At 40.3% G+C, this 72,089-nt stretch overlaps 1 protein-coding gene across 1 annotated transcript; it reads right to left on the bottom strand.

Moving 5' to 3' along the window:
• Positions 1–37,465: 37,465 nt before the first annotated feature.
• Positions 37,466–71,135, bottom strand: LOC120434525 (zinc finger protein 708-like). Its single transcript, XM_039602726.1, has 5 exons — positions 71,105–71,135; positions 57,888–59,650; positions 41,214–41,400; positions 40,997–41,103; positions 37,466–37,577 (listed from the first exon to the last, which is right to left on the bottom strand). Exons 1-5 carry the CDS (start codon positions 71,120–71,122, stop codon positions 37,466–37,468), a joined length of 2,187 nt encoding a protein of 728 aa, XP_039458660.1. The 5' UTR covers positions 71,123–71,135.
• Positions 71,136–72,089: the final 954 nt, after the last annotated feature.

Raw genomic sequence — 72,089 nt, 5'->3', positions numbered from 1 at the left:
ATTATTAGGCAACTTCCTTTCCTTTGGCAAAATGGGTCAAAAGAAGGACTTGACAGGCTCAGAAAAGTCAAAAATAGTGAGATATCTTGCAGAGGCATGCAGCAGTCTTAAAATTGCAAAGCTTCTGAAGCGTGATCATCGAACAATCAAGCGTTTCATTCAAAATAGTCAACAGGGTCGCAAGAAGCGTGTGGAAAAACCAAGGCGCAAAATAACTGCCCATGAACTGAGAAAAGTCAAGCGTGCAGCTGCCAAGATGCCACTTGCCACCAGTTTGGCCATATTTCAGAGCTGCAACATCACTGGAGTGCCCAAAAGCACAAGGTGTGCAATACTCAGAGACACGGCCAAGGTAAGAAAGGCTGAAAGATGACCACCACTGAACAAGACACACAAGCTGAAACGTCAAGACTGGGCCAAGAAATATCTCAAGACTGATTTTTCTAAGGTTTTATGGACTGATGAAATGAGAGTGAGTCTTGATGGGCCAGATGGATGGGCCCGTGGCTGGATTGGTAAAGGGCAGAGAGCTCCAGTCCGACTCAGACGCCAGCAAGGTGGAGGTGGAGTACTGGTTTGGGCTGGTATCATCAAAGATGAGCTTGTGGGGCCTTTTCGGGTTGAGGATGGAGTCAAGCTCAACTCCCAGTCCTACTGCCAGTTTCTGGAAGACACCTTCTTCAAGCAGTGGTACAGGAAGAAGTCTGCATCCTTCAAGAAAAACATGATTTTCATGCAGGACAATGCTCCATCACACGCGTCCAAGTACTCCACAGCGTGGCTGGCAAGAAAGGGTATAAAAGAAGAAAAACTAATGACATGGCCTCCTTGTTCACCTGATCTGAACCCCATTGAGAACCTGTGGTCCATCATCAAATGTGAGATTTACAAGGAGGGAAAACAGTACACCTCTCTGAACAGTGTCTGGGAGGCTGTGGTTGCTGCTGCACGCAATGTTGATGGTGAACAGATCAAAACACTGACAGAATCCATGGATGGCAGGCTTTTGAGTGTCCTTGCAAAGAAAGGTGGCTATATTGGTCGCTGATTTGTTTTTGTTTTGTTTTGAATGTCAGAAATGTATATTTGTGAATGTGGAGATGTTATATTGGTTTCACTGGTAAAATAAATAATTGAAATGGGTATATATTTGTTTTTGTTAAGTTGCCTAATAATTATGCACAGTAATAGTCACCTGCACACACAGATATATCCCCTAAAATAGCTAAAACTAAACACAAACTAAAAACTACTTCTGAAAACATTCAGCTTTGATATTAATGTGTTTTTGGGTTCATTGAGAACATGGTTGTTGTTCAATAATAAAATTATTCCTCAAAAATACAACTTGCCTAAACAGGTAAACCCGTTTCTCCATCACCAGTTCAGCTCTGATGATTCAGTAAGGTCATCTCCTGGTTTCGACCAGCCGCTTCTACAGCTGTGGCTCCAGCAAACATCAGCTGATACTAGAAATTAAAATCAAATGAATTCTAACAACAGCTGATCAAGCTTAAACGTGCTGCTGTTGTTTAGCGCGATAAACAAACAAGAGAGAAAAGCCGATCATTGATCAGTTTCATGACTGAAGTTTGAACAGGCGAGAGAATGACAGGGAGGCTGTCATAAAGTTCAACATCAGTAACTTAGCGGGCACACAGCTGTATAGAAACTCCATCGTGCTAGCTACCACGCAGTACGAGTTATTATAACTGATTGTAAAAAGTCAGCACAACGAAAATAAACTACACCTAAACTCGGTTTATATCTGACCCAAATAGAGTGCAGGTCATAACTTCTTACCTGAAATTCAGTTCACCTCACGCTCCGACCGGCAGCCGCCTGCTTCTCCTGCCTTCGGTTTCCTGATCCACGATCTACCACCGGTCGATCGGCGTCGTCTCGCCGCTCGTTCCCCGCATGTTCTTTCTGACACACACCGGTGGATAGCTGCCCTCGGTTGTAGCTCCGCGTCAGCGATCACCAAACAACTCAGTTATTTTTTCCACATCGACCAGCATCTGGACAATCCACCGCCTTTCACTGTTTGTACCGTTACTAAAAAAAAAACCCTCATCGGCTCATAAAACGAAAAATAAGTCCAGCTATGACCCTGAGTCAAAAGACAGCCAGCTCGGGTTAGCTAGCTACCTGTCTAGCTCTTTGCAGGCACCGAAAACATCAGAGCTAATATGGGATGTCTTGGTAACACGAGCAGATATTTGAAGTTTACATCTGGCCAATCCACCACCTTTCACTGTTTATACCGTTACTAAAATGAATAAATAAATAAATCATCGGTCCATATAAACGAAAAATAAGTCCAGCTAAAACACATACTGTCGGCGGCGAGCCGGGTGCTGACACGAGTTTCACCCGCCTCAATATAAGCCAAGCCTGGGTGCTTTTTTCACGAAGGGTCGCTAGCGGTGCTAGCTAACTATGCTAGCGGCGCTAGCTAGCTAGCCGGCTATCAGCAACACATAAGAGAACTGCTGCTAAATAAACTACACCTAAACTCGGTTTATATCTGACCCAAATAGAGTGCAGGTCATAACTTCTTACCTGAAATTCAGTTCACCTCACGCTCCTGCCTTCGCTTTCCTGATCCACAATTGACCTCCGCGTTAGCAAACACTGGTCGATCGGCGGTCGCGGCATGTCCTTTCTGTCATACACCGGTGGATAGCTGCCCACTGTTGTAGCTCCGCGTTATAGCACCACCAAACAACTCAGTTATTTTTTCCACATCCAGCTGTAACTCCGATTCTATGCGAGCATTTGCGAGAGACCGGGAGGTGAAACGACAGAGAGAGTCCCTCGCTATCCATTTGCAGTTAAAGCGCGGCAGCTAGCTAGGTAGCCGGCTAGCTGTCAGGCAGGACCGACGTCGTCAGAGCACTGTCGCTAAATATGGGATGTCTTGATAAAACAAGCAGATATTTGAAGTTTACACACCTACATTCTCGCCTGAAAATATCTTAAAAGTTTATTTTGTGACCTAGAAACACGAATAAAAGACATATAAAAACGAAGTGGTGGCCGCCATTGTTCACTCTGTAGAGGCGTGCGTGCTATGAATTGTGGGATATGGAGTTTTCAACACAAGGATAAAATCTTTTTTCGGCTGTACTACTCCCGGTATACCACTAGAGAGAGCCAAGACACCACAAATGAAGTCTGTTTCTATGGTGCCAAAAGCAGAATCTTTCTCAGGAGCCTAGAAATTGGCCTAAATTTGCACTAAAATCTAAATATTTCAAAAACTATAAAAGTTATAAACACCAAAAGTCACACCATACTAGCCCAGCTCCAGCCGCACAAAATGATGTAACATATATGTACCCCTATTGTCAAAACTGTTTGGCAGAGGAGCGCTGGAAAATTTTCACTAAAATATTAATATTTAAAAACTATAATATTCATAAACACCAAAAGTCATAGCACACCATTCCAGATCCAGCCGCACAAAATGAGGTAACATATATGAAGCTTGTCCAAAAACTGCGGGTCGAGATACACTGCAAAATTTCAGGCGGAAAAAGGAAAATAATAATAATAATAATAATAAGAATAATAAATCCGAGGAATAGTAATATGTGTGCCTCTTTCCATAGGCACACATAATAAAAAACCGAATAATAATAATATGTGTGCCTCTTGGCATAGGCACACATAATAATAATAAATCCGACGAATAGTAATATGTGTGCCTCTTGTCATAGGCACACATAATAATAATAATAATAAATCCGACGAATAGTAATATGTGTGCCTCTTTCCATAGGGCACACATAATAAGAATAATAAATCCGACGAATAATAATAATATGTGTGCCTCTTGGCATAGGCACACATAATAATAAATCCGACGAATAGTAATATGTGTGCCTCTTGGCATAGGCACACATAATAAATCCGAGGAATAGTAATATGTGTGCCTCTTGTCATAGGCACACATAATAAGAATAATAAATCCGAGGAATAGTAATATGTGTGCCTCTTGGCATAGGCACACATAATAATAATAATAATAATAACTAGAAAGCGAAAATTTCAGAAGAAATTTTATGTGTGCCTATGCCGCTGCTAATCTGTGTAGTTTTCCATTCATACGGCTACAGACAGCAAAACTCAGAAGAGCAGCCATTCTCCACCATGAATTATGGTAAAAACAAACACCACTCGCGCCTCACAGATGACAGCTTACAGTTTTGGGTAAAGATGAGGTCACTTTGTACAGCCCGGATTTGCAGACGCTGTGCACACAGGTTCATAAGCAGAAGTCCCTCTGTACCACGGCAGACCCCGACAATGTTTGCACAAACACACTTTGAACCAGTACGTTATGGACCACTTTTCACACATGGTTGGTGTACCCTCCCAGCCAGCTGTAGCTTTTCAACTCACAGCCCGACACACACCCAAAAAAACAGCGAGAGAGCACAGACTACGCCCGAGAGGTGTGATTGCAGATGCCCCTCAGGTGGGTCCACCTCCCTGCAGCGGCACTGCAGACCACGCCCGCCACACATATCAAACACGTAAAATAAATATTTATGCACTTTTGCATTCACTTTTTGTTTTTTGTTATTTTTACACAGTGTTCTGAATGATGAACAATGGTCTACAGCCAATCTTGTGTATTATTATACAAACTTTGGTTGTAAGATTCAGATAACTATTTAATAAAAGCTAAATATTTTATACAGGGAGTGCAAAATTATTAGGCAAATGAGTATTTTGTCCACATCATCCCCTTCATGCATGTTGTCTTACTCCAAGCTGTATAGGCTCGAAAGCCTACTACCAATTAAGCATATTAGGTGATGTGCATCTCTGTAATGAGAAGGGTGTGGTCTAATGACATCAACACCCTATATCAGGTGTGCATAATTATTAGGCAACTTCCTTTCCTTTGGCAAAATGGGTCAAAAGAAGGACTTGACAGGCTCAGAAAAGTCAAAAATAGTGAGATATCTTGCAGAGGCATGCAGCAGTCTTAAAATTGCAAAGCTTCTGAAGCGTGATCATCGAACAATCAAGCGTTTCATTCAAAATAGTCAACAGGGTCGCAAGAAGCGTGTGGAAAACCAAGGCGCAAAATAACTGCCCATGAACTGAGAAAAGTCAAGCGTGCAGCTGCCAAGATGCCACTTGCCACCAGTTTGGCCATATTTCAGAGCTGCAACATCACTGGAGTGCCCAAAAGCACAAGGTGTGCAATACTCAGAGACACGGCCAAGGTAAGAAAGGCTGAAAGATGACCACCACTGAACAAGACACACAAGCTGAAACGTCAAGACTGGGCCAAGAAATATCTCAAGACTGATTTTTCTAAGGTTTTATGGACTGATGAAATGAGAGTGAGTCTTGATGGGCCAGATGGATGGGCCCGTGGCTGGATTGGTAAAGGGCAGAGAGCTCCAGTCCGACTCAGACGCCAGCAAGGTGGAGGTGGAGTACTGGTTTGGGCTGGTATCATCAAAGATGAGCTTGTGGGGCCTTTTCGGGTTGAGGATGGAGTCAAGCTCAACTCCCAGTCCTACTGCCAGTTTCTGGAAGACACCTTCTTCAAGCAGTGGTACAGGAAGAAGTCTGCATCCTTCAAGAAAACATGATTTTCATGCAGGACAATGCTCCATCACACGCAGCGTCCAAGTACTCCACAGCGTGGCTGGCAAGAAAGGGTATAAAAGAAGAAAAACTAATGACATGGCCTCCTTGTTCACCTGATCTGAACCCCATTGAGAACCTGTGGTCCATCATCAAATGTGAGATTTACAAGGAGGGAAAACAGTACACCTCTCTGAACAGTGTCTGGGAGGCTGTGGTTGCTGCTGCACTAATGTTGATGGTGAACAGATCAAAACACTGACAGAATCCATGGATGGCAGGCTTTTGAGTGTCCTTGCAAAGAAAGGTGGCTATATTGGTCGCTGATTTGTTTTTGTTTTGTTTTGAATGTCAGAAATGTATATTTGTGAATGTGGAGATGTTATATTGGTTTCACTGGTAAAATAAATAATTGAAATGGGTATATATTTGTTTTTGTTAAGTTGCCTAATAATTATGCACAGTAATAGTCACCTGCACACACAGATATCCCCTAAAATAGCTAAAACTAAACACAAACTAAAAACTACTTCTGAAAACATTCAGCTTTGATATTAATGTGTTTTTGGGTTCATTGAGAACATGGTTGTTGTTCAATAATAAAATTATTCCTCAAAATACAACTTGCCTAAACAGGTAAACCCGTTTCTCCATCACCAGTTCAGCTCTGATGATTCAGTAAGGTCATCTCCTGGTTTCGACCAGCCGCTTCTACAGCTGTGGCTCCAGCAAACATCAGCTGATACTAGAAATTAAAATCAAATGAATTCTAACAACAGCTGATCAAGCTTAAACGTGCTGCTGTTGTTTAGCGCGATAAACAAACAAGAGAGAAAAGCCGATCATTGATCAGTTTCATGACTGAAGTTTGAACAGGCGAGAGAATGACAGGGAGGCTGTCATAAAGTTCAACATCAGTAACTTAGCGGGCACACAGCTGTATAGAAACTCCATCGTGCTAGCTACCACGCAGTACGAGTTATTATAACTGATTGTAAAAAGTCAGCACAACGAAAATAAACTACACCTAAACTCGGTTTATATCTGACCCAAATAGAGTGCAGGTCATAACTTCTTACCTGAAATTCAGTTCACCTCACGCCCGACCGGCAGCCGCCTGCTTCTCCTGCCTTCGGTTTCCTGATCCACGATCTACCACCGGTCGATCGGCGCGGTCGCCCGCCGCCTCGTTCCCCGCATGTTCTTTCTGACACACACGGTGGATAGCTGCCCTCGGTTGTAGCTCCGCGTCAGCTTATCACCAAACAACTCAGTTATTTTTTCCACATCGACCAGCATCTGGACAATCCACCGCCTTTCACTGTTTGTACCGTTACTAAAAAAAAAACCCTCATCGGCTCATAAAAACGAAAAATAAGTCCAGCTATGACCCTGAGTCAAAAGACAGCCAGCTCGGGTTAGCTAGCTACCTGTCTAGCTCTTTGCAGGCACCGAAAACATCAGAGCTAATATGGGATGTCTTGGTAACACGAGCAGATATTTGAAGTTTACATCTGGCCAATCCACCACCTTTCACTGTTTATACCGTTACTAAAATGAATAAATAAATAAATCATCGGTCCATATAAACGAAAAATAAGTCCAGCTAAAACACATACTGTCGGCGAGCGACGGGTGCTGACACGAGTTTCACCCGCCTCAATATAAGCCAAGCCTGGGTGCTTTTTTTCACGAAGGGTCGCTAGCGGTGCTAGCTAACTATGCTAGCGGCGCTAGCTAGCTAGCCGGCTATCAGCAACACATAAGAGAACTGCTGCTAAATAAACTACACCTAAACTCGGTTTATATCTGACCCAAATAGAGTGCAGGTCATAACTTCTTACCTGAAATTCAGTTCACCTCACGCTCCTGCCTTCGCTTTCCCTGATCCACAATTGACCTCCGCGTTAGCAAACACTGGTCGATCGGGCGGTCGTGGCATGTCCTTTCTGTCATACACCGTGGATAGCTGCCCACTGTTGTAGCTCCGCGTTATAGCACCACCAAACAACTCAGTTATTTTTTCCACATCCAGCTGTAACTCCGATTCTATGCGAGCATTTGCGAGAGACCGGGAGGTGAAACGACAGAGAGAGTCCCTCGCTATCCATTTGCAGCCAAGCGCGGCAGCTAGCTAGGTAGCCGGCTAGCTGTCAGGCAGGACCGACGTCGTCAGAGCACTGTCGCTAAATATGGGATGTCTTGATAAAACAAGCAGATATTTGAAGTTTACACACCTACATTCTCGCCTGAAAATATCTTAAAAGTTTATTTTGTGACCTAGAAACACGAATAAAAGACATATAAAACGAAGTGGTGGCCGCCATTGTTCACTCTGTAGAGGCGTGCTATGAATTGTGGGATATGGAGTTTTCAACACAAGGATAAAATCTTTTCGGCTGTACTACTCCCGGTATACCACTAGAGAGAGCCAAGACACCACAAATGAAGTCTGTTTCTATGGTGCCAAAAGCAGAATCTTTCTCAGGAGCCTAGAAATTGGCCTAAATTTGCACTAAAATCTAAATATTTCAAAAACTATAAAAGTTATAAACACCAAAAGTCACACCATACTAGCCCAGCTCCAGCCGCACAAAATGATGTAACATATGTACCCCTATTGTCAAAACTGTTTGGCAGAGGAGCGCGGAAAATTTTCACTAAAATATTAATATTTAAAAACTATAATATTCATAAACACCAAAAGTCATAGCACACCATTCCAGATCCAGCCGCACAAAATGAGGTAACATATATGAAGCTTGTCCAAAAACTGCGGGTCGAGATACACTGCAAAATTTCAGGCGGAAAAAGGAAAATAATAATAATAATAATAATAAGAATAATAAATCCGAGGAATAGTAATATGTGTGCCTCTTTCCATAGGCACACATAATAATAAATCCGAGGAATAGTAATATGTGTGCCTCTTGGCATAGGCACACATAATAATAAATCCGACGAATAGTAATATGTGTGCCTCTTGGCATAGGCACACATAATTATTGCAACCGTCGAATATATCAGACAGTAGGCTACTGGGGGGAGCTAACATAAGAGTTATGAGTTATAAGATATAATCCAAGTCGTAACATAGCTTTATGGAGCTGCAGATTTGGTTGCAGGTTAACATAGCTGGACTGATCATCAGGCAAACCGGGCATTTGCCCGGTGGGCTGATGACTTTTTTTTTTTTTGTAACGGCATGAACAATGAGAGGTGGTGGATTGGCCAGATGCTGGTCGATGTGTAAAACTAATTCAGTTTTTTGGTGGTGGCTGTGGCGGAGCTTCCACTGAGGCCAGCTGGTGGATGAGGGAAGGGGAGGCAGGAGCAGAAACCCGAGGCGGCCGCTGGTCCGAGTGTCAGGTGAACTGAACTTCAGGTAAGAAGTTATGACCTGCAGTCTATCTGAGTCAGATATAAACCAAGTTTAGGTGGAGTTTATTTTCGTTGTGCTGGCTTTTTACAGTCAGTTACAGTAATTCGTACTGCGTGAGCTAGCATGACGGAGTTTCTATACAGTTGGGTGGGTGCTGTGATGTTATTGATAGTGAACTTTATTCATAAGTTTAGTTAGTAGAGTTTCCAATGGCTCCTTAACCCTAGAACACTATTGCTGGGTGATTTACACCCGAGAAAATACATTTACATGATTTCTCCCTCCTGCAGCTGTTTGCGTGTTGAGGAGCCTGTGCCTTCACCACGGAAGTCTCAAATGTCCCAGGAATGGGTGGACCAAAGACCAGCTTTCCAGAGTCATTATTTTGTTTTAGGAGGTTTATTTTTCATTTTGTTAGACATGGCACAGTTGAAAGTAAAAGAAGACCACTCTAATTTGTCATGTGTTGTCATATTTTGATATATTTGATTACTTTTCATTGGTTATATTATATCGGGTAAAAATCACCCGGCACTAGTGATCGTGTTACTATTTATAGCGATAGTGTTCTAGGGTTAAAAATGGAATTGTCCCTCATTCAGAGAAAATAGTACACGTTTTGTATTGAGCTGAGAAGAGACGCAGTTTGTCCCGTACTTTCGGTATAATGAAAAAAAGAAACACATCTGGAGTTATTCTGTGTCTTTGCTGCACAGCTGCCTCGTCTCCTCTCATTCTCTCCCCGTCCCTCTCCTGTTCCTACTTCAATCATGAAACTGATCAATGATCAGCTGATCAGCTTTTCTCTCATGTTTGTTTATCTCCCACTTTGCGCCAGAAAGAGGAAACCAGCGGATGTCGCGCTAAACAACAGCAGCACGTTTAAGCTTGATCAGGTGTTACAATTTATTTAATATTACTTTCTAGTATCAGCTGATGTTTGCTGGAGCCACAGCTGTAAAGTTGCTGGTCATGATATCGGTTTGGATATGTGGTGAGCAGTGATGGGAACAACGGCGTTACAAGTAACGGCGTTACTAACGGCGTTACTTTTTTCAGTAACGAGTAATCTAACTAATTACTATTCCTATTGTTACAACGGCGTTACAGTTACTAACAAGGAAACGCGGTCCGTTACTATTTTTCAACAAACAGACGGTTGACGCTGTGTTCGGCTTACCGCATCTTATATCAGCTGCACGGAAGTAGCTGTAAGTAATCTGGACGCTACAGCTTTAAGCAGCTGCGCGCTCCCACGGATGCTAATCACGGTCACTGTCTAGCACAACACCTGGAGCTCAGGGGGCAAAACAATCGCATCAGTGCTGCTGTTTGACTGAGGAAGAATAAAGTAGTCGTGGTAAGTCAATCACATGACCACTTAAAGACAAAGCAACAAGGTGATATATACCAGTTTATAAATTGTGTCGATAGGCCATGTAAAACCAGAGTCATGATAAACAATATATACGTGGCGTTTTTTCCTCAATAGTTTCGCCACGTTAGCGCTAGCAAGCACTCTCTGTTTATGAGCAAAAAAACAAAACAAAACAGGGGAAGTTTTAAGATTGATGGTGAGAGAGAGAGAGAGAGAGAACAGAAAAAGAGAGAGAGAGTTTTGAGATGTGAGATTTGTGACGTTGCGACTGCTGTCTCCAGGTAGAAACAGGAGTGATACACCTGCTGCTGTCAGACCTGCAGGTATCAGGCTGTGATGTTCTCCTTTATAGTGGACAGAAAATATTTTTTTGGAGTGGCGCAAATAATTTGTGTGGCATCTTATTGAAGAACAGCTGATTGTTCTGTAAATAGTTTGAAATGGTTATTTTAAAAAAGGGTAAAAGGTAAATGGATGCAAATAACTTTGTTGTTTGCAAAACTTGTGCATAGGATTTTAAAATTGACAATTAATATTTTCATTTGAAGTTATGAAATATGATTCATTAAACATGTTTGTGGTTGTTACAGTAAAAAATATAACTTTTTCTACTCTGATTTTATGTTTTTTGTCTGATTTTAGATCAATTCTGGTTATACAGTATGACAAAATGAGAACATAACTGTAAATTCAGGCACGTGAGGTTGTGCTAAAAAGAATGATACCAAACAAGGCAAAGTAAATAGTTTTTAAAGGTAATATGTGGAGGGAAAATCAAGAGTAGTAAAAAAATGGCCAATTATACCCTGGACCCCAGAGGGTTAAACGTTTTTTGTTTTTTGTTTTTTTTTTTAAAGTAATGCAATAGTTACTTCTCCAAGTAATTAATTACTTTTAGAATATTGTAACTCAGTTACTTTTTTGAAGAAGTAACTAGTAACTATAATTGAATTACTTTTTCAAAGTAACTTGCCCAACACTGGTGGTGAGAGGGAAACATGAAGATGAAACCAGGAGATGTCCTTACTGAATCATCAGAGCTGAACAGGTGATGGAGAAACAGGTTTACCTTTTAGGTGACATGAATGAGTTGAAGGGAAGTTATGAACTGTTTCTGAGAGACAAATAACACCAGGATCCTTTTCTAAGTAGCTGACAGCTGGTAACTGTGCAGGGGCGGGTCTAGCAAAGTTTTGCCAGGGGGCCAGATAGGGCATTAACAGGGAAAGGTGGACACAAAGAAATACTTTTCTTTCTTATTACCCAGAAGAAGCGTATAGTATAGCTTTTATTTTGGAAAGAGCCATTTCTCTGTAATAAACTCTCTTTTCCAAAGATGAGGGATTTCTCCATCAGATAGATTTTTTTTTTTATTTTGTTGTTTCAGCAACATTAAATTTAAAAACTGTACTTTTGAGTTAAAATATATATTTATAATTTTAATAAATGACAAATTAAAAAAGCATGAACATTTTTTTGTATCGAAAAAATATCGAACCGTGACACCAAAGTATCGAACTGAACCGAACCGTGAATTTTGTGTATCGTTGCACCCCTAGTAAACGTTACCCAAATTACATTACTGTACTTTGAATGAATGCCCTAGAGTCAGGATCTAGTGAAATATCTCTGTCACCTCTTACAGTTTCCCTTTAATCGGAGTTCAAAGATGAAAAACTACAGTAATTTGTGTATAGTTTAGTATTAATTTTCTCTGGAACCATACAGTAATTTTGGCTATGGGGTGGAAGAGGAAGAGTGGGGTTGGCCCAGAGTCATAATCCAGGAAGACATCTGCGTCACTTCTTACAGTTTTCCTTTAATATCAGCTAAAATATGAGAATGTGAATTGCTATAGTGTAATTTCTTGGGAACTATACAGTACATCAATTTTACTTGGTGGGTTATACGTTCAGTATAGTGAGAAGACAATGCTTTTTAAATATGTTATCATTTCACATACATATATGCACACATATACCTATATATATCTGTGTGTGTGTGTGTCTGTGTGTGTGTGTGTGTGTGTATTATTTCGAGTATCGGAGTGGTTTGAGAATTGAAATAGTGAAAAATGCACTCTCTTCCACAACTGTCACTTCTCTATTTTAATTCTAGAGTACTGTTATTTGTATAGCTGCAAAGACACCTGCAACCTAGCTCCTCATGTCTAGTTTTATGACCCAAAGATCATTTCCTGTTGTTCTCTTAGGCAATATTCTCTGCAACTCTGCAAAAGCATGCTGTTCTTCACACTTCCTGTTTTGCTGAGCAATCCAATGACCTATGACACACTTTATGATTCAAAGTTGCCCTGCTTTTAAACAGGCCTGTTTTAAATGCATGAAACAAAATACACAGAAAATAAACACTAGAAAATGCATTTTGACACCATAAAGAAGACTTTCATGCTTGCAAACCTGCCGGCACCCGTACCGTAATATGCGTAAGAATAGTGCAACAGCAATTGCGGTGAGGCTGGCTTGACTGTGACTTCGTAAGTGAAGGCTCACTTGACAGCAGTTAGCAACCGCCAGATTATAATGTTGCAAGCAATCACAAACTCTACAGTCTCTCTAACTCCAGTATATACCAAGCAATCTATTGTTCGCAACAGAGATAAACTCAACATAAACTGAACCCACATTAAAGTTAGCTCGGTGCTTACCTTTAGATGAGCCCACAAACCGAAAGAAACTCCGTAACGAAGCTGGAAGTCTTTCTAAACACAGGAAACAGATGAGGGAGAGACCCACGTGGTTCACGCTGATCTCAGCTATGATCCTGTCGACAAGGGTGTGCAGATCGATGCAGATATCGATCCAAACGTTGGTAGTGCTATATGTTCCTGTAGGTTTACTACTTTAGTCCTGTTTTATGAAAAGCAGCTCTCTCTATGCTCGCCTCATCTACTGCACACACACACACACACACACACACACACACACACACACACACATCTTGCTCCGCCCCCTTTCCCGGGCTCTGCTGTGATTTGTTGCTGTGCGGTCACGTGACTCAGCTGCATAATGAAACCATGTGGGGTGTTATTTCAAAATTAGGGCCTATCTCGTCTGCATAGCTGGACTTGCCATGGTGATTTTTCGTTTTTATGGGCCGATGGGTTTTTTTTTTCGGTTTTTTTCCCCCCGTAACGGTATAAACACTGAAAGGTGGTGGATGCTGGGAGATGTGTAAAAATGACTCAGTTGTTTGGTGGTGGCTATGGCGGAGCTGCCACAGATTCAGTAACATTAGCAAGTGGTGGAGACCAGCAGATGCAACACGCTGGCAGGTGGATGACAGAAAGGCAGGAGGAGCAGAGACCTGAGGCGGTGAACTGAACTTCAGGTAAGAAGTTATGACCTGCAGTCTATCTGGGTCAGATATAAACCAAGTTTAGGTGGAGTTTATTTTCGTTTTGCTGACTTTTTACAGTCAGTTACAATAACTGGTACTGCGTACTAGCTAGCATGACTGAGTTTATATACTCCTAACGGGTGCCATGATGTTATTGATGCTGAACTTGTTTTATCTTATTTTATTTATAAGGTTAGTTATTAGAGTTGCTGGGAAGAAAGCAGGCGTTGTAAAAAAGTTCAGAGATAAAGTGCAATCTGCAAATGCAGGACGTGATTTTTGGACTTTTCACTGTATTTTGCACCAGGAGGCTTTGTGTTGTAAGTCACTGAAAATGGATAAGGTCATGAAGGTGGTCATCCAAACTGTTAATTTCATCCGATCCAGAAGCCTCAATCACCGTCAGTTTGACAGTCTTCTCAGAGAGAAAGACCACATCTATGGCCTGCCATACCAGGTTCTTTGATTTACGAGAAGAAATTGAACAGTTTATGGAAGAAAGGGGCAAACCAGTGTTAGAATTTCATTGCGCAGAATGGATGCAGGACCTTGCATATATGGTGGATGTTACAGAGCGCCTGAATAACCTGAACAAACAGCTGCAAGGATGGAACAAAGTTGTCACGCAGTATTATGACAGCATATGTTCTTTCAAGTTGAAGCTGTTATTGTGGGAGACGCAGCTCGCTGGTGGTGATGCAGCTCACTTCCCCTGTCTGAAAAATGTGTGCACGATCCAAAGTGTGGCAGATATGAAGCGGTTCAAAGATAAAATAACGGGACTGTTATAGAGTTTGAGCAACGATTTCAGATTTTTGGTGACGGGAGAAAGACTTCCAAGTTTTTTGCTCACCGTTCACCGTGAATCCCTCTGATCTGCCCGTCAGGTTCCAACTTGAAATAATAGACTTGCAGTGTGACTCGGATTTGAAGGGCAAACTTGCCGCAGCTGGCTTGAACACATTCTATCAGAATCTCTTGCCAGGTTACCCCAACTTGACAGCCCTCGCTGCAAAACTGGAACCATGTATCTTTGTGAGCAAGTTTTCTCTGTAATGAGCATAAATAAAACAAAACTGCGCTCAAGGCTCACGCACAGGCACTTGAATCACATCCTGAAGTCAGCTGCCGCTCAGGATGTGAAGCCTGATATTGATGAGCTGGTGAAAGCTAAAAGATGCCAGGTATCAGGAGTCAAATAAACTATGCAACCCCACTGAAAGTGCTGCATGAGACACCCTGATGTAGTTCTGTGATCTGTGATATACTTCTGTGAATCACTGAGGCACTGTGTGCTTGTGTGTTCTTTGTCCTCAGAATTTTCAAATAACTTGAGGTGTTTTGTAATTAATAGCTATGTTGTGCTTTTGGACACACTGTCCTCAGGCTCCCGCTTTATGTTTATATGTTTTTATGTTGATGTGCTACTGCTTCTAATTGATTATATTTGATTTATATATTTAACCTATTCTGTGGTTCTTGTACTTGTTTGGGGAACAGGATTTCATTATTTTTATCTACATTGCTGCCTGCAAAGTGACACCCTGATATAGTTCTGTGATCTGTGAAACAGTTCTCACTGAGGCACTGTGTGTTTGTGTGTTCTTTGTCCTCAGAATTTTCAAATAACTTGAGATATTTTATGATTAATAGCTATGTTGTGCCTGTACTATTTTGAACATACTGTCCACAGGCTTTAGCTTTATTTTCGTTTAACTTTGGGACCTGAAGCAGACGGAATTTTGAACCCAGATTGCTCCACGAGGATCCTGACTATGGCAGCCGTAATGCTCTGACAATCCATCAGCTTCGTAGCTTACCAAAGTCGTACTAAAAAATTTTTGACAGAATTCTGTACACCGTGTACCACATAAAATTGGTTCAAGGTCAGTAAGCACAACCAGAATTCATACATAAAGCACACTGTCGATTTTTGAGAAAATTAAAGGATTTTACGTGCGCCTTATAGTGTGTAAAATACGTTATAAAGATGAAAAGAATATATCGCGATCTATATCGTCACCCACTTAAATACTCTTTCTCAGTATTGGATTCACCTGTGTATGTAGGTAGGTCAGGGGTCACTGAGCTTACCAAGCCAATTTGAGTTCCAATAATTAGTTCTAAAGGTTTTGGAATCGATAAAATTACAACAGTGCCCAAATTTATGCACCTGGCTGATTTTGTTTAAACAATCAATGCACACTTTCTGTAAATCCAATAAACTTCATTTCACTTCTCAAATATCACTTTGTGTGTCTCCTATATGATATATTTAACTGACATTTTTTAATGTAACAACCAACGATTTATACAGGAAAATAATGACTATTAACAAGGTTGCCTAAACTTTTGCATCCCACTGTATGTAATTGTAAGGCAGTGACTGGAATAAGTCACAGGGTGTCGCTGTTGAGCTGCATCTACATTGTAGATTTAAGTAATTTTGACCATTTGTCCTCTGCAGGACACCATAATTCAGGTTTGTCTTTTGCGCGGGTGCCATCTTTGTTCAGTGTTTACTGTGGTTTGCAAAGGTAAGCACTGCCAGTAGCATACCGCAGGATTCTGGGAAGATGGCGGAGTGAGCGGTTCAACTTGAGTGGGCTCCGAGGCTTTTCTTGAAAAGAACCTCCTTTATGTCTTGACCGCAATCAAGTAAACCGGAATTAGAAGCAGACTAGTTATACTTCATCTCTAAAACTCAAAAACTTCCTGTGTTTCTCTCCATCATTCTTGGCCACCTTCTCCGAAGCGGCGAAATGGCTAACATTAACAAAGATCATGGCTACCACCTAGCGGCTCTTCGGCAGGCGTGCGACAAAGAAGATATTGAATGGATGGAACAGCAGCACGACTTATCACAAGACAAACCGCAAGCTGATCGTCACCACACACCGGTTAAAAGTCCAAATCCTAAAAAAATGAAGGCTAACGAATCGCAGACGCAAAACGAAGTTTCAAACACAGTTCTCCTCAACGCTATCCAAAAACTGGTATGTAAATTCGACACCCAAAGTGAACATTTAAAGAGTTATGAATTCCAGCTGCAAGAAAACACCGACACTGTAAGAAAAGTAAAGGAGTCCGTGGATGCTAATAAGGAAGCTGTTAAATCTGTGGTGGAGGATGTGAAACGTATTAAAACGCAGATGGCGACGCTGAAAAAAGAGAACAAGGCTCTTCGTGAAATGTGTCTGGAGCATGCTAGATACAAACGGAGATGGTCTTTGCTGCTAACTGGCGTTCCCGAAAAGGAGGGGGAGAACACAAGAGAAGAAATAATCAGAATTCTCACCAAGATAATTCCTGTGAACGCCGAGCAGCTGTACAACACAGTGGATACAGTGCATCGGCTGGGGCAGAAGGGACGAGTTGGTGAAAAACCCAGGCTGATCGTCATACAGTTTGCCATGAGAACTGTTCGAGACCTAGTGTGGAAGATGTCCAAGGAGGCGAAGTTCTGCAAGGAGATGAAGATTCGGTTTAGAGAGGACTTTTGTAAGGTAGACAGAGAAGCCCGCAAACGTCTGTGGCCAAGGGTGGAGGAGGCAAGGAGCAGAGGGCTCAAAGCTGGTTTGGATTTAGATCACTACTGTGACATGCCTGACTTATTTACTCAGAAAAGCATGCCTGTTCAACAATGCAATATTGCCCGACAGGAAGATCTGGATAGATGGCCACATTTGCGCCATATTAAGATACTGGAGATAAATTCCGGGGTAGACCTGTTGATCGGGACCAATGTGCCCAAGGCTTTAGAGCCATGGGAGGTTGTTAGAAGTCAGTATGGAGGTCCCTATGCAGTAAAAACCATGCTGGGTTGGACAGTGAATGGTCCTCTCAGAGAGGATCGTAAGACTGACATTTTTGATGTGACTGTCAATAGGATTTCCGTGGCAAGATTGGATGAGCTGTGGGAACGTCAAATGAAGGCTGATTTTCCAGAATGTAGTCAGGACGAGCAGTTTGCTTTGTCTAGAGAAGATCAGCAGTTTATGAAGTCAGTGATGGACTCGGCTAAGTTGGTTGATGGTCATTACACCATTGGTTTACCTTTTAGGTGCAATCAGGTAAAAATGCCAAATAATAGGAAGGCTGTAGAACAGCGAAATATGAGCCTTAAACGGATGTTTTTCAAGGATGATTCCTGGTTGACAGGGCCAAAGTTTCTTGTTGAACCAGAAATTAATTGGCCAGTGAACCTTGATTTTGGAAAGGTCTCTGTAAGTGATCCAGAGATTAAAACGGCCGTTTTAGTTAATGCTGTTGATGCAAATGAATACAAAGATGGTGCGATGAAGTTCATTACTTACTTTTCTTCGTGGACTCGTCTGAAAAGGATGGTTGCATGGATTCTTAGATTCAGAAGCTTGCTGCATGAACTTAGTAAAAGGAGGAAACAGCTGAAAGAGAGCTTTGCGTCTAGCGCGACCAAAGAAAATCTTGAGGAAAAGCTTAAAAGAGAGTTGCAAGCTGTCAAGGACCATGCTGCTAAAGGATTTCTCTCGGTAGAAGAACTTGACAAGGCAGAGAATGCAGTTCTTTGCTTTTGTCAAAGAAGGAGATATTCAGATGAGATCAGTAGGTTGCAGAGGGGTGAAAAGGTGAAGAAGGGTAGCGAGCTCTATCGGCTTAATCCTAAGCTTGAGAATGGTGTGTTGAGAGTGGGAGGTAGGCTTAGTAGAGCAGCTATGCCTGAAGATGCAAGGCATCCCGCTATTATAGCTAGGGATCTTCATATTTCTGACCTTGTGCTTCAACATGTACATCAGAAAATAGGGCATGGTGGACGTAACCACATGCTGTCCGAATTGCGGGAAAGGTATTGGATTCCAGGTGCAAGCATTGCCATAAGAAAGATTTTGGCTAAATGCATTGTGTGTCGCAGACTACATGCAGCACCGGGATATCAGATGATGGCAGACCTTCCACAAGATCGCATCTCACCAGATGAACCTCCATTCTCTCGGGTTGGAGTAGATTGTTTCGGACCTTTTCAAGTTAAGCGTGGAAGGTGCGAAGTAAAGAGATATGGAATTATCTTTACATGCCTGGCAGTGAGAGCTGTGCATTTAGAGGTGTTGTCATCTTTGAGCACAGACTCTTTTATTAATGCACTCCATCGATTTATATCAAGGCGGGGTCAGGTATTGGAGATACGATCGGATAATGGTACCAACTTTGTGGGTGGTGAGCGTGAGTTGAAAGAGGCAGTGGAAGGATGGAATCAGGCACAGATTCATGAGATGCTGCTGCAAAAGGGCATAAAGTGGATTTTTAATCCTCCTGCTGGTTCCCATCATGGCGTTGTTTGGGAACGTCTCATAAGGTCTGTCAGGAAGGTGTTAAATTCTGTTGTGAAAATGCAGAACTTGGATGATGAAGGCCTTTGTACGGTTCTTTGTGAGGCAGAGGCTATTGTGAACAGTAGGCCAATAACCAAAGCTTGTACTGATCCTAATGATTTGGAGGCCTTGACTCCTAACCATCTGTTGCTGCTTAAGACCAAGCCATTGATGCCACCAGGAGTGTTTCAGAAGGGGGACGTGTATGGACGACGTCGATGGAGGCAAGTACAGTACATGTCTGACCTGTTCTGGAAGCGCTGGGTTAAGGAGTACCTGCCCCAGCTTCAAGAGCGTCAAAAGTGGCAGAGAATCGGACGGAACTTCATTCCTGGGGATGTGGTTATCGTTGTCGATGATTCTGCGCCTCGTAACTCTTGGGTGACTGGTAGAGTTGTGGAAGCAATTTCTGACGGTAAAGGACTTGTGCGTCGGATTCGTGTTAAAACAAAGACTGGTTGTTTGGACAGGCCGATCACTAAAGTGTGTCTTCTACAGGAAGCAGAAGAGTCATGACGATTGACTTTTTCAAATGTCTATTTCTATTAACGTGTATTTCATTATTTTGAATTGAAATTGTATTTTGAACGTTTGATAAAGGATTGATCATGTTTATTAATATGTCTCCTACATAAGTAAGTATGATGTAATTATTGCTCTAAAATAATTAGGGGCCGGTATGTAGGAGCCATATGAGTTGCTCTTTTTCTGTCTAAGTGGGTTGGGTTAAATGGACTCACTGTATTGGTGCACGGGTGTGGGGCGTGTCTCATGGGTGTGGTAGATAATAAATGTGGTTGCACTCACCTGTTCACCGCACCTGATGTTGATGAGCAGAAAGGTAGGGTGAGCATGGGGCAAAACTTTCTGTTGAGCGCAGCTTGAGCGCAGCTTGAACGCAGCTTGGAAGTATTTTGACTGTAACTTGATGGTTTTTGTGTATTTATCCACTAATTGACGCCATAGGCCAAGTTGTTATTTGGCATACTAATTGGTGCCAATTGGTAATTGGTGGTGAGTTGCAGTTATTTGTTTGTTTAGTCTGTGCATTTGTTTAAGAGTTGATCCCATGTGCTGATTTGTATAGAGGACAGTTGCATGTGGAATAAAAGGAGCAAATGTTACAGAAGTGTATTTTATGCGTTTATTGTTGCGCGTCAATTGCGTCCTCATGTTTAGCCTGCCGCGGCCTTTGGTTGGAGGAGCCGCAACACTGTATAAAAGGTTTAATTTTGAGGCTGACTCTTGTGCTTTCTGTTCTTCCGATCCAGTAACACTAGAGCATCTATTTTTCACTTGTCAATATGTTAATGCTTTTTGGTTTGAAATACACTGTTGGGTTCCACTCAGAATTTCCAATATACCTTCCTTCACATCTATGGATGTTCTTTACTTTATGGACAATCTGGATTCTGAAATCTCAGATGTTGTCAATTTTGTAATAGTGCTATGTAAGTTTTTTATTCATGTATGTAAGTGGAAGAATGCCTCTCCTACGTTTACATACCGCATTGGGTTTGTAGTGTTCTACTGTGTAAAATAGTGATTTTTTAAATTAAAAAAATCAGGTTCACCAGTGAACAAGATGGTGTATCGGTCAGGATACAGGAAGGAGGACAAGAGGCTTCCACTTTGCTGGATTGTCACCGCCAGCTGTTTTATTGCCATCTGGATTCTCAGTGTTGCTAGCAGTCTGTAGTAACAAACAAGTTGCCATGAGTATATAAATATATACAGCAACAGCTTCACTAAGATAAACATAAAGCATTAAATGAAATAAACCAACACATCCATCTGAATATACACATAACATATATGATTCGAACTATGCCAATCTTACATCTCTTGCCCCAAACACAGAAAGGACAGTTAAACACAGTGAGAATGTCATACATAGCCGAAACAGCCACTAACTGTGAACAAAGGGACTTTGGCGCCATCGTGTGGTCGAATAAAATTACTACATAATGGCGGCGGCCAGCGGCACATGCCTGTCTTTTTTTTTTTTTTTTTTTAAACTTTATTAGTAAAGATAACATACAAACAAAATGCACCATACATTACACATTTAAAGAATAAGCTTTCTTTACATATTAACTTTCATACATAGGAAAACGAAAATAAAAAAAATGGGTTCACATACCTTAACAGACTATTAACTCACTAAATCAAAATCTTCTACAAAGGAAACAAAAAAAGCAGCCTTTTTCTTTTTAACTAAAGTCAAAGATTTAACCAACAGTTTTAAGTCGTTTTTCCAGTAAGCTAGTGTTGGTTTGGTCTTAAAAAAAACGACAGTTATGTATAAATTGCTTGCACAAAATTAATAACACATTAACACCATAATTAACTTTCTTTTCTTTCAAAGACACTCCAAACATTATCATATTTAAGGTAAATGGGGTAATTTGAATCCCACTGGAATAAAGCCAGGTATGAAAATCCAACCAAAATATTTGTATAAAATTGCACAAAAAGAATAGATGGTCCAAATCCTCCTCTTCTGTTTCACAAAATACACAATTACCAGTTTCTATTTTGAATCTATCACCAAGGAGTCTATGTGTCGGGTAAATTTTATTCAAAATTTTAAATTGGACTTCTTTCGCTTTAGGAGAGATAGGGAAGGTGATATAATCAATTCTTATTTTTTCAATTTCTTCCTTTGGAAATCTTTTAATATGTAATTACGTCTAAGTAAATTTGGAGAATAAAGACTCCTTAATGAAGATCTTAGAAACTTATTATTGCATTTAACATCACAAAATCGAATATCATCTATATATAATTGCCTTAACTTGGGGGAGATGTCAGAATATATTATATCATTTACAACTATGTTTTTAAGTGACAGTGGAATGGATTTTATAACCCGATTAAATTTACTTTTAGAACATTGGATATTAAACTTTTGGCAAAAATCTTGATGTTCTAGAATATGTCCTTCCTTATCTACAAAATGGGCAATTGCCCAAACACCTTTTGATAACCAATCTTGTATAAAAATAGATTTTCTGTTCATTAGTATATATCTATTGTTCCAAATTGGGCTATTATGTGGAGTGAAATTATGTTTAAATAACATTTTCCAATAAAGAAGGACCTGTTTATGGAATTCAGAGAGTTTAACAGGTAGCTTAGTAATTTCAAAGTCACACTTTAGGAGAAAATCGATACCCCCAATGTGTTAAAGACCTTACTTGGTATAAAAACCAAATGGAGTGTGGATTATTTAGGAAGGATTTTAACCATTTAAGTTTCAAGACACCATTCATTATATCAAAGTCAATTGCGTTTCCACCACCTTCAATGTATGGTTTAACCAAATCATCTTTAGATATATAATGGCACTTATTCCTCCAAATAAAATTAAAATTCAAGCTATTAATTGTTTTAATAACTTTATTTGATATTGATAAAGAGTAAGCTGGATATATAAATCTAGATAAACTATCCATTTTTGTTAATAATATTCTTCCAAAAATTGTGATGTCTCTTTGTAACCACTTATTTAAGATTGTCTTACATTTGTCAACATTATCTGAAATATTTACTTTTTCTAAGACTTTGTGATCTTTTGAAATTGTGATGCCCAAATATTTTACCTCCTTCTTCACCTTTATATCGTTACAGTAATTGTGAATGACACTCCTTTAACGCCAATAGTTCACATTTGTTTAAATTTAATTTTAAGCCTGAAGCTTTTGAGAATGTATTGATTATTTGTTTTACCAGGGAATCTGATGTTCATTTTTTAAGAAAAGAGTAGTGTCATCTGCAAGTTGACTAATTATTAAAAATTATCCATAATCTCAATTCCGCAGCGCTGCTGTTTTTAATTAGAATTGCGAGCATCTCCACAACCATTATGAATAACAGCGGAGAGCTTCCACACCCTTGCCTAATTCCTCTTTTAACGCTAAATCTTTTACCAGTGCCATAGCCTAACGACACAGAGCTATTTATATCATTATACAGTATATCTATTATCTTCCTAAATTTATCCCCAAATCCAAATCGAGTTAATGTTTCTAAAATAAAAGGATGTTCTACTGAATCGAAAGCTTTATAAAAGTCCAAGAAAAGAATAAAACTGTCATCACTAATTAGATCATTGTAGTCCAGTAAGTCTAAAACCAATCTGATATTATTATGAATGTTCCTGTCCTTCAAAACCCTGATTGTGTCTCACTAATTATACTTGAAACCCTTGTTTAAGTCTTGTTGCAATTGAGCTAGAGAAAATTTTATAATCTGTATTTAATAAAGTTATGGGCCTTAAGTTATCCAACTGTCGTTTATCTTTGGTTGGTTTAGGAATTAATGTAATTAATCCTTGTTTCATGCTAGACATCAATTCTCCCTTTTCAATACTGGTCAGTATAGCTTTGAATAAAATTTCCTTAAGTCTTCCCAAAAAATTGGAAGAAATTAACTGTAAGCCCATCTGGACCAGGGGATTTATTAAGCGCCATTTTCTTAACAGATGCATCTAACTCTTCGATTTTAAAGTCAGATTCACAAAATTCCTTAAATGATTCATCAATTTTGGGGATCAGATTATCTATTTGATCAAAAAAGGCATCACAATCTGCTTGGGAGAACTGTGAGGAGTATAAATTGGAATAGAATGTATAAGTTTCATTCTCCAAAATTTTAGGGTCGTCACATTCAAAGCCATCAATTAACAGGGAAGATATAAAATTTCTTTTCTGTCTGCTCTTTTCTAAATTAAAAAAATATGAGGAATTCCTTTCCCCCTCCTCAATCCACTTGGCGCGTGAACGCACAAAAGCCCCTTCTGCTTTATTTAGGTAGAGCTGATCTAATTTAGTTTGCAACTCCATAAGTTTACTCCTTTCTTGGCTATTTAGATCATCTTTACTACAGTAATAAGTAATTTCTTGGAATAATTTACATTCATATTCTCTTTGCTTTTGACTTATGTTTTTACTGAATTGAATACTAAATTCTCTAATTTTGAATTTAATGAATTCCCATTTACTGATATATCCTACAATTAAACGGTCAGCCATAATATCTTTTATAATTTTTTTGACTATGTTGCAGTAATCTTCATTTTGTAAAAGTTTGGCATTGAACTTCCAATAAGTTCTGTTATTTGATTGTCTAATTTCCGATTCTAAGCATAGTTCAATAAAGCAATGATCAGAAAGAGGTGCATTTGACATCACAAATTTTACAGTGTGGTTAAGAATGTTGTCACTTCCTAGCCAATAGTCTATTCTAGATTTACAAGCTCCATTTGGTTTAAACCAGGAGAAGCTTTTAATTCCTGGATTTCTTACTCTCCAAATATCTGTCAAATTGTTGTTTATCAAAAATTCTATAATTAGGTTATTTTTTTGTGGTCTACCTGTCCTTGAGGGCCATCTATCAGTCCATTCATCAGGAGTCATATTCCAATCACCACCCATTAAAATATATTCCGTAGGGTATCGATCTTTAAGTTCAAAAATATTTAAAGTTATATCTTCTAACATATTTTTATTCTGACTTTCATTATTATATCCATAAACGTTGACTAAAATGAAAAACAAACTTTCAACTCTCATTACAGCAATCAACCAATGACCATTCAAGTCAGTCCGTTGTGTTACAAGATCCCCAGGAAAGTTATTGAATAAAATTGCTACACCTCCCGACCTCGTTGAGCCATGGCTAAACAGGATTTTGCTGCCCCATTGGTTTGACCAAAAGGATACATCACTATCAGATGAATGAGTCTCTTGTAGAAAAATAGTTTGATTTTTTACCTTTGCAGTACAAAAATAAGGCTTTTCTTTTAACAGATTCTCTTAAACCCCTAACATTTAAAGAGCCAAAACAAATGTTAACATTCAACATGAACTATAGACAGAATATCACTCACCACGTGAGAAAAAAAACGAAAAAGAAAAAAAAAGTACTGAATGCTGAGCTCCTCAGACCGCGAACAAGTTTCCACTATTTCAGTTTTTGTCATTTTTATTTCTCCTGTGTTTCCTCAACTTTGCGTCCATCTATGAAGGCATGTGGACCACGAAAGTAGGCTCGTTTACCCGCACGTCTTGCCTCCTCCACCAGAGGCCATAGACGCTGTCGATCTTGTATGTCCTCCTGCGGCAACATCTCTGCAAAGCTGATGCCTTCTTGTTTGCAGATTGAAGAATCTTTGGTGCGCCTCCACAATTCTTCTTTGATTCGCCTTTTGTGTGAATAAAATAATGATGTTTCTGTTTCTGCCATCAACTCGCTTTCCTAAGCGATGAACAATATCAACGGCCTCTTCTAAGTTCAAGTCAGGGGCAATCTTCTGAAGTGTTTGTAAAACCTTCACTCTAATGTTTTCGTCTTTGTCTTCCTTCACCCCTTTCAGCTTTAAGCACCACCTCATTCGGTAGCGCTCTTGTTCTCTCACTCTTCTTTTCAAGTCTTCGTTTTCTTTAAGCAGCTGTTCATTCGCATTTGCCAGTTTAACAACTTTCAGTTTGCAGTCAACTATCTCTGCAGCATTAAACTCCACAGCCTTAGCCAAGCTGGCAACCATAGCTGCACTTTGTCTGTTTTGTTCCTTGATATCTTCCAGTTGTACTTCAAATTTCTTCTCAAGTCCCAGAATGGCTTCAAAAATAGTTTTATTGGAGATATCATTTTCCTTCTCTGAAGATTTTGTTCTTTTCTCATCCAGCGGTTGTTTTGATGGAGTTGGCGGCGCAGAGTCTGCTCCCCGTTCTCGCTTGTTTAAGCCCACGTTGGCAGCTTCAGTGCTAGCATAGCCATGGTCACTGACTTTAGCATGCGAAGACGTCTTAACATTGGGGTTTGACGGCAGAAATTGCAGCTTTGCATTCTTAATAATCTTTTGGGCATCCATAGTTGTAATTCGAGTGGAAGGAGAATAAAGTTACTTAACAAATTTTGCGGTCTTTCGGAGCTCCTGAAAAAACACGACTGTTCAAGCCGCCATCTTGGTGCCTCGGGTCGCGGCACATGCCTGTCACTACCCGATCCGTACCGGAAACCCGATCGTTACCCCGCATGCGCGAAAGGTGTCTACTTCCGGTCGAAGCATTTTACGATAGTTACAGTCAGAGTATCTGTTAAGATGTTAAGAATAATAACTGTCTCTTAAAATGTTTACGATAATGAAACATTTAATATGATGTAGACAAAAACAAAAAAATAAAAAGAGAGTGACGGATCGGGACTCCCCGATACTTACTGCGCATGTGCTAAGTAGGACCGTACAAATCGAGAAGGGTCTGGCTGCAGCCACTGGGGAGCACCATATTGGGACCTCCACAGTAACCGGAAACACGTGACCTCCACACTAACCGGAAACACGTGACCTCCACAGTAGGCGGAAATACGTTCCTGCATGGATTTTTTTTTTTTTTTTGTCTCGTTCCTGCATGGATCATTAACCTTGCAAATCGATCGTAAAGGTTGGTACAGAGTCTTCCATGTATAAACTTGCCTTTAATAATGATATAATTCTAGGAATCATCTACTTTGCTTACACTGATTACGTTGGCACTTTGTTAGCGTTACAACAACTGTCATACCCCCGAGGTATCTAAACGTAAGTAAGGAATGTGTGTACTTTTGACACCTCTGGTTAGCATTTAGTGGTCAGTTTTGGACGTATTTGATTTTTGCTTGTTATGAACAAATTCACTTCACTGCTTTTCACTATCTGACATCAATGCACATTGTTCCATTTACTGCATATTGCGCTTTATTCATGTCTCTAATTCCACCTGCATCAACATTGTAAAGTTTGTCACAAAGAGATTTATACATTTATAAATACTAATATTCTCTATTACATTCTGTTCTGCTTTTTTATTGCCCAGATTTTAGTTAGCCTTTGTTAAATTGTCTGTCATATGTCAATAGATACGTATGTCATAAATAAAAGTGTCTTGAAAATTATGTTTTTGTAAAGAATTTTCTCCCCAAATCTCTTACATGCTAACTGTAATGTGTTATTTCTGCTAAAACCTGAACTTAAATGTGCATATGGTGTTTATCTGTTTTTCTCTCTGTTTTAGATGCACATATCAAATTGGAATTCTGCCATCAACCCAGAATTGCAGGAATGCACAACATGTTGCAGAAGACTCTTTCACTGCCCTCTGTGCCCCACTTTCAGCTCTACTGTCAGGGCAAAGATTGAGGAGCATATAAATGAACACATTAAAAATGCTTTGCCTTTCAAAGGTATGTTGGTATTAAATATACCTCATAGTTAAAGTTATAAATATGCCCTTCTTTTCAGCACTTCTGCAGTCTCTCTGTTGACTTAAAAGTTGCTTTTCACATTGTACAGTTCAGTTCATTCATCAGCAAGAGAAAAAAGTGTTTTCATTAAATATTTTTTCCTGTTCACCACATTTTTTGACAGCTCTTGTGATCCACACCATTTTGCTTTCGTTATTGAGGACGGCTTGGATATTTTTGTTAATATGTACAATCTGGGCAGCACGGTGGCACGGTGGTTAGCACTGTTGCCGCACAGCAAGAAGGTCCTGAGTTCAATTCCACCATCAGGCCAGGGTCTTTCTGTGTGGAGTTTGCATGTTCTCCCCGTGTTTGCATGGGTTCCCTCCGGGTACTCCGGCTTCCTCCCACCGTCCAAAGACATGCAGCTTGTGGGGATAGGTTAATTGGATAATCCAAATTGTCACTAGGTGTGAATGTGAGTGTGAATGGTTGTCTGTCCCTGTGTGTTGGCCCTGCGACAGACTGGCGACCTGTCCAGGGTGTACCCTGCCTCTCGCCCTATGATAGCTGGGATAGGCTCCAGTGCCCCCCGCGACCCTGAAAAGGATAAGCGGAAGCGAATGGATGGATGGATGTACAATCTGATTGTTAGATAAACTAATTGCATTCTGTACAACTACATTTAAATTACATGTTGTTGTTTTTCTTTTTTTTTTCTCTCTTACAGACAAAATGATATGCCGGTGCACTTTCACTACCCTGTCTGCAACATGACAGTCATACAGCGTGGGGATATGGCAAGGCAATTATTGTCATGTCAGCATTCAGGACTGCTCCCCGCTGCACTCTCCATGGAGCCCCGTCTCCCTCTCCATGTCTTATCTCCAGCATCTCAACCATTTTCTGAATCTTCGGTAGAACATTCATGTGTTCTACCCTCTGTGCTCAATGAAACTGCGGCTTGTGGAAAGTCCATGAAAATGAAATGTCCTCACTGTGGTCTTACTCTTCTTACAAAAAAAAACTTCAAGGCTCACACGATGAGGAGGCATTCAAACAGGTCAATAGATGTTTGCCGGCCTGTCATCTGGAGTGTTTTTGCATAGAAGGACTTCTTCTTCTTTGTTTTTCAGTTTGCAGAGGACATGGAGCTCTTTTTAAATGTGCTGACGAGCAGAGACTACGGGTCAATGTGATGTTTGACACTTAACGGACAGATGAAGTCACTGGCTGTTTGTTTGTGTTTTTTATGTGTTGTTGGGTTTTTTTTTAGTGTACAGAATTCCAATTAAGCTTATTATAAAATCTCCAAAAGTTGAATCTGTTCATCTGGACGTAGCGTTTTGTGGGAGAAACGTTTCGTCACTCATCCAAGTGACTTCTTCAGTCTCAGCTGACTGCAGGTTTCCCCAAACCTTATAAACAGTACATTTGCATAATGACTGAAACCAGCCCACTGAGGGAACAATGGGTTGTGAGGTCAGTTCCTTAATCATAATTATGCAAATTCCTCTTAGACTGTGAGATTTCCATCAGTAATGGGGGACATCTAAAAGCTGACGTGTACCGTAAACCTACGCATACGGATCAGTATCTAAGGTTTGACTCTCATCATCCACTGGAGCACAAACTGGGTGTCATCAGGACGCTACAACACAGAGCGAACACCATCTCCACTGACACAGCGGCCAGGGAGGCAGAAGAACAGCACATCAAGAAGGCCCTGAGTAAATGTGGTTATCCCAGCTGGACTTTTGTCAAAGCTGGGAAGGCACCTAAAGAAAGCTCCAGCCGATCCAGGAGAGAAGGACAACCGCTGCCCAGGAGAAAACCTGTAGTGATCCCATATGTGTCAGGAGTATCGGAACAGTTGAGACGCATTTTTTCTAAACACCGGGTCTCTGTGGCTTTTAAACCCCAAAATACGCTTGCGCCAAAAACTGGTCCACCCAAGGATCGGGTCCCCGACACAAACAGAGTAACATAGTGTACGCTGTTAAGTGCCAGGAGGATTGCCAGGATTTATACATCGGGGAAACCAAACAACCTCTAGTGAAGCGGATGGCACAACACAGAAGAGCAACCTCATCAGGCCAGGACTCTGCAGTTTATTTACACCTACAGGCCAGTAGACACTCTTTCAACGATGAGGATGTACACATCGTGGACAGGGAAGAATGCTGGTTTGAGCGCGGAGTCAAGGAGGCCATTTACGTGAAAAGGGAAAGACCATCTCTGAATCGAGGAGGGGGCCTAAGGGTACATCTTTCTCCATCTTACAATGCTGTGATTGCAGCCATTCCCCAACTCTCTGTGAATGGTACTCATGGCCATTGATCAGTGTTCTTTGATCAGTGGTTTTGGTCAGTGATTGTTGATCAATGGTCATGGGAATTTGCATAATTATGATTAAGGAACTGACCTCACAACCCATTGTTCCCTCAGTGGGCTGGTTTCAGTCATTATGCAAATGTACTGTTTATAAGGTTTGGGGAAACCTGCAGTCAGCTGAGACTGAAGAAGTCACTTGGATGAGTGACGAAACGTTTCTCCCACAAAACGCTACGTCCAGATGAACAGATTCAACTTTTGGAGATTTACTTTCCTGGATGATTGAGAATGCATCAAGACTTATTATAAAATGTTGTTCACTTGTTTTATGTCCATACTTATAGTAAAAAATTTTAGTGTAAATGTAACAGCATTGTTTATACTTGTAACTTCAAAGTAAAAAGCTTACAGTTGCTATTAATATTAATGTATTACCCTGTAATCAATAATATTTTTATACATTTTACAAATTAACCCTCTGGGCTCTATCCTGGCCATTTTTGGCCACTTCACTTCTTATTTTCTTTTTTTTTGGACTACTTCACTGCAGTGGATCAAAAGAATGACGCAGGTTTGATCTTAAGGATCTAATAGTTGTGTGTGTTTGTGCATGACATTGCAAAGCAAATATGTATTTGCAAGATAGACTGGAATAAATTATGACGCATCAAATATTACACAGACTGCAGTGAATTTTTGTTGATACAGACTATTGAGCTTTGAGTTTCCCAGTCAAACTTAGCTTTGACCGCATGCTAACACTTTTACTCTTCTATATTTCATAACAAGACACCATAGCCAAAATATTTACAAAATATATATTAATAAAAGATTAAAAGCTGCAGCACATACACCAACACATACTGTTAGTAAATGTGTCCTGGAGTTTATGCAGGTGCAGAAAGTGCTGCTGCTGTAAGTAAGCGTAACAGCTTCCAGATCACTTATTTTTCTGGAAAGATGGCAAGAAGGGCATTACTGCTCATCTCTACAATCTCCCAGATCTTGGAATACAATGCCTTTGTCCCATGAAACCACTTCACAGTACTAGGAGTCCACTAAAACCTACAAATGAAGAGTGATCCTGGAAGAAATGGGGCGCACACTAGTGACCTCAACAATTGCAAGACAGCCAACTCTTGAGCCACGGGGCGATCGTGGCTCAAGAGTTGGGACTTTGCCTTGTAATCGGAAGGTTACCGGTTCGAGCCCCGGCTCGGACAGTCTCGGTCGTTGTGTCCTTGGGCAAGACACTTCATCCGTTGCCTACTGGTGGTGGTCAGAGGGCCCGGTGGCGCCAGTGTCCGGCAGCCTCGCCTCTGTCAGTGCGCCCCAGGGTGGCTGTGGCTACAATGTAGCTTGCCATCACCAGTGTGTGAATGGGTGAATGACTGGATATGTAAAGCGCTTTGGGGTCCTTAGGGACTAGAAAGCGCTATATAAATACAGGCCATTTACCATTTGTCCCTGATGCTCAGATGAAAAAAAAATATAGGAAGATTTATGAAACCATTAGGACTTTATGAACCTTTTATCTGAAAAGTTACTGGTAATATATAGCCTAACTGGCATTTAAAGTGTAAAAAAAAGAATGTAGATAAAATTTTGGTTTTTTGATGAAAAGGACTTGTGCTAATTTAAAGAGTCAAGTCGGTAAAAGTAGATAAATGTTTTAATAAATATACATTTTACAGCATTTTGTGGACATACACAAAAGTTGCCATTTTTGGCAACGAACAAGCTGAGAGAGAGTTTTGTATTTTTTGCTCTCCTTGAACAAAAATAACAGTGCATAATAATGTTGATGTTAATCAATTAAATGTCCCAGACTCTACTATTAATGATACAGTGGTCCCTCGTTTATCGCTGGTGTTAAGTTCTAAAAATAAGCCGCGGTAGGTGAACTCCGCGAAGTAGCCAACTTTATTTTTTACAATTATTATAGATGTTTTAAGACTGTAAAACCCCTCACTACATGCATACACTTTTCTCAGACAGGCATGAACATTTTCACACTTTTCTCTTTTGTTTAAACACTCTTAAAGTTCAAACCTTCATAGAAACATAAGTCCAGTATTATGGAATGAAACCGTGCAAAACGTTTCGTGGGCATTGTTGTGTTTGTTTGGGAGAAAACTTACAAACATACAGTACAGCACTTCAGAGTCACACTGCTAGCGATCGAAGATTTATGTAAATTCGACAAGCTAAACGCATTATGTACTGTACAGCAGCGGTCCCCAACCTTTTTTGCACCACGGACCAGTTTAATGTCAGACAATATTTTCACCCGCCGGCCTTTAAGGTGTTGCGGATAAATATAACAAAATAAAATGATACAGACAAAGACAAAAACTGTGGTATTTTGTAAATATAATAATAAACGCGAATTCAGCTGTGTAATTATGTAACTTTATTAGCAGCGTACTCCTGAAATGCGCCAACAACATTGAGAGTAACATCCTCCTCTTTGCCCCTTAATGCTCTCTGGTCGCTATGGTAACGCGTAAATAATCATTTCAAAATAAGACACACAACTACAACACGGGAAAAGACCCAGGGAAACCGACTTAACGATTAAAAACCCTGAAAACCATACATTTCACGCCCGAGGCTCAACTCTCGCGTCCTGGTACCAAACGACTCCCCGTTGGGGACCGCTGCTGTACAAGAGACACAGCACTAGATTGATTGACAATGGTCTACAGCATTCAGAACGCACAACACAATCTGATGTAACAAAAAAAAAAAAAAAAAAAAAATCAGCGAAACAGCGAGTCCGCTAAAGGTGAACCGCGGTATAGCGAGGGACCACTGTACAATAATTTCCAGTAGCACTGTTGATATATGAAATGGTGTCTTGAGGTTGTCTTCAAACAAGTGCATTGTACTAGAAAAAGGTGTTTGAAGGATTAAGAATGTAAAAAGTAATGATTATTTTATATTTATTAAAAAACCTTTATGCAGAAAAAGCAAAGAAACAAAAACACATGGACACTTTTGGCCACAAAGAGCTGAAGGGATGGTGCATTTTTAAAAAAAAAAATAAACCCAGAGTGTTAAAACACTTAGAACCAAATTTATTTATCAGCAGCATCAATAGTAACAAAAACACAATTTAGTTTTTGCTGTCAAAGTCGATTTAACTGAAGTCACGTGTTTCCGGTTACTGTGGAGGTCACGTGTTTCCGGTTACTGTGGAGGTCGCAATATGGCGCTCCCCAGTGGCTGCAGCCAGGTGCTCTTGGATTATTTTGCCAGTTACCCGTTTGGCTGAGCCGCCACTGCCACCTACTGGCGAAACTAAATATCGCCCTAACATCACATCAGGTGGGAGCAAATGAGCTTTTCGCTCTGTGTTATGATGGAAACTATTGTCACAACAAATAGCAAAAAAAGATGATGGGGGGGCACGAACACATAAGGAACACATCTGAGACTTGTTCTTAATGCTCAAAATACTCAGGGTGCCACACTCATAACATTATTGATTATTGCTCCATGCTGATATTTCTGCATTTAGTCAGCATTTCCATGAATACTGACTGAGCAATATAAACATCAGCACACTGACCGAAGTGTTATTTTCTTTGCAGCCTTGAAATTAAAAGTCATGATGGAAACTGAAATGAAAAAAAGAGTAATTATTCCTCCATCAGTTATGACACAGTAGATTTGAAAATGAAACCTGAGTCTGTGTGTAAAATTTTAAGATGTTTATTGAGTCACACTCAATATAAATGATGATGTAAGCCGGCACGTTGAAGCTTCAGTGAAAGCTTGAGTCACAACTCTGATAGAGGTCACCTTCACCTCTTCAGACTCCGCCCTGTTCTCTCAGGAGTACCTGATAGTTCTGTTTCTGCCACCTGCATCTGACTGTGGAACACAGCATGAAAGAAACAGGAAGAAGTCAGGCAAGAAAACCTTTATTTAGAGAGCACATCTTAATCCAGGTGCAAATACAAGCAAAAAAACGCACATTTAAAGCCCCATGGTAAAGACATGAATTAAACAAATCAAAACAGCAAACATGAAGAAAAGAACACAAGGAGATAATCAAAATTAAAAAGACCTAAAAATAAATCCCTAAAACTCAAAATAAAACTTAAAACTGCTGAAGCAGCAAAAATGATTAGAACGATAAGCTTAAACTAAGAAAAAGTGAAAAAATTAAATCAGTTTACGATAAACAAGAGGTCCACTAAACAGGCCCCACAAGAGTGTTTCACATTGGCGTGTCCAGCGGGGTGGCCTGGGGGGGCACAGGCCACCACCCGAACCAGACTTGCCACCCAGGTGCCACCCCGAAGCTAAAACAATAAAATGCAATGAAATAGCAAATGTACGATTATGTTTTTTTCACAGTGAAGCTCAGATATCCGAGTGTAAGTGAATGCAGCATCGGCTTCTGCACTATGAGCGGCATGTAAGCAAAGGTAGGAGAGCACGAAAGAGGCACCGCAGAAAACAATTTTTCGGCGAAAGATTAGCAGGTAACGGCATGAACAATGACAGGTGGTGGATTGGCCAGATGCTGGCCGATGTGTAAAAATAACTCAGTTGTTTGGTGGTGGCTGTGGCGGAGCTTCCACAGAGGCCAGCAGGTGGATGAGGGAAGGGGAGGCAGGAGGAGGAGAGACCCGAGGCAGCTGCCAGTCCGAGTGTCAGGTGAACTGAACTTCAGGTAAGAAGTTATGACCTGCAGTCTATCTGGGTCAGATATAAACCAAGTTTAGGTGGAGTTTATTTTCATTGTGCTGATTTTTTACAGTCAGTTACAATAACTCATACTGTGTACTAGCTACCATGACGGAGTTTCTATACAGCTGGGTGGGTGCTATGATGTTACTGATAGTGAACTTTATTTTATTCATAAGGTTTTTTCCGTCCCGTAAAAAATGGAATCGTCCGCATTCAGAGAAAATATTATGCGTTTCCTATTGAGCTGAAAAGGAACACAGCTTGTCCTGTACTTTAGCTATAATGAAAAAAAGACAAAGCTGGAGTTATTCTGTGTCTTTGCTGCACAGTTGCCTCTTCTTCTCTCATTCTCTCCCCTCTCTCTCCTGTTTCTACTTCAATCATGAAACTGATCAATGATCAGCTGATCGGCTTTTCTCTCTTGTTTGTTTATCACTCAGTTTGCGCCAGAAAGAGGAAACCAGAGGATGTTGCGCTAAACAACAGTAGCACGTTTAAGCTTGATCAGCTGTTGTTAGAATTTATTTAATATTAAATTCTAGTATCAGCTGATGTTTGCTGGAGCCACAGCTGTAAAAGCTGCTGGTCATGATATCGGTTTGGATATGTGGTGAGAGGGAAACATGAAGATGAAACCAGGAGATGTCCTTACTGAATCATCAGAGCTGAACAGGTGATGGAGAAACAGGTTTACCTGTTAGGTGACATGAATGAGTTGAAGGGAAGTTATGAACTGTTTCTGAGAGACAAATAACCTCAGGATCCTTTTCTACGTAGCTGACAGCTGATAACTGTGCAGGGGTGAATCTAGCAAAGTGTTGCCAGGGGGCCAGGTAGGGCATTAACAGGGAAAGGGGGACACAAAGAAATACTTTTCTTTCTTATTCTCATTTAAAATAGCTTGCTTTTATTAAATAATTATCTGAATCTTGCGAACAAAGTTTTTATCTGACGTAAAATGTATAGAAATCATACATATACCAAAAAGACAGTGTTCATCACTGTCACAACAGCGTCTGTTTTCATTCGAAGGCTTTATGGCTTTAATACCTGGTGGGCCGGTCTCTAGTAAAAATGCCCAATTTTTTGTCCCAGTCCAGCCCTGCAGGTTAATACTGGCAGTGTCACCATGCCAGCTGACTGTATTTCATCATCAGCCAGTGTTGTTCTTTATGCATCAATATTACCAAAGTTTACCATAAGGCAGCATAGAAAGTATTTACTTGCTTTCAGGTTTCATTTAAATGTTAGTCTTTTCATTTGTTTCCCCACTTTTTTCCTGTTTCAAAATCAAACACCAGTTTGTAATAAGTTTATCTTCTTTTTTTAATAGGCAGATAGTTTTACATTGGCTAATTTGCCAATTGTATGTTAAAAATGTTCGTATTTTAATATTCAAAAATGTTTTTGCCCAAAATTTATGTGCACTATATGTCAGTAAAAATACTATGCAAATATTGCTGTCCTTGAACGCTGAGTAAACACTGACAAAGCACTGATTGTATCTCTTGTACTTTATCAACGCAGTATCTAAAAACTTTGCACCGTAGTGGTCAAAATCTCATTCTAATAAGAGTTAAAAGCGCATTCGGTTATTAGGTTTACAGGGTTATTGAATTATGGTTAACGGTCGGTAGAATTTTTTTAACATTATCTGCCAATTACATCTGCCACCCTTCTCCAAATCTGTGCCCCTACCTGGCCCCCCCAACAAAAATTTTCTAGACACGCCACTGGTGTTTCAGTCATTTCTTTATCAAGATGACAACATCTAGGTTAAAACCAGAAGCAGAAAAAAGATATTTTAATCATTTGCCATAGAAACAACTCCATGCCCTTCATCCGTTTTCCTGCTTGGGCTGGACTGAGGTCAGTTTTGTCATCAGACAGTTAGTCTGAAGGTCGTTCCCATATGCCAGTTATTATTGGGGGTACGCACGTGCTGCAAGAGCAAAAGCTGAAACCTCTATGCAGACCATTGATTCCCAGCCTCAGTTTTCATTTGCATTGCTCTCTTGACCTGTTTATCTCTCCACCTGTGACCTAGGTTGTGATTGTAAAGAAAACGTCCATCAGGGAACACGTCTCCGCAGCAACTCCACGGGTACCTGGTGTGAGTGAGTTGATGCTCCTTCAGGCTGTTCCCCCCCCCCCAAAAAAAACCAAAAACATTTTCCTGCAAGTTTCACACCAGAACGGTCTCTCTCCAGTATGCAGATGCCTGTGGTGGTTAAGGTTTAGTTGCACTTGTCGCACCAGTATGGCTTCCCTCCAGTGTGTATACAGCGATGGCTTCTGCCAGTTGAGCAAAGGTTTTGTCACACAGGTCATATCTATATGGTTTCTCTCCAGTGTGCAGCCTGTTTGCCACATTCTCCACAAACATAGGGTTTCTCTCCAGTGTGAACACGGAGATGATTTGTCAGTGTATCTGAAAGTGCAAAGGCTGCGAAGAAACTTATCTTACATAACACAAAACACATTTCAAATGTGTTTTTATCACTTTCTAATGTTTTATTAATTAAACAATACATGTATTAATTTTTGTGTTATCTATAGATATAGTATTTATATATATTTATTTATAGTATAGCAAATATATTTAATTATTACTGTTTAAATGACTAATATGTGACATGTATTAGTAGTGATGTGGTGTTGAGGGTTAAAATGCCTTTTTGTCTTTTGGTACATTACGAAATGGCAATAAACCATTAATATATGTCTCTGCTGTGCTCGTATTTATTCTTTAAAGAACCATTTCAAAAAGGTTCTTTAAAATGTTTTTTTAAAGAACCATTTGATGGACCTTTTTAAAAATAGTTCTTTGAAAAACCTTTAAAGGTGCCCCAAAGAACCATTTCTTGATGGTTCTTTGGGGCACCTTTAAAGGTTCTTCTATGGCATCAGTCTAAAGAACCACTTTTGGTTCCAGTTGGCACCCTCTGAGTGATAATGTTCTCAATCTTGGTAGAAGTACTGGAGCTGCAATCAGGGTCTTTTCATTATTTCTCGAAACGTTTCTGGATCCCGCAGTGCATAAACAAGAGGTCTACGCATTTTGCAAGATGACTCCAGCTTCCTCAGCTTCTCCAGCAACTGGTTAAGTGTTGACAGCTAGAAGCCCATGTGCACAGATGATTGCCCTTGGAGGATGTTAACGGCCATGGCAAGGGGCTTCATCACAGAAGTGTACTCAACCACAAATCCCATTTCAGAAGGATTGAACCTAAAAAGGTGTAAAAACAGAAATAAGTCATAGCTATTTCTACAAGAATGTAATAACTGTGCATTGTCTGTATGATGGGAAAATAAGACAGTAAAATTATAAGTAATTGATAAGGAATATTCACATTTTCAGTCTCAGTCAAAGTCACTTAAAAAAGGGTAGATTCACACATTAATCACAATTTAATAATTAAAAACAAGTTCAATCAAATTACATCTTTATCTTTAATGCTGTGCAAACATTGCTGATTCCTTTCTCTTCTTTCTTTCCACAGCAAGGAACAGTGACATCCAACGAGTCTGATTGGGTCGAAAAAACATCATCTTACACTCACGTTCCTCATAAGCCATGATTGACCTGCAGTTGACTTTAGAACTGAAGAAGCTTCTCGGATGAGAGGTGAAACGTCTTCAAGCAACTCAAAGAAGTCCAGACGCTTTTCTTTGCAAACTCCTTTGACGACCTGCTGGTTTTATTCCACAGAGCATGACATTTTGCAAAAGCAGACCGAGATAGTCCCTTGCATGTATTATTGGTAGCTTCTGCAGCAGTGGCATCAACTGTTGGTATAGGATTGAATAGTGGATATGCACACGTTTGGTCCGGCTCACTTTTTCTCTGATGTGATACTCTGAGAAAAAGTATCACATGGGCGTAGATTTGGCATGGACGGAAGGGACATGTCCCCACCAATATCCAGTAATTATTGAATCTTTGAGTAAAGAAAAACAAACCCGATAGAAAGAAAACAAAATCGATCTGTTGACATCTCATTCACCTAGCGGCACAGAAAGAGTTAAATTACGTTCTCTACTGGAGTCCTACGTCATGTGCCAAATATGGCCAATGTGATTGGCTGTGCCTTTCAGGGAGCTCTGTTTAGTTTTAGCAGCGGCAAGCCTGCGCTGCGAGGAGGAGAGGAGGATGGCAGCAAAAAGGAAGAACCTGGATATAAGAAAGTATTTTTCAAAGAAACCTATAAGTCACTTAAAGTCAAGTTCACTCATGAAATGTGTCTGTCATAATAACGTTACAGGCTATGCTAGGCTTTGGCCCACATCAGTCTAAAATTCTATGTAACCATGAATAACGTGTTTGGAAAAATAACTGCACAACAGGCAACACTATTAGTTATCTCAGTCTCAGAGTAGCATTTCTAATTTTGATTGAAACGGCAGAGAAAACGGCAGCCTCGAGCAGCCAGGATATTTGTTTACAGAGGCTGTTAAAATGATATGTCTAATGTTAAAATGTTGGTTCAAATTTTAATTTCATCCTAATGGCACTGACATACTCATAGGGTTGATTTTTGACACAAAATATCATGAAGTAGTCATGATTTTGCAAATATTCCACCTTGTAGTGCAGTTTGCACAAATCTTTTAAAAATGCACTCACCCTACAAACATTACTGATGAGTGACTCATCAGTAATGTTTGTATAGTGTGCCTAAAATGTTGCATAATTTTGCTGAGAGATCTATTACTGTGTGGTAATCTTAGATGAGTAGTTTTATGGACAAAACCCAGCAGGTTATTCAGTGTTTCCTTTGTGCTAATGTGTCAGAGATGTTGGTGCACTATAACTGAAGTAATGTTGTTAAGTCCTTAAAGTCATATTCTTTTATTGTCATAACTGTATTTAAAGCTATTTTTATTTTTGTATGATACTTGATTTATATGGAATATGGCTGAAGTAAACTAAACTCTAAAATACTTAGTCAGTCATTTGTTTAATAGTAAATTAACATTATATAATTCACATATATAAAACTATGAACTGTAATTTTAAATGGTTTAAAAGCATGTAGAATACCATATGTAGGCAAGTATATTTCTCGGTTTTTTTTGTTTGTTATTTTTAAATCAAGAAACAAAGACAAAAAGGGGAAAAAAAGAAACAGGGCAGGGTTCTGCGGTTGATTCGTCCGTCCCCACCAATGCAAAAACAAAATCTACGCCCTTGGAATGTATTTTGATTCAAATTCAAATTCAAATTGTATTTGCCACATACACAGTCATACACAGTCATCTGCCCTTTGGTTTCACCTGCACAAGTGCCAAGGTATGTCTCCCCTGCATAATTGGTTTTCCCTTTGTTGGGAGCAGCGCTGGGCTGTTCAAATCACGGACAAACAGTATCCCACATTCATGATTTTTAGTTCACAAACACTTGTAATGACTAACTGCTCCTGACATTTTGGAGATGTTAGCTTGTAAAAAACCATCGTTTTCGGAGATTCGAAACGCTGTTTACATGTGGATGAAACAGCTGCGTTTTCAAAAATACCTGTGTAGGTGCAGAGGTAGCGTAAAAGAGAAGTTACTTTCTTACTACCTGTCATTTATTGTAGATTACCTGTATTTGCTTAATTGTTTACTAAATGTTTGAGATGTGAAATAAACCGCAATGGAGCAAAATATGGGTGTGTGTGGTTGGAGGATGTGTTTGCACATGTGCACACGCGGGAGGGGGAGGGGCAGGCACAACATAGCTATTAATCATAAAATATTATTTGAAAATTCTGAGGACAAAGAACACACAAGCACACAGTGCCTCAGTGATTCACAGAAGTATATCACAGATCACAGAACTACATCAGGGTGTCTCATGCAGCACTTTCAGTGGGGTTGCATAGTTTATTTGACTCCTGATACCTGGCATCTTTTAGCTTTCACCAGCTCATCAATATCAGGCTTCACATCCTGAGCGGCAGCTAACTTCAGGATGTGATTCAAGTGCCTGTGCGTGAGCCTTGAGCGCAGTTTTGTTTTATTTATGCTCATTACAGAGAAAACTTGCTCACAAAGATACATGGTTCCAGTTTTGCAGCGAGGGCTGTCAAGTTGGGGTAACCTGGCAAGAGATTCTGATAGAATGTGTTCAAGCCAGCTGCGGCAAGTTTGCCCTTCAAATCCGAGTCACACTGCAAGTCTATTATTTCAAGTTGGAACCTGACGGGCAGATCAGAGGGATTCACGGTGAACGGTGAGCAAAAAACTTGGAAGTCTTTCTCCCGTCACCAAAAATCTGAAATCGTTGCTCAAACTCTATAACAGTCCCGTTATTTTATCTTTGAACCGCTTCATATCTGCCACACTTTGGATCGTGCACACATTTTTCAGACAGGGGAAGTGAGCTGCATCACCACCAGCGAGCTGCGTCTCCCACAATAACAGCTTCAACTTGAAAGAACGTATGCTGTCATAATACTGCGTGACAACTTTGTTGCGTCCTTGCAGCTGTTTGTTCAGGTTATTCAGGCGCTCTGTAACATCCACCATATATGCAAGGTCCTGTATCCCTTCTGCGGAATGAAATTCTAACACTGGTTTGCCCTTTTCTTCCATAAACTGTTCAATTTCTTCTCGTAAATCAAAGAAACGTCTCAGCACAGCACCTCGGCTCAACCATCTTACCTCAGTGTGGTATGGCAGGCCATAGATGTGGTCTTTCTGAGAAGACTGTCAAACTGACGGTGATTGAGGCTTCTGGATCGGATGAAATTAACAGTTTGGATGACCACCTTCATGACATTATCCATTTTCAGTGACTTACAACACAAAGCCTCCTGGTGCAAAATACAGTGAAAAGTCCTCCATTTGCAGATTGCACTTTATCTCTGAACTTTTTTACAACGCCTGCTTTCTTCCCGATCATTGAGGGCGCACCACCTGCAGCCAGGCTGACAGCACGGGACCAGTCCACTCTGACCCTGTCCAGCGCGCCGATGAGTGTGGTGAAAATATCAGCTGCGGTCGTTGTATCTGTCATCGGTACCAACTCCACAAACTCCTTGGTGACGGTCAATGTGTCATCAACTCTGTGGATGAAAATTGCCAGTTGTGCAACATCTGTAATGTCCGTGCCTTCATCAGTTGCAACTGGAAACGCAATAAATGACTTTACTTTTTGCTTCAACTGGCTGTCCAAATCCGCTGAAAGATCAGAAATCCTGTCGGCAACTGTGTTTCTTGTCAGGCTGATATTTGCAAAGGCCTGGTACTTTTCAGGGCACACAATCTCCGATGCCTTCATCATACATGTTTTTACAAATTCACCCTCACTAAATGGTTTTGATGCTAGTGCAATTTCGTTAGCAATAAGGTAGCTAGCTTTCACTGCAGCGTCACTGATGTCTCGGCTGTGAGTAAACACACTGCTGTTTCTTCAGACCCGCCAACAGTTCATTCACCTTCTCTCTTCTCCGCTGTCCTTGAAAGTTGTCATATTTGTCGGAATGAAGACGGAGGTTATATTCTTTCAGCACTGCAACATGCTGGGAACACACCAAACATACAGCTTTCCATTTCACTTTTGTGAATAATTAGGAGGATGACCATTTTTCTTGGAACACTCTGCACTCTGCATCCACTTTTTTCTTTTTTGACAGAGACATATTGGGGCAATGAGGGTGCCAAAGCACATCAGGTTTAAATTCCGCGGGCAAAACAAATTAGCTCACAATTGCTATTGCGCCATCCAATGGACACAATTGGAACAGCAGTTTCTTTATTGAAAAATTGCTGCTCATTTTTATACTTTACAAAATCATCTCAAGGGCCGGATTAAACCCGATTGCGGGCCTGATCCGTTTTGACACCCCTGTGATAGAGTGACACCCCTGTGATAGAGTGATTTGATTTGATGACCACACAGTGTAGTTGTGCAGTAAACAAATGTCCAGAATGTCCAGTGTGTGTGTAAAAACCATATGTGTGGGTCAGCACTATGTGGTGGTGTGATTGAGAGACCGTATCACCTCCACCACATAGTACTAACCCACACATATGGTTTTTACACACACACACTGTCTCTTAGTGACGCTGAAAAACTAGTTCATGCATTTATTACTTCCAGGCTGGACTACTGTAATTCTTTATTATCGGGATGTACTAAAAACTCACTGAAAAGCCTTCAGTTAATCCAAAATGCTGCAGCAAGAGTACTGACAGGGACTAGAAAGAGAGAGCATATTCTCCTGTTTTGGCTTCCCTTCATTGGCTTCCTGTTAAATCCAAAATTCAAAATCCTGCTCCTCACATACAAGGTCTTAAATAACCAGGCCCCATCTTATCTTAATGACCTTGTGGTACCATATCACCCTATTAGAGCACTTCGCTCTCGCTCTGCAGGCCTACTTGTTGTTCCTAGAGAATTTAAAAATAGAATGGGAGGGAGAGCCTTCAGTTTTCAGGCCCCTGTTCTGTGGAACCAGCTTCCAGTTTGGATTTGGGAGACAGACAGTAGAGCTGGGCGATATATCGAGTTTTTTTAAAATATCAATACATTTTTATACGAGATAATAGATGTGACAATACCCTTTATATCGATATAGTCTATGTTACGTAATAATTATACTTGCGGAGCCACATGTTTGCCTCTCTTTTGTCCACTTTTGTCTCTACGCAACGTTACTCGGCCTCGCCTCTCTCCTTCACTGAACACAACTCCATAGAGCGAGCGAATAGAGACAAGATGGACACGGCAAATCTCCGTTAACGAGTTACTGTGCATCGCCCCGTGTGTGGGGCTTCACGGCGTCAACGTGTTAACAAGCTAACCACGCTAACGAGCTAACCACACTAACTCCATGCAGCCAAGAGGGGCTGCACAGTCTAAAATCCTTTCATTTTCTCAAAAGTTGACAGCGCGCTTTATGTATGAATTCTGGTTGTGCTTGATGGCCGCGAACCGATTTTATGTGGTACATGGCGCTCAGCAATCTGTCAAAAAATGTTTTAGTACGACTTTGCTAAGCTACGGAGCTGCACTGCTTGATGGATTGTCCGAGCATTACGGCTACCAAGGAGCATCGCGGAGTGATACGTACTGTGCTTTAACGTAATATTACCGTACTGTGTGTGTATAAGGACCATAAATGGCACCTGTTAAGAGACGTGGTTACAAAGAGGATTTCAAACTCCAGGCTGTCAGTCAAGCAGTAGAAGTTGGGAACAGAGCAGCTGGGAAATCTGTCTCTGTAATTATGCTCAATGTGTTTAAGTTTACATTTTGACTGCACAATTGTGAGCTTTTTGTTATGCACAAAAACAACATTGTTTTCTTTTATTTATGGAGCATGATTATTTAATAATTATAATAATTATATTATAATTATTTTTTAATAAATGCTCATAATTTATTTTTGAGTAATTTTTTCATGTACATCTATTCTGTATGTTAATAAAAGTGCCTGTGTGACATCTGGGACACAGCTTTGACTAAGGACTCTCTTTTTGTTCGTACTTTATGGCTTAAAAAAAATATCGAGATATATATCTTATATCGCCATCCAGGTAAAAAATATCGAGATATGAATTTTGGGTCATATCGCCCAGCCCTAACATACACTATCTCTACTTTCAAGATTAGGCTTAAAACTTTCCTCTTTGCTAAAGTAAATAGTTAGGGCTGGACCAGGTGACCCTGAATCCTCTCTTAGTTGTGCTGCAATAGACGTAGGCTGCCGGGGATTCCCATGATGCATTGAGTTTTTCCTTTCCAGTCACCTTTCTCGATCAGTATGTGTTAATAGGTCTCTCTGCATTGAATCATATCTGTTATTAACCTCTGTCTCTCTTCCACAGCATGTCTTTATCCTTTTTTCCTTCTCTCATCCCAACCGGTCGCAGCAGATGGCCACCCCTCCCTGAGCCTGGTTCTGCCGGAGGTTTCTTCCTGTTAAAAGGGAGTTTTTCCTTCCCACTGTCGCCAAAGTGCTTGCTCACAGTGGGTCATATGATTGTTGGGATTGTCTCTGTACCTATGAAGTGCCTAGAGGCGACTTTTGTTGTGATTTGGTGCTTTATACATAAAATTGAATTAAATTGAAGTCTACACTTCTGCACTAGGTTGAGTTTATCAGTGAGGTCTGGGTTGTTTTCTTTCTCTAAGAGAGAGAGAGATGGTTTTATGCTTGGACATGTCTGCAACGGGCCCTAGTACGTGTTATTTTAATCAGTATTTTATTGGTTGCACTTGTGTTTGCTTTTGTTACAGTGCACTGAGATAAGAAAATCTGAGAGGTGTGATCCACCGACGGTGATATTTTGTGAGTTCATGATTTAAGAATCAGCTCTTTAAACCAGGCCTGAGAGATTGAAATTTAAAGTGCTATGAAATATTCTTACTGGAAACAGTTGCAAAGTGTGTTTCTCCATGATTATAATGGGTTTTGGAGAAATTCACTTATATGGGACACTGATCACATGACATGGTCCTGAGTCTAAAACGATTGCAGCGAGTCAATCCAGTCCAAAATAACAGGGAAGTGTTTTCCTTTAAAATGATGACGTCATCTTGCTGTTAATGGATACTGGAATAGGTTGTGCGTGAGACTCCATTATCAGTAATACCTGGGGCCTGTTCTTCGTACCTCGCTTACTACATCCAAGATCAAATGACACATCCAAGATCAAATCATCCCGCTAACTTTGAGCTCGCTAATCCGGTTCTCCGAACGCACCTGTTGTTGATGATTAGTATAGCTGGATGAAGTAATCTGAGATCACTGGGTGGCTTAAAAGGGGCTACGCATCGATAGTAGAAACATTGATCGGCAACCCTGTGATTGGTCGGCGAAGATGTCGAAGGAGTGCGCTCAGTATTTTACGGCAGCAGACCAAGAACTCTTGATTGAGGGATATCAGGAGTTTCAGAGTTTAATTAAAACGCAGGGGAACACTGCAAAGGCTGCAAAAGCAAGGAGAGAGGGCTGGCAGAAAGTTGCTGACAAATTAAACTCGTAAGTGATCCATGAAATTACATTATATCATGTGATATTAGTTTATTCCACATTATATTATATTACATCATATCCTCTTTCACATTAGAGCCACAACAGGACCCACTAGAACATGGGAAAAAGTAAAAGTGAAATATAAGAATATTCCACAGAATGGTAATATTTATCACTTATATTGCTTTTAGTCTATGACAAGAGACCCTGAAATAATCTGTTTGTTTGTTTATAACAGCAACCAAGAAAAGGGCAGAGCAAATAAAGACAGGTGGTGGTCCTGCACCCCTCGTCACACCCCTTTTTGTACTGTGACATTTATTGACATTGTGGGTTTTTGTGTGTAGTTTGACATAACACTCCATCACTTTTACCTGTTCCCATGCAAGGGGTGACTGAAGCATGCACAGTAAGTCGGGAGTAAGTATATACAGTACAGTAGTATATATATATATATATATATATATATATATATATATATATAGAGAGAGAGAGAGAGAGAGAGAGAGAAAGTAAATAATACCCTCACGGAGAATCGATATCTCTCTATGAGCACACCGTCGCGCCGAGCTAAAGGATCCCGTCTATCCCGCAATATACGCTAAATTCTGTAAACTCTCCTTATCAATCTTGCACCTTCCTTGCTCGCGTACAAACGGACAGGACATGGCTGCGACAGACTTCCCAAATCCACCTTCGCTTTTTTTTAGCCGTGGTCTGTCATCTTGATTGCACGTAGTAATTTACTATTACTACTCTAAAATATGAATTACATCTGACATGATCTACTACATGTAATAGAATGATTAATAGTACATTTCCCTTTTTTTCGGGAATGACCTGTATGTATCTGTATGAAATCAATAAAAGAATCAAATACATTATCTTTAGTTACATTGCTAATATTTATTTATGGTAAAACAGTGGCGAAATATCGCTCTTGCTTTCATATAACTGCAGCGGACATACCTGAGAGGCCGCGATCTAATCCTGTTTACATGAAGTAAACCTGCTCCCGAGCAGAAATCGTCAACATTCAAATCCGGCTAACTTACTTAGCGAGGTACGAAGAACAGGCCCCTGGTATGGATGTGTGTGATTGAATGCATGCGACTGGACAATGATGGACTGACGATGTAGACTAAAAGTTTTGACTGACTTGATACTGAGACAAAAACTGCACCGACCTTAGGATTAGTAAATGTCGACAAACAATTCACCCAGCCGGTAAGAAAAGGGTGGATGCATTGTTTTGATTTGTTTTTGCAGGAGCAGGAGGACAAGAGAGACCGGAGGGGGAGACTGTAGCTTCCCATGAGAGTGTGGAACTGCAGACTGAACCCTTTGGCTGCTAATTTTAAGTTACTGATGGTTGCATTAAGAAAATTGTATTTTATTGGCTGTGTTTTGATTAAGGTATCAGATTATATTGTTGGGAATACCAAATGCTACAGTGGAGAAAACGTTTGATATCACTCATGACTGGAATATGTTACTATTAACCATAGCAGGCCACTGTAAAAGTTGATTACATTTTATAGAGGAAAATTACTCTCGCAAAGATAAATAAAAATACACATCTCTTCATAACAAAATGGAGCCCCAAAGAAAAAGGAAAGTTTCTGCTGTGTGGGATCATTTTGATCTTTTAACTGCAAATAGTTTGTCTGTCTTGGTTTCAGTGTTTCAATCTATCAGAATGGGGAAAAACAGCAATGTGACTTGCAGTGTAAATTATTTATTTCATGTTCTGCATTTTATTTTTTTCCTTTGTTGTTATTATTTATTTTATTTTATTTTCAGTTGTTACAGACGGGACAGACATGACGAGGGATAGGAAAGGGAGAAAGAAAGATGAAGGAAAAGAAAAACAGAAGGGAAGAGGGACAGTGAGAAAGGGCTCTTAAAAAGAGAAAGAAGAGAAAAAAAATCTCCTGTATCGCCTGTTTAGAAACAGGTCACCTGAGAAAACAAGCAAAAAAAACAGAGCAACATACTAAAGACAACACCATCACGTTAATCTAGCTAAGTGTAAACAGTAGTAAATACTAAATATTGAATGTTGTTGTGTAGCAAGCAGGACTGACAGCGCACAATGTGCTTGGCAATAGCAGCCAAGAAAGGTGTAGTTTATGTCTATGAACAGTGAACACCCGTGTGCACACCTGTGTGGATCAGTGCGCTTGTATTCAAAAGGTTTCCCCATGTAATGGTCTGCTAAAGGATGTAGAGAGCCATAGCCCGTCCCCAGGGCATCAAGCAGGCATGGAGGAGATCCAGGCACCAGACATCCAGAGGCCCCAGAGTACGAGAGCCCAAGGAGGACCACCGGAGGGGCATCGTGCCACCCTCGTGGGAAGAGCTGAGGAGAGCCCCAGATGAGGGGTCACCCAGTAGCCACGGAGCAGAAGCCAGAGGGGGCTGCAGTGGCGTGCAGCCAGCTGTGCCAGAGTGAACCGAGCCGCAGGCCCAGAGGCTGGAGGCCCGAGGGCCCCTTTGCCCCCGGAAGAGGCCTGACCGAGCAACAGGCGCCAGACCCGCCAAGTAGCCACGGGAGTGAGCTGGTACATACCTGGGCACCCAGCCCCGGACACTAAGAGTCACCATCGTGCCGACCCCTGAGGGCATCAGTTACCGGCAGGGAGTGTAGTGAGGGAGATAGGCCTTTGGAGGGCCTGGGAGTTCCCAGAGAGGTGGAGTGTAAGACCCGACCTGACATATAAACACAGACACAAACATGCATTCCCACCCTCATGCACACATATACAAATACTCAGCACTCATCCAACGTAGGGATAGACATACATGGACACTGTACACACAATCACACTCCCCAAACAAACTATACCCCAGGTCCAGGTACCCTCGCCTCTGAAGAGGAAACGGCACCTACACCCAGGAGATGTTACCCTTTCCCCCGGGGTGGAGGCAAGCAGACCACCCCAGGCTCCAGCAGCAGCAGGAGGCCCGCATCCCAGATCCCAATCGGACGGCCAACACCTCCTCCCAGCCAACCCGCCCCGATGGCCAGCAGAGAACAGGGGTGTGTGAAGACCCCAAACCTCTGCATTTGTTACAATATGTACCTAATCACCAGCAGCTGCCGTTGCTCTCTTGGACCTGTCCCCTTGCTTATCCCTCTCCCCTGGCCAAGGCCCTCACGCCCCATATACCAAGCCTTAAATCAAGTACTAACGTGAACGTCATTTTGGTGTTAGTCAATAAACCTTTGTTAAACCCTTTACTCTGCCTCTGCCTTGGGTTTCCTGCACGTGGGTTTGATTTTTGGTTCTCGGCCTCTGGCCGTTTTGTGACAATAATAATTAAGACCAGGTAAGTACATTTTTTTCCAGATGTATTTTTAACACTATTACACTAGGATGTAGCACTGCAAAGAAGAAGAGTAAAACAATGAAGAAAAAACCATTGTGTTTAGCTTTGATAAATTAAAATGTACTGTTACACTCAGAGGATCAATATGAAATCAAAATATATGCAAATTTTGCATGAAGCACATGACTGATAGTTGTTCTGTCCTGAGCTTTTGTTTCCTATAGCACCCACTTGGTAATTGCAAATGTTCGACGGAGGAATATCACCAAAAGTGGGAAAGGTAAGCCCCAATGGGGGTAATAACACCATAAATGTCACTTATGGTCAAATTCCTAAAATTTGAGACTAAGTATAAAATTCTCAAAAATTTAGAGACTGAGAGGAGTTCTAGATAAACATAATTTGTCAAACCCCACAGGGGTGGAGGGTTTGAATCTATAATATTTTGAAATAACACCCAATAAAATGTTGACCATGTTGATTATGTTTATTCTAGTGTGCAGAGATTTGCTAATCTGACCAGGGAATGTAATAAACAGGAATGTCAGAACAGTAAGCGTTAAAGTCAACTTTGACAGTCCAGACTAGGATGACGTTGGACATCCTCAGGATGGGAAAAAGGGTTGGTGTGACCAAGGTGTGGTTCGGCTTGTTGTATGTATATTTCAAATTGATACAGCTCTGGATGGGTCAGTTACCAGGGCATGGAAGAATGACAGACTTTATTAAATGAGGAAAAGGAATTTTCTGGGATCTTCATCCTCTGCGTGAGTGGTTGACTAAAGCATGCATTAAAATGAACACTTGATAATTGGCCATATTTACAGCTGTATTGACTTGTTGTGGACGCGGTCTATCTCATGTTTAAGGACTCTAAGTAAAAGATTGAAAACAGTGACTGTTAAGGGAAAATCCCAAACAGAAGTCTGCCAAGGTAAACAGAAACACAGTGAGACAAAATACTTGATCACATGTACATGGGTGAAGTCTCAAGTGAGAGTCACACAGTGTACTTCTTTATTCGTGCATTTATAGTCACTGGTGCCCATACAACAGTGAATACGTCTATTCATAGGAAGAGGAATGTTAGTGCGTAGGGAGTGAAGATAAGAGTGGTTGAGGTGTATGTGGGTGTGTTGTGGGATACAGAAGGATGTGGCCCCTCTTCTTGTTAGGGAGCGTCAGATAAGAGTGTCCAGCTCTCCTCTTCCTGGCAGGAGTGAAATAATAACAGCTTGTTCAGCTGTAAGAACAACAACAACAACAACAAACTTTATTTATATAGCACATTTAAAAACCAGTGGTGTTCCAAAGTGCTTAACATTCAAAAGGGTGAGATGAAATAACAGGGAGAATGAGGACTATTGTAAGGTACCAAAACGAGCTGGCAGGTTGAATGGCATTAAAACACACAAGGCAAAAGAATTGCATATAAAAGCATAAAAGAAAGCAAAACAAAATGTGAAGGATAAAACAGTCAAAATTAAAAATGAATTTAAAATAATTAAGAATAAGCCGAAGATAAGAAAAGCGTTAGGCTGACTATCAAGCAAGGACTAACTGGTAGAAAAGGCGAGGCTAAATAGGTGGGTTTTAACCATGATTTAAAGGAATGGATGGAATCAGACTCGCGTATAGCGATGGGGAGGTTATTCCATAAAATGGGTGCAGCCAAAGGCAAAGCGCGGTCACCTCTAGTCTTCAACCGGGATCTCGGGAGTACCAAGAGTGACTGGGAAGATGATCTTAACGCTCTAGTAGGGGTGTATGATCTAAGTAGCTCGGTAAGGTAGCTTGGTGCTATATTGTTGGCAATTCGGTAAGTAAGCAGCAAGATTTTGAATTGAATGCGGTACTTAACGGGAAGCCAATGCAGATCAGCAAGGACAGGGGTAATAGAGACACGCCGCCCACTACTAGTAAGGAGACGAGCAGCTGCGTTCTGAACAATTTGAAGTCTATGGAGGAGAGTAGAGTTAAGACCAAGTAAAGTGAATTGCAATAATCCAACCTAGATGTCACAAAGGCATGGATAAGCTTTCCAAGGTCACTATGTGGAATATAATGTCTGGCCTTGCTAATAAGGCGCAATTGATGGAAACAAGATTTAACAACAGAAGACACTTGTTTATTGAACTTAAACGAGCTATCCAAAAATACACCCAGGTCACTAACAGTGTCTGTGAGGAAACTGTTAAAGGAACCGAGGGCGTCACAAAGTTGGCCACGGGGGACTCTACTGTCAAACACAATAATTTCCGTTTTCCTGTCGTTTAGAATAAGAGAGTTACCTGCGAGCCAATTTTTGACCTCACGCATGCACTCGAAGAAGCCATGGAGAGACATAGAGGGATCATCAGTTAGCTCGAAATATATCTGTATATCGTCGGCATAACAGTGATGTGCGATGTTATACTTCTCAAAGATTGTGCCTAAGGGCAGCATATACAATGAGGAGAGCAGGGGGCCAAGGACAGGTCCTTGAGGCACGCCACAGCAGACAGGTGCAGCAGAGGAGAAATAAGGGCCAAAATTAATCGAGAAGGACCTATTAGAGAGGTATGACTTAAACCAATCTAAGGCGGCACCTCCAATGCCAACTGTGTGCTCAAGCCTCGCTAATAGGATGTTATGATCTACCATATCAAAGGCCGAGGATAGATCTAGTAGGACCAAGACTGAAGAGCGTCCGGAGTCGGCAATCAGAAGGAGATCATTGAGGACTCTGAGCAAGGCCGTTTCAGTGCTATACCAGGGTTTGTAAGCAGACTGAAATTTATCATAGATGGCATTCGTATCCAAATATGGCTGGAGTTGTGAAAGAACGATCCTCTCCAGTATTTTAGACAGGAATGGAAGCTTAGAAATCGGCCTATAATTCCCAAGATCGTTATGATCAAGGTTCCTTTTTTTAAGAACGGGCTGGACAACAGCGTGTTTGAAGGCTAAAGGAACAGAGCCCGCAAGTAGTGAAATATTCATTAGAGATAGGATGCTGGGTCCAATTACACTGAAGCAATCCTTAGCTAAACGAGATGGAAGGATATCATAGGCAGGAGAGGTGTTCTTTGATTGGTCAATAAATCGCTTGAGAGTATGGAGAAAGAATTTATAAAACAGTCTTGTAGTGGACAACAGTCTAAGTCATCAAAAGGTCAACATACAGTATTCTATCATATGCAAACTTATATCATTAAAAGCTTATACTGACTACTAAGTACAATTTTCCATTGACAGTGACACTAAGAGAAGAATACGCAGTGCCACACTATCAGATGCCAGTGAAGGTTGGGGCTCAGTGATGAATCAGGTGAGCTGGATTCATGGCTGAATCAAGACATAAATTCTCCTGCTGTGGTCAGTGAGGGGAAAACAGAGTTGCAAATGTGAACTTCATATTAACACACAGGGTTTGTTTCTAGGCAGGTCTGCAGATGCAGGCTCTGGGTGGAGTCAGGAGTTCAACAGATCTAACATGATAATTAAACTGATTTCATTCCCTAACATAGGGCAGCAGGGCTAGATCAACAATACTCGAGAGGAGAATTTCTGATGTTTTCTGAGATATGATGTCACTAACCTTTTCCTTTAATTTCTAGCTCCGCTGAATTGACACATGGCAGTGTGTCAAAAAGGGGGAAGTCGAGTTTTAACATGAAACAATGGTTTCAATGACTTTATTTGTGTGTTTAATAATTTAGGTAGGGTAAAACTTAAGATTATGACCCAGAGGTTCCCAGACTTTTTCGTGAGAACCAGTGAGAAGCATAAATCATCATTTTCACGTTTAAGCATTAATGATTGAAATGAACTGAATAGCGTTTAAAATGCCAGTGTTCATGAGAAGCTGAGTATCACACTGGAGAGGAAACCGTGGGACGGCAGGCTGAATGAAACATGCTTTTGTGAAAAGGAGGGAAAATGTTAGAATTGAAAATGGTTAATTTGTTTTTGATTGCTTTTACTTAAATAAGCGGTTATAATCATTTTCATACACACATTGCAAATAAGAGTTGACACTCAGTCTTCTGAAGGTCATAAGCAGAGGGGTAAATGCACACATGCTTACACATGTAGATATGATTATAATAAATCCCTGGATCAGAGAGTCCTGAACATGATATTCTAAACCAAATTTGAATCACTGGAAGAACAACGGATAACAACATTAGATTATTAAGGCTAGGCAGAGAGGTGTTTTGGTTTTCTACCTTACAGAAGAAGGAACAGACACCAGACGAGGTCACTGAGATACAAGGACCCTTCGCAGCAGAGACAGACACAGAGACTGCCAAGACAGCAACTGGGGTCAAGTGTCATGCCGTTTGGGCTCCGTCCAGTCACCTCAAGAGGATGGATCCCATAAGCACACTAATAACCACGAAGGGGTTGGCGGAAATCCAGGAAAACCAGATCAAGGAGGTTCGAAAAAGAGCAGAAAATCACCCGACTGGAAGAAATTGGTAGCTGCAGCAATAAAATAAAGGTTAAAAGCTCCTTGGACAGAGGTTCTAGTCTGAGTACGTGGGAAAGGTACAAGGTAGCACCAAGATGAGGTTGGGGAAAACTGTAGCACCAAAATAAAACTGTGGGAGAACTGGAGAGTGATGGGAGTGTCATCTGTAACTACTGTTGTTGTTGTAAATATAGTCTTTCTTGGATTTGAATTGCCCAAACACAGAGGTCATCTCACATAAGGTCCATCCGTTAAAGGGGACAAAGGGCCTTAGGGGTGTGAAGAAATGGACCTCGCAAAACTGGATTATAAGGTGTAAGTGATCTCTTTAAAAAGAGATCAAAGGGGGAATTGTGAGATTATTATACGATCTCATGCCACGTTAAACCCCTAATTAAAGACTGTGAAATTATTATGTAGTTTTAGTTTGCATTGTTCTCCTGTCATGTTTTTAGTTTAGAATCTGATGAGCAATATTTTAATTTATTTTTTGATTTGTTGCTTTTCTGTTTTCTACCTGAGGGATTGCCACCTTAACGTGGTTAGGGGGTTTGCGTGCCTTAGTGACCATAAAAGCTAGACCAGCAGAAGCTTAGTTTTCAGGTGGGACACCCAAGTTGGTCAGGTCATAAGGTGGAGGCCTGATAAAGTGCAGTCCACTTACATGACAAAAACAGTTCTCCAGAGTAGGGGTGCCACGATTAGTTGACTAGTCACTATTACGTCGACTATCAAAGTCGTCAATGACTAATTCAATAGTCGGCACGTGATTTGAAGCTTTGTAAGATCTTTAAAGATGCAGGAATAAGTAGTAGGATTTAAGAGTGTAATATCGGACTGAACGGAAAATAGTTACTCATATTTTGTATTTTAAATACGTAACGCGGTACATGTATTCCATTACTCCCCAACACTGCCCCTAATCCAGAGCACCCACCCAACCCCACACTGTTCTTGCTTCCGTTGCCACCAGGTGCCCCCTTTACATTTCTGTCTGCCCCCTCATATATGCCTGTCTACAACCGGCCCAGGTACTGTCACTGGGTTCATATTAAAGGAGTGTTCACAAGAAATCATCAGCATCAAACTGTGACAACAAAAAATGTTCATTAAAGCAACCAAGAACTGCATAAGTTTGATGTGAATCTTTAGTAATGGATGGGGGAAGCTCTGTGACAATTTTATCAACAAATAAGGATTTCATCGTCTTCTGGATGCGATACCTTGGCCTCCAGTAACACTATGAGGAATCTTACAGTCATTTTGACCAGGACTTGTCTTTCAATGGAAATATTAAGCAAATGTTTAAGCCTGCTTTCTTCCATTTCTGCAATATATTTAAAATTAGAAATATCCTGTCTGGGAAGGATGCAATGGCTGTTTTTTGTTTTTTTTTATCCATGTGTGGATGCACCTGCCCACCTCCCAAATTGTACCCAATAGGATTTCCGGCTCTTTTTAGAGAACCGACTCTTTCGGCTCCAAACCGGCTCTTCAGGTTGTTTTGTTGCTTTAATTCATTTATTACTAACAACACTATAAAATTATGCACAAAAGGAATTACTAATGTAAAAAAAGTGGTTTTATTTATATATGTTTATATATAAATATATGCGGTGGCCCATAGAGACAAAGTACGTACAAACTCCAAAACACATTTCTAGCGTTAACTGAAATTCCAAAACAGAGCTACCTAGATCACTTAAATTACACAATTGAAAGTATATGTGTATTGTTTGTGTATTTATACACAAGCACTCATATATATTCAAATAATTTTAAAAAAATGTTCATTTACCTGTTACTACCACACACCAAATCCAGTCGTTGGTACTTGCTGGCTTGTGTAGCCACTAGGTAACAAAAGCTCAACACTGCGCCCTAGCATCCTGGAGCACTTCTGTTGTCTTTTGTTCGTGTTTTAGAGTTTTTACGTGCTTCAGAGTTCATAACTGTTTTGAAGTTTGTATGTGTTTTGTCTCTAGGGGCCACTGTAAATATACTTTTATTTATTCACTCCACATAAAATGTAATAAATAAATAAATACAAAAACCAACTATTCACATTTCAATTTTTAACTATTTAAATTTTCATCTTTTTCCTTTTAAACAAATTTAAAGTGAAACAACACAAAACACTGCAAACCACAACACAATTAAATATAAATTTAAATATGAAAACAAAAAGAAGATGCACATTCTCTGTCATATGGGCCTGCATGAATAAACTTTCTTAATCCTTTATCATCTGCAACTGAAAATAGTTGTGGATGATAACTATACCTTTCTAATGTGATGTTGTTGTCCCTGGCTCTCTTTCTCTCTCTCTCCCTCCCGCTCTGTTCCTGTGCTACTGTGAGTGTAACTACCGCCCCTCCCCCCTCTTCCCAGTGCAAAGCACAAGGCTTGCATGCGGAGTGAAGCGGAAAAAAAGTGCGAGAGAGAGGGTGAGAGGAAAAAAAACAAAAAGCAAAAAACCCCCCACGGCTCGTGATAAGGAGCCGGCGCGCGTCGTTCACGTCAAAGATCAGGCTCTAAGAGCCATTTCGTTCGTGACCGACACATCACGAGTACCCAAACTCTGTACCTCCCTCCATCCAACCACACACTTCTTTGGGTTTGCCATCAGCCCTGCCTGCCTCATGGACTCCGGGACTGTGACCAACCACTGCACATGATCCACCGAGGTATCACTATGAATGACAACACCATCCATGTAAGGAACAGCATATGCAGTGTGAGACGCAGCTAGCGCTCCACGAGGTGCTGGAAAATGGTCGGGCTTCAACCAAGGCAAACAGAAGTGTGAGGAGGTGATCTGAACCATACAGAGTAGAGAAGGACGTTTTTGTCTGTGGACTCTGCACACAAGGGAATCTGCCAGTGGGCGTTGGTTAAATGTAGCATAATAAAAAAAACAAGCAGTGCTTATACAGTCCGGGTCAACACGGGGCATGGGATAAGCATCAAACCATGAGACCTTGTTCACTTTGTGACAATCACCACAGAACCGTATAAAACCCTGCGCTCACTTCTTAATTACCTGGAAGCACTTTAAAGACAACCGGCCCCTCTCAACAGCCAGACAGGCTGCATTTCAAAGTGGTGCTCCGTGAGAGTCGTGCAGACGAGCAGGGGGGAGAACACATCTTCAAACCACTGCTGCAATGCAGGAACATCACCACCACCACAGCACATTTTTGAGAAAAATCGAATATTTTTGTCCTTGAAGATCATTTCAGAGTTTTTAATGAGCTGCAGGAACCCTGTTCAGTGTGAGTGGAGAACAGCCAAGTCTCCTCCTCTGATAAACCTCCACATGTACCACTGAAAACTGTTAAATTACTTTGAATCTGAAATCATGGCTCAAACTACTTGTTGTGAGACCATTTCTTTATTTTTCACACCAAACTGTTTAATAAGACAAACTTTACACAGAGTTCATGAAATATAACTAACACTTTAACATTATCAGGATTTTCATAATGCAAACTTCAAATTAACAAGAAAACAGCTCCAGAACATGTGGATCAAAATAAATTCATTAAAAAACAACATGTGGACTTCAAGAATACAGTAAATACACTAAAGTAAAAGGAGGAGCCAAAAATAGAGGTTTAATAGAATTTGAAACAACTAAAAGTAGTCACCTGTGATCTTTAAAATGGTCTTGATGTGTGCTGCTGTTTTTAACTTTTAACACTTCTTTAAAATGAATACTTGTCATTGTGGTTCTTAAATTTGAGAGTCTTAGTTCAATCTATAGGATCAAGACATTCCTTTGTCTCTGACCACCTCTCCAGCTACTCTGTGCTGGGGGAGGTTTTATTGTAGACACATCTGTTGTGAAGATTCTGTTTGTTGTTTGGTAAGCTTCCTGCCCTTTGTATGGCTTCACTGTGTTGTGCATGGTGAACCAATACAGGAATTGAACCATATATTGGGTTTGGGGGAGATTACCATTTTATGACTAAGGATGTTGTTAGAAACAGTTGGAAGTCACACACAAAGAGAGACACACATTCTCACACACTCACTCAGACACACACACATTCTCACATGCATACACACACACACACACACACACGTTCTTGCACATGCATATGGGTGCTTACACATACACACTAATAGTGCCTTGTCTTAGAACCATTGGGGGGTTTTACGGTGGGAGGTGCTTGTGTTGTGTTGTATTGTGTAAACTGTAACTGTCATGTCCATAAAAAGGCTATGAGGACAGCTGCTCTTTGAAGGATTTAGGCTTCAAGAGCTGGTTCTTGACCAAAGCTTCCCTCGTTAGAAACGGATGAAGATGATCTCTTATGTTTTGCATTCTTCATGAGGAATAAGTCTCTAAACTAGCGGGGCATGTGGAAACACAGACCCAACATTGATATATATCCATATCTGTAATTTTGATACAATATCAGTTTGGTAAAAAAGATATTTCTATAACTTTAATAATACAGTAACAAGTACAACTACTAAACACTACTGTGTCCTAAGGGAACAAAGAATAAAATGTAACAGGGATAACATTTTAGAGAATTAAAATCCCTCAAAGGAAAAAACATAAACTTGATATGCATATCTATACATGCAGGTTCCTGAATGTAACATTCAGGATTATTCACTGCAGGTCCAGAAATCAGAGCTACCTCATCAGATCCAAGTGTGACATCAGCTGACACTCTTTACAGGAGATTCCATCTGAACTCTGTGGAGCCTGATCTCAAGGTTTTTAAGTCTGACCCTGAAACCAGAAGAGGATCTTTCTCTCTCTTCAGATTCATTGTGATCCAGTGATTTCAGTCCTGCATGATCAGGCTGATGTTTGCACAGAGCAGATAATGAAGTGAATGTTTTTGCACAGCTGTACACCTTAATTCCTGAGTGGGTAACTAGATGCTTCTGTAAGTTGCTACTTTGAGCAAAGGATTTACCACACAACTCACAGCTGTAAGGTTTAACTCCACTGTGGATGAGTTGGTGTTTTTTTAAACCTCCAGCCCGGGTAAAAGACTTTCCACACAAGTCACAGCTGTAAGGTTTAAATCCACTGTGGATGAGTTGGTGTGTTTTTAAGTCTCCAGCCCGGGTAAAAGACTTTCCACACAAGTCACAGCTGTAAGGTTTAACTCCACTGTGGATGAGTTGGTGTGTTTTTAAGCTGTGAGCCAGGGAAAAAAACTTTCCACACAGGTCACAGCTGTAACGTTTAACTCCACTGTGGATGATTTGGTGTGTTTTTAAGTGTCCAGCCTGGGAAAAAGACTTTCCACACAACTCACAGCTGTAAGGTTTAACTCCACTGTGGATGAGTTGGTGATTTTTTAAGCTGTGAGCCAGGGAAAAAAACTTTCCACACAAGTCACAGCTGTAACGTTTAACTCCACTGTGGATGAGTTGGTGTGTTTTTAAGTTTCCAGCCCAGGCAAAAGACTTTCCACACAAGTCACAGCTGTACGGTTTAACTCCACTGTGGATGAGTTGGTGTTTTTTTAAGTTTCCAGCACAGGCAAAAGACTTTCCACACAAGTCACAGCTGTACGGTTTAACTCCACTGTGGATGAGTTGGTGTGTTTTTAAGCCTCCAGTATGCGTAAAAGACTTTCCACACAAGTCACAGCTGTACGCTTTAAATCCACTGTGGATGAGTTGGTGTTTTTTTAAGTCTCCAGCCTGGGTAAAAGACTTTCCACACAAGTCACAGCTGTAAGGTTTAACTCCACTGTGGATGAGTTGGTGAGTTTTTAAGCCGCCAGCCTGGACAAAAGACTTTCCACACAAGTCACAGCTGTACGCTTTAACTCCACTGTGGATGAGTTGGTGTGTTTTTAAGTCTCCAGCCTGGGTAAAAGACTTTCCACACAAGTCACACCTGTAAGGTTTAACTCCACTGTGGATGAGTTGGTGTGTTTTTAAGGTTTGAGGCAGGGTAAAAGACTTTCCACACAAGTCACAGCTGTAAGGTTTAACTCCACTGTGGATGAGTTGGTGTGTTTTTAAGTGTCCAGCCAGGGTAAAAGACTTTCCACACAAGTCACAGCTGTAAGGTTTAACTCCACTGTGGATGAGTTGGTGTGTTTTTAAGGTTTGAGGCAGGGTAAAAGACTTTCCACACAAGTCACAGCTGTAAGGTTTAACTCCACTGTGGATGAGTTGGTGTGTTTTTAAGCTTTGAGCCTGCGTAAAAGACTTTCCACACAAGTCACAGCTGTAAGGTTTAACTCCACTGTGGATGAGTTGGTGTGTTTTTAAGGTTTGAGCCTGCGTAAAAGACTTTCCACACAAGTCACAGCTGTAAGGTTTAACTCCACTGTGGATGAGTTGGTGTGTTTTTAAGTTCTGAGCCTGGGTAAAAGACTTTCCACACAAGTCACAGCTGTAAGGTTTAACTCCACTGTGGATGAGTTGGTGACCTTTTAGGCCTTCCGCCCGGGTAAAATTCTTCCCACACTCATCACAGCTGAAGATTTTCTCTCCCTTTCTTCTGTGAGGTTTGTCGGCCTCCTGAGAGCGCTGACTTCTCACTCCATGTTGTTCCTGCAGTGACAGACATACAAACAGAGGCAGTGAGTGAAATGCAGTCGTGGAACAAACAGAAACTCCCTCCATCAGTGGAATCAAACATGTCCACAAACATATTGTAGGTGTGTTACCACCACCTTCTAGTGAAATTATCACATTTCAATGATGTGGTACAATGAGAGTTGTAATGAAAAATACATATTGAAGAAATATTGATCAGCTGAGAAAATCTTTTACTTAGGGCTGGGCAATATATCGAGTTTTTTTTAAAAAATATCGATATATTTTCATAGGAGACATAAGACGTGACAATATCGTTTATATCGATATAGTATATGTTACGTTATAATTATACTTGTGGAGCCGCAGGTTTGCCTCTCTTTCGTCCACTTTTGTCTCTGCGCAAAGTTACTCTGCCTCGCCTCTCCTTCATTTAACACAACTCCTCCTCCCCCTTAGCTTCACCTGCAGGCTATGACAAGATGAACGTGGCAAATCTCCGTTAGCAAGTTGCTGCGGATCGCCCCGTGCGTGGCACTGGACGACGTCAACATGTTGGCGAGCTAACCGCGCTAACTAGTGTTACGGGTTCGAAATTGAGGATGAGAGTAAAACAATGATGGTCCAGAAGAGGTGGTTCAAACAATTGATTTTAATGAATTCACGCAGCGTGGAGAGGTGCAAACTGCAAAGCAGTTGTACATCTCTACCCAAAATACACTCTAGATTGCTTTTATAACATCAGGGTATTGTAACGCCCCTTCTTGCGCTTACAAACACATAATTTGCATGTACAGAACATTCATGTATTTTAAGAATTAAATGCAACATAGAGGTTCCTCCTTGTGGCATACTCTTCCGAATATGGTGATGACCTAAGGCTTTTGAGGTCACCATGGACTGGACATCCTTCCGTCACCTGTAACTAAGCAAACTCAAATACCACAAGAAGCTGAATACATTCAGGCCTTTGCTCAGCTACTATTTTACTATACCAATATACTCAGCATATGAGTTATGATATATATATATTTAACTCAATCATTTTAAAGTAGTTATAACTGCACCTGTAATAAACATGTTAATATTTGATTATGATAACCCCTATCATATAAATTATACCATAATGCCAGCAGCTTCAATAAACACTTTGATGAAATGATAATTAATGCAATGATAAGATGATGGTTATGTAAAATAATCCCTGTAATTCCACAATTCCCCTTTTGGCGTCTTCCAAAGGCGTCACTACACCATTCCCAGGTCCACTACCTTCGCTCTGACCCTCTCTAGCCGCCCCTGACTCAGCAAATCAGACAACAACCTCATGTCCTCTAGGTGGTCCAGCAATAAACCACCAGCTCCCACTTGAAAACACTTCATGCTTAAGTGGTCTCTGCTCCTTTTCTGGGTCCCTCTCTAGTGGAAATCTTCTCCTGTAAGGGATAGAAAACAAACAACCTTTCTCTGCTACACCTTACTAACTTACTGTGTTCATCTCAGGTTCCTGTCATTATTCAAAGTTGGTTCACAATATCATATCAGGCCAAATCACAAACCCTACTGCCACGTCTACTTTGTTAAGCTCTTCAGCTAGACTCTGTACCGGTTTGCCAATCTGTGTGTACATGCCTCTACACTTTTAATGTCTAAATGCACATCTGGATGTATGTGCACTTGTATGTCTATCTGCATCTATGAGTCAATGATTTGTCAGATATAAGGCGTTAATGTGAGAAATGTTTCCTGACTATTAACTCCTGATACTCAAGGAACTTTCCTGTTTGCCGAACTTCCTAGGTTTGGCCTTTTACACTTTTACTAAAGAAATTTTAACAAAGCCCAAAAGATTTTTATTTTACTCCTGTGCTTGACAGGTTAAGCGAAGTTGTTTTTTGTTTTGTTTTGAAATTTTCCCTTCTGTGTGTGTGTGTGTACATAAGTAAGAATATGATAATCAACATAAGATCCCTGGTTTGCAAATGATTTTCTGCCCCGCTGCAGGGCAACATCCTACATCATTTTGTGGTGAGTCTATGTTGGCTAGTTTAATGCAAATATGTAACAGTTGCTTCATTACATTGCCCACTCAGAGTTGCGCAGTTTCAAAGTATGTGGAGAGTTCAATACACATTTCTTGGCTAATTATTTTCCCAATAAAAGTGAAATCACACATTGCATTTGATTTCACTTATATATTATCATGTTCTGGGCTCTATCCATTATATTAACTTTATTCAATCTCAATACTCTTTATGTGTGTGAGCAACGCTTTTAGTCTTATTAAACACAACCCAAGTAAAATGCACACCATCCCCATGTCAGCCTAAATCTCGCTAAAAAGCACACTTCAAAATTTTCTATCTGGATTTCGCCTCTTTTGGCCTCAAGCATATACATAACATGCAAAGGTTACTGTTAATGCCCGTTAGACAAGTTTCCATTATCTACAACATTTTGTTTCACCGGCTCACCCTCACACATTTCCTGTTCACTTATTGCATATTTATCTTTAACACCATTTACCTCAGTAGTTGCTAAGCAGAAACAAAGCAACCTGTGGTCCACCTTTACCCTGTAAAATAAACCCCTGTTATGATTGTGTCTGTAAGCATGTTTTGCATTCATTCATTACACTCCACGCCATTCCTACAAGTTAGGAGCTGTAAAGTTGAAAGCTGCATCAAGTCCAGGCCTTTGGCCTGGCCTATATTTAAATCATGTGTGTTTGTAAGCGGCATGCAATTAACCTGCTATGTTCTCATCTTCCCTCAACATGTATCACCTGGACACTCTCACCAGTGAAGCTTAAAACCCTCTTGGATAGAACATCAACTCTAAACAAGCACAATTATGCATTGTGTATAAAATTAACTCAACCTCATGCTAACCTACATAAGTACCTGTCTTAAGAGAGACCTCTGCACAGCTCAGGCGCCAGTTGCAAGAGCTCTCTAACATTAGAATCATCAACTGTGACTTATATAGTGTTATTTCGGTACTTTATACTTCACACATTTTTGAGCGTTGTTTATATGGGGAGTTCCTCTTTTGTGTCTATATTTATTAATATGCCTTGTGCACTAAAGCTTCCTGTTTTTCAGTCTGGCTGAGCACTTGTTTGTGAGTATAAACTGGCCTCTACAAGCCTTCATTAGCAGATACACATTACAAATACTTCATATATACAGAGAAAAACCCAATAATCCACATTTCACTATTTTGTTCTTTGGTTCAGATTTGGATTCTGTATTGTTCTTTATTTATTATTATTTATATTCAGATTGTTTTTGCTAGTCTTGGTTTGTTGTTGTCTGTTTGGGAGCTGACATAGTCTCTATAAATAAGCTTCTTTTGGTGGAGTAGCATCAGGAGAGAAGCTCCAGAGAGGCATCTTCCATGTTAAACACTAAAATATAACATAAGAGATCTTCTCAACGTGTTGTATATTTTAATATTTCCTTATTATTTTGTCATAAAATAAATCAACCAAATAACTTAAGCTGTGTGACAGCACCTTGCGCTTTCGCGCCAGGCTGTGAACTGCCCTAAATCTACTTGCTACACCCCTTTTCACCTAGTTTAATTTTTTCAATCCTAATTTAAACTATTCCTGACTTCCCTCAATGCACACTGTAAAGTGTAAAAGATACAATTAGCTTTCTCCTGGTAAAAGGTCCTACATTATTTTCTCTACCTTTGGAAACATCCTCTATCGAGTTAACCCATTTCATTTTTCAAACTTAGGCCTGATTTCTTCGCCCCTTTAACGGGTAGCGCATATCCGGTCTGAACACTGTGTTTGGGCAATTTACTTAATTGTTGCAGGATTTCTATGTTATGTAAAGTTCCTCTCATCCCTTTTATGCTTCCATTATAACCTGTGTCTAACAAGCTTTTGATCTTCTTTGTAATATAAACAACTCGGTGTATTTGTGCTCTGTTCTTCTCCTTTCTCTCGTCTGATCATCTCAAGCACGTCCTGTACCAAATTTGCTTCCTCTTTTCAAGCCCCACATTTAATTACAAGCTCAAACATATTTGCCCTATATTGCTGTCTCGACGTGTTTCCTGTCAACTTAACAGAGTTATTCTCAGAACTCAGAAAGGTCACGTGAGACATTTGCTTAGTAACCCTAAAAGAGCACCTTTCATGTAGCTAATCGCATATATTAACACCCCCTTTTGTGACACATCTCATGTGTTACAAACTCAAAATCCTTCACTCGAGCTTAGGAAATTAAAAGAAAAAGTTAGTCCTATCATATTAGGCATACATGCTCCGGCCCTTCAAACCTGTATTTAAGGAATGAAATCAAATTAATCATCATGTGAAATCCTTTCTTGGCTCCATCCACAGCCTGCATCCTTGAAGCGTCCTAGAAACAAAAACCTGTGTGTTAACCAGAACTTCACATTTCATACTCAGTTTTTCCTCACTTATGATCCAACCTGTATTATAAAAGAAAACTTAAAACAGAAAAGTTATCAGTCATGTGTCTAACCTTAGTCCAGTCTTTTGTCAGTGTCCAGTCGGTCCAACCTATGGTCTGCCTCGTCCGTCCAGTCACCATCCATTTACACACATTCACTCACATGCATTAACATCAGGTCTTGCTGACAGTGGAGACTATCTCGCAAATATTCAGTCTTCACTCTCAGCAACATCAACTCATTTATTTGTTTTACTTTGTTTTAAGAAAATAGTTCTTTCTGCTTTTGGACTGGATTGGCTCGCGGCAATCCTTTTAGACAGAGAGTTAGCCTTCTCCTCTGCCTATTGTAATCTGGAGAAGGTCACCGAGAATTTTCAGCGCTGTTATCCACTCTTTTGCAGGCCTGCTTAGAACAAAAATGAGAAAAGAGAGCTGATTATTAGCTCATCAAAACACAAAACAAAATCACCTGACAGGTTTTTTCTAAGTGCACTGTTATAAAAACTATGGGCCCTTTTAGACATGTCCATGTTTATCAAAACTCCCTCTATTAAAAATAAAACAACAACCTCAAAAATCTTCAACAATCTGAAATTTCACCCGTTCGACACACTGAAAACCTCGCCAAAAGCTGCACCGTTTCAGTACACAACAATAACCCGGTTAGGCACTTTACCATACTCAGATTCAGCCTAACACCTTACAACAATGTGTCAACACTAATTTATACACCTCCTAATCAAATTTGCACCTCTGAACAATCTACCCCTCCTTTAAGGCCTCAATCACACCCACACAGCAAGCTCCTCTGTCCACATTCACACAAGCTCTCAAACTTTTCCATACTCAGCCATATCTCAACAATTTAACTTGGCAAAAGAAATACATGTTTAAACTTTATCACATTATTGAATTATTTTCATTTTCTTTCTATACTAATCACTTGTTTTGATCAATCAGTGCAAGAGCACTCCTGAGTCACTCTTATAGACACTTTTCTTTTGTTTTTCCATCTATTTTATGAACCATTCACACCATCTCTCTCACTCATACAAGCAGCAAGCAGATCTTCATTGCATATGCTTATGTTCTTAGCCAGGTTTTTAATCAATATCTATTCATTAAGCTTCAGGAGCTTGTCTTTATAAGGTTAATACATTTTCTGTTTGTGTGTGTATGGGTATATGTTATTTTGCATCTATGACTTCACAGTCTCCCAGACTTCTTCCCAACTCTCCAGTTAAGCAGTCAGTTTTCTTTTTCCCCGAGTTACTAACCCACATTTTGATTTCCCACCTTAAATTACCGCCCTCCTGGTCTTCAGCCAGGAGCTGGGGCTTGCTTTTCAGGTTCCTGGACACATCATGCTGTGAACAATTCAACCAGAAACTTGCCTTAACTTATCCATAGATGTTAACCTCTAACTTTCTTCCGACTGCTGGATCTGGAGAGCCGGTCCAAGTCTGCTTTACTCCTGAAAATAACAAAACTAAGACATTTTCATTATTATCACCAGTGGTTAAATAACCCATTTCTCTGACTTTTCTGTCAGAAACACCAATTATGCCAGGCATGTAAGCGTGTTCTTCCCTGCATTTTATGTTAATTGGGTGTAAACTGCTTCTTCATTAAATTAATTCATTGAGTTCTTCGTTGCCTTGCGATGTATTCATGTTAATGTACACTACGTGTAAGCTGTTTCTTCATTGCATCCTATATATTCATATTTAATTTATGCATTTCACCACTGAGCTTTAGATTCAAACTATCTCACTTCTGATTCATTTCAAAAATATCTCACATGTAACAATTTGTATGTGTGTTTTCTATTCATTAAGGTAATGACAATTATTTCTTTCATTATTCTTACCTTTTCTAATGTTTACCTCTTTGTTATGCTATGGTGGACATCCCTAAACAATTCATGAGTTCAGGCTTCAATTTTCAATCCAATCATCTCCTATCTTCTCGCAGTCAAACTCGTCCAGCTTCATCTCTCACTGGTCCTCTCTGCACAATGTCCTGTTCGGGCTTCAAAGCTCCCGCAAACACAGTCTCAACTCAGCTGTTGTCTTCTTCTCTGTTTCTTTACAGTCTTTCTTTCAGATTAAGTCCCAGCATGGCAAAATATCACTCAATGTCCAGTGCTCTTCCACAATTCTTTATCCCACTGTTCAACTGCCCAGCCTGTATTTTCACAGTACATCTTGCATTACTCTTACATGCTACTGCTGGTCGTCAGTCGTCATCAGTGTTAATGGATCAGTGGCACTGTCGTTTGCCTGCTGTATTCAAGTCCACGATGTTCTATCGGTCTTCATCAGGCGATTGACTGTCCTTTGAACTTCTTCTCCGCTTCAGGGACAAAGTGAGAGATCCAGCCGCACAATTTCGAGCCAAAGACTGGCTTATTTTCCCAATTCTTTTAATCTACTTTTCTGCTGCTGAACTCAAGGTTGCAAAGTTGAAAGACGCCCACCTGTATTGACACACTAAACCATATAATTAGTATTATATTCATTTTTTCTTAAAGGCTTCATTTGCTTCATGTGCCTAGAGTTAACTCTCTCTCTCTACTCTGGGTGCACACTTGTCACCGTGAGCTTCCCTTTTATGGGCATGCATTTCCTGTCCCACACACACACACGCGGTTTCCTGTTTCTACAGCTTCTGCAGAGACTTCCTTTTAATTTCACAATCTACAAATAATCAGTAATTCTACTAAAAACCATATGCCTTCATTTCACTCACACACATTTTAATAGCGCTCTTTCACACATCAGGACAACTAAGACTTCTCACACACATCACCATTCTTTAGGTCAGTTTTGTAGCATCAATCACACAATCATTTCTTGAGTGGGTGTACTAAGTGCATATACTTATGTGTTTTTAAACAGAAAAATAAACTCAACCTCTCATCTTCATAGACCCAAAAGTAAGCATATTATTTCCCTAGTCAAAAGTCAAACCGTTACTCACAGTAATTTTTAATCTCACAGCCTTTGTGTTTTGAAACTAAAAAGAGGAAGGGACAGCGCCCAATTTAAAGTGCGCATGTTGTCACTCAACGACACACACAGAAAATGTAACTGTATATATATTATCTCAAACTGAAACAAAACCCATCTAAAAATCCTAAAACATCTTACTTCGACACCCCAAAACACACATGGCTTGCAGACATATTTATTAATTAAATTATCTCAAATTCAATTTCAGTTCTCAGAACCCAGGTAACGGTCTTAAGTATCAACAGTTTATGTATCCTATCTCAAAACCCCTCAAAAAGTCATACAGTCATGGCAAGAAATAAAACTTTACTTACATATTGTAATAAACAAAACCAGCGTCTTAAGTACATGCACCAGCAATGTCTAGCAGTCCCTATAAACTTCCTATCAGTCTTACACAGTTTTACCTAGTACAGACACGTGTCAAGCAAACCCCATACTCATATTCTACAGTTATCATGAAATACTTATCATAATCAACAACAGTCACACAAATATAATAAACATAAACTGCATTTCTTCCTTAAAACACAGATTGAAGTCGTCCTTAACCCTGGCTCTGCAGTCAGTCATTAGCCACTCATTAGTAAACAGGAAATGTCACTCTAAATAAGTCACAGGCATCTCATTTACATAGACACAGACACACTCTCAAAATAACCAGCCTGCTGCAGTGCCCGTGGCAGACAGAGCCTATATACAAACATAAAAATTATAACACAGAGGCGTCTGATAAATTAAATAATATTTACAAGGCCTTAAATTGCACAACCTACATAATTTAGACAAAATTTGAATTAACCCTCCAAGGGACAAACTCCAAGTTTTTGATAATCAATGACCCAGTATCAGGTCCAACCTGTGTCTGGTCTAATTGCTAAAGTTCCTAAGTAAATTTAAAAGCGTCCAACGCCCAAGGTCCAACCTTTACTACCCAAAAAAGTGCAAACACCGTTCCAAAGCGGTCAACTGATCCAATCAGTAGCTATTTTGGACCGTCCTCAGTTGTCCACGATTGCCAATCGAACTATCCCGTCAACGGAAGATCCTGGTCGTCACCAGGAAATTGGGAGCGTCACCTCCGAACAATGCACTTTCTTAGAACTTCCCACAGTTCCGTTCTACAGAAATTTACTTGTATTTTAAAGACATCCTATGAAACCACAAAACCAACTTTATTGATGTCCAAGCCCAGCTTTATATTCAATTATAACTGTATGACCATATACAGATTTCAAATGACCTATTCCTAAATTCAGTAGTCCAACTACTTTAAATTCTCTTTCCTTAGCAGTCCAACTGCATTTCCTTTAATCAGTACTGTCACTTAACCTTATATTATCATTACTTCAACTTCAATTCTCATGAGATTTTCACCAAAATCAAAACAGACTTTTACCAGTAATTTTCAGTGAGTAGACTTTCAATTTTGTCAGAACCAATTCAGCACTGTTTGGAAATAATTCAACAGGTAGTGCCTTACCTTTGAATAAGCCGGCTTATGTCCACTCACTTCGACCACTGACTCGTGTCTGCCTGTTTGAGCACCTTGGACCCTCTCAGTCTCAACCTCCACCTTTTCTCCCTCAACCCTCGGCCAATGCACCAAATGTTACGGGTTCGAAATTGAGGATGAGAGTAAAACAATGATGGTCCAGAAGAGGTGGTTCAAACAATTGATTTTAATGAATTCACGCAGCGTGGAGAGGTGCAAACTGCAAAGCAGTTGTACATCTCTACCCAAAATACACTCTAGATTGCTTTTATAACATCAGGGTATTGTAACGCCCCTTCTTGCGCTTACAAACACATAATTTGCATGTACAGAACATTCATGTATTTTAAGAATTAAATGCAACATAGAGGTTCCTCCTTGTGGCATACTCTTCCGAATATGGTGATGACCTAAGGCTTTTGAGGTCACCATGGACTGGACATCCTTCCGTCACCTGTAACTAAGCAAACTCAAATACCACAAGAAGCTGAATACATTCAGGCCTTTGCTCAGCTACTATTTTACTATACCAATATACTCAGCATATGAGTTATGATATATATATATTTAACTCAATCATTTTAAAGTAGTTATAACTGCACCTGTAATAAACATGTTAATATTTGATTATGATAACCCCTATCATATAAATTATACCATAATGAAAGCAGCTTCAATAAACACTTTGATGAAATGATAATTAATGCAATGATAAGATGATGGTTATGTAAAATAATCCCTGTAATTCCACACTAGCTAACAACGCTAACGACATGCAGCCCACAGGGGCTACACGGCCTAAAATCCTTTCATTTTCTCAAAAATCGACAGTGCTCCTTATGTATGAATTCTGGTTGTGCTTACTGACCGCGAACCCGATTTTGCGTGGTACACGGCGCTCAGCAATCTGTCAAAAATGTTTTAAAACGACTTTGCTAAGCTACGGGCTGCACCACTTGATGGATTGTCAGAGCATTACGGCTACCGTAGTCTGGTGCCTCGCGGAGTGATACGTACTGTGCTTCAACGTAATATTAGGGCTGCTCAATTAATCGAATTTTAATCACGATTACGATCTGGGCTTTCTACGATCATTAAAAATGACTGAGCCGATTATTAGCCCCTCCCTCGTGCTTTACTCTCGCGCTGCTCCGTGTGGGAAATCGAGCGCACCTCTCTGCATTTCGAACACGTGTCACAACAATTAAGAGCAGCGGTCTCCAACCTTTTTTGCGCCACGGACCGGTTTATGCCCGACAGTATTTTCATGGACCGGCATTTAAGGTGTTGCGGATAAATACAACAAAATAAAACTAGTACAGGTACCGAAAAAAAGAAAATTTATTCATAACACACGTGAAAAGACCAAGGGAAACCGAGTAAACGATAAAAACGATAACAAAATAACGCTGAAAACCGATAAAAACCCTGAAAACTATACATTTCACACCTGAGCCTCAACTCTCGCGGCCCGGTACCAAACGACTCACGAACGGTACGGTCCGAGGTCCGGGGTTGGGGACGAGGAAGCTCGGAAAGCTAAGCAGAAGTTATTTGAGAGGAGAGTGACTGCTGTTGGTTGAAAAAGAGGTAAAAAAAAAAAACTTCAGTGGTGTGGAAACATTATTGGTTCGCAGAGTCAGACGTGGATCAAGTAGACATAGTGTGTAAACTTTGCTAGAGTGTCGTAGCTGCACCACAGAGCAACACTGCAAAGTTCACTAAACATAGATGTTTACATTTTTCATTTATTTTTTATATTGCAAACATTTGCACTGTTATCAGTATTTGCACACTATTTTATATTATTTTTGACAATCTTTAAAGTCATTATTCAATACATTGTTATTGTTAAATAAATATCGTCAAATAATCGAGATCTCAATTTTGGTGAAAATAATCGTGATTATCATTTTTGCCATAATCGAGCAGCCCTACGTAATATTACCGTACTGTGTGTGTATAAGGGCCATAAATGGCACCTGTTAAGAGACGTGGTTACAAAGAGGATTTCAAACTCCAGGCTGTCAGTCAAGCAGTAGAACTTGGGAATAGAGCAGCTGTGAAATCTGTCTCTTTGTTATTATACTCAGCGTCTGTTAGTTTACATTTTGACTGCACAATTGTGAACACTTTGTTATGCACAAAAACAACATTGTTTTCTTTTATTTATGGAGCATGATTATTTAATAAATGCTCATAAAAAAAATCGAGATATATATCGTATATCGCCATCCAGCTAAAAAAATATAGAGATATGAATTTTGGGTCATATCGCCCAGCCCTACTTTTACTCATAAAAAATTGTGAGTTCAACTGATGATATTGTTGTTTCAATGTGTGCTGATAAAAATGATCTTTGTATTTTCTTATAACCTCTGAGTTTTTTGTTTGTGAATGTAAATTGTGTATGTATGGAGGAGCCCAGGATGGAAAAGAAAAAGCTGCTGTTAATAGGTTTTTAAAAACCAACTAGCTGTGCACACAGTTTCAATAACAGTGTAACCTGTGATATTTGTCTTACCTTTTGTGTTGAAGTCATTGTTTCCTCTGTAGTGGCTGAGCTGAGTCCAAATGGCTGAAATTGTTCATCTGCTGCTCCACCAGACTCTTCTCCTCCTGTTACTCAGCTGGGACACAAAAAGTATATATATGTATATTATTCCTGATAAAATATATATATTGTCAGAAGAAAATTATGTTTTGATCAGTTACATGAAATGTATCAGTGAAGCACATGTTTATGTGACTTTTGACATGTCTCTTGTCTGTGATAAACAACTGGCAGCTTCCTCTTTTTTGTTCTAGAACATACAGATTTAGAAAAGGGGAACCTCAGCTCTGAGAATAACTCTGTGACCTTTGTACAGCACTACACACACACACACACATGCATAGCTTGTATAAATAAAGAACGCAGACAGTGATTAGGTGCAGATATACACTCCATAAAGCACCCCTCCATTAGCCAAACCCATCTATTTTCTGATTGGATAGTTAAATTTGTGATTGACATGACATTGGCCAATCAGATGAAAAGTAGGGTCTAAATTCGTACTTGTAATTTGCAGAGTTTCACACGTATTTTTTGGCTAAGTCCACACACAAATCTTTTTTACGCACACACAAATTCTTTACACAAATAAATCCTGATATAGAAGTACAAAACTGATTAACAAGTACAAAATATTTATGACCACAATTTGAGCCCATAATTGTGGGATATATGGGACCACGAAGCGTGCACCGGACCACGGTTGATATTTGGGGAAATCGACGGCGCATTTGGAGTACACTTCGGATTGGGACAGTCATCATCGCATGGCAGTGACGTAATCGCACTCAAAACGCGTACTTCAAGCGTGCAGTCTCTAAATTGGGACACAGCCATAATCTGTGCGTGGACAGAAGAAGTGTCAGACAGACTCAGACAATTGACTGATTAACATGTGTTCTATTTTGTGAACGGTTCATAAAAAGGCATTCCTGTGAGTATACACTATCGTTTG

The sequence above is a fragment of the Oreochromis aureus genome, linkage group 3 (genome assembly GCF_013358895.1).
Source record: "Oreochromis aureus strain Israel breed Guangdong linkage group 3, ZZ_aureus, whole genome shotgun sequence".
NCBI lineage: Eukaryota > Metazoa > Chordata > Actinopteri > Cichliformes > Cichlidae > Oreochromis > Oreochromis aureus.
Note: the sequence above shows the minus strand (reverse complement) of the source record. Positions and strands in the feature narration are given on the sequence as shown.

Bases quoted from the DNA above. Each gene is read 5' to 3' on its own strand.
- LOC120434525 (XM_039602726.1), bottom strand. The intron at 41,401-57,887 runs AGAGAGAGAAAG...TTTCATCCACAG, and splicing joins CTGGATCACAATGAATCTGA to AGTTGATGACACATTGACCG. The intron at 41,104-41,213 runs GTAAAAAAGTTC...AATGTCATGAAG, and splicing joins TCGGGAAGAAAGCAGGCGTT to GTGGTCATCCAAACTGTTAA.